The sequence below is a fragment of the Phymastichus coffea genome, unplaced genomic scaffold (assembly GCF_024137745.1).
Source record: "Phymastichus coffea isolate CEN01 unplaced genomic scaffold, Cenicafe_Pcof_1.1 PCOF00008, whole genome shotgun sequence".
NCBI classification, from domain to species: domain Eukaryota; kingdom Metazoa; phylum Arthropoda; class Insecta; order Hymenoptera; family Eulophidae; genus Phymastichus; species Phymastichus coffea.
Window position 1 is genome coordinate 4,369,698 of NW_026706819.1, and position 72,089 is coordinate 4,441,786.

Sequence of the window (72,089 nt, forward strand, 5' to 3'; positions counted from 1 at the left end):
GCGACCGAACGAAGGCTGTCACCCGAGTCGAGAGATCCGACACGTCGCCCATCACCCACAAGGACCGACCCGTAGGCCATCTAACCTCGACGACCCTGGGCGACGATATTCGAACAACCAGGCTCGGGAATTAAGGCGTAGCTGTCTGCAGCAGCGTTCGCCCGCGTAAGTTTTCTTCTTTGTTTCGGTATTGCGAGCGAGAATCCCGGGAAGCGAGCGCATGTAAACAGCGTCGGCTGCATGTTATTCGAAATTGTATTTTCCGTCTCTCTCTCACGCGTACGTACGATTAGGCTACGTATCGCGAATCTCTCGGCCAACGTAAATAGTCGCGCCAATATAGATACAAGGAGTGAATAAATTCGGCAGAGATATACTAATAAGCCGGCATATTCATTCGCTAGACCCGAATATTCTCTATGTTCCCTTTTCCTCCGCACCGTTTTCTAGGAATCTTCGACCATTGCTTTTCTTTATTGTTTCGTGCTTTCGCGCTCGTTATCAGGTTGCGCGGCAAGCACAGAGCTAGCCAGACGAGGAAAACAGCGAGCAGCGGTGATACATCGATTTTGTTAACGGACGACGATTTAACATTAAATAAATCACCAACCGTTACAAGTTTATATGCTTGAATATTTTTCACTTGAATAGAATAGTAATCTAATACTTAAAATATTGTTGATACTAAACTTAAAAATCTTTAAAGTATAGTATTTGAAGAATTATCAAGATACATTAAATACATTAGTATATTAATATACATAGATAAAGAAAAGAAAATAAAGTGGTATTAAAATATCAATATTTAATGTCAAAAATTTTATTACACTATGAATAAATTTATTGATTTGTATTTACTAAAAAATATCTATGTACTGGAAATAGTCTTTTAATGTATCTATTGTTGATAAATTTTACCAATATACTATATTTATTTTTTATAATGTAGAAATTCAATATATCATGGATGATCAACAAGGTTCTCTATCAGATAATACAGAATTTCATATAAATAAAGTTTTTGAAGCTATAACTGTAGATTTAAAAAATAAAACTGGATCTTTTGTTCAGTTTGGATTATCAAATCAACAAAATCAGTCTTGTGGCTGGACTGATTATCCTCCATGTCACGTACAGTATATACATGATTTATCTACACAATCAAACATATCTACTATTTCATCTATTACTGAAATACCATCACCGCTTTTACACCAAGGTATTAAAAAATACAGATTATCCAGTGCAGTGTATTTGTATTCCATATCAAAATACGAGTCATTTGGAAATAAATGCAAATAATGATTTAATTTGTTTAATAGATATTGGAGGTGGTAATTTTATAAATATCGTTTATGTAAATAATACTCAATTTATAGCTGAACAATGTCAATCCAGTAGTTCATCATCTTATAAAAATACTTCAAATATTGATCATGACTATGGATTCTCCAATAATCAACTAATTCAGGTGTTTTAGTTATAAGTAGATGTAGAGTATAGTCAAGTTATTTTTTTATATTTTTAGTTATAATTGTATTTCTCTATATTTTTATATTGATTTTCACTTGTTTAATTATATTTTTAATAGAACAAAGCATCAAAAAATATTATAAATAAGTTTAAGAAATGAGGTATAATTTTGGAAATTATGTAAGATTTTAATGTTTGTGATTTTTCATGAGTCTTAGTTATAAAATCTCAAACAAGATCAAGATTTTTCAAAATCATTTACCCATGGAATACTATAACTTACTGAAAATATGATTTCCCTTAATAGGTTATGTTTCTTAAAATTATCTGAGAAATCATAATATCTCTGAAATATATTTTTTAATCAAGAAATTTTCATCCTAGATTGTTCTGTACATTTATAGTAAATAAATTAAAAACATTTTAATTTATTGCTTATTAAAATCATTATGTGGTTATAATGGATTTCATTATTGTGATCGACAACAAACTATAACGAACTATAAAATATATTCAAGTTACAATTAGGTACTCCTTTTTTGCTATTTTTAGCCTTTAATTGCAAATGAAAAAAATTACAAAAATAATAATATAAAGTGCATTTAAAAATAAAATTTAAATGTTTTTCTAATAACAATAATGTTTCGATGAGCAATCTAAAGTTACCTCAAAAATTAAATGCAGTATTGAAATATTGTTTATCAATTATTAATCAATTAAATGTTAGATATTTGTAAAATGTAATTATTTGCAGGTACCTCTATCTACTGGTACTTCTTTAACTCAAAAGTCTAATAGAAAACAGTTGATAGACAATCTTTCACAAAACTTGGTGCCTAATATATCTGGAACCTATATACCACTTGGTGGGTCATCTAATGTGACTATAGTACAACAGTTAATACCAGAATTCAAACGATTTCAAAAACTACCAAAAAACTTATTAAAGACACAGCTAAAAACAATTTCAGAAGTTATACCGTTGAGACTTTCTTATTCAGATGTATTATCAAAGTCAATTCTTACTTCTTCTTTTCTGACAATAGCAGCATTAAAACCAATACAAGAGAATTCAATGAAGAAAGTTATAGGTAAAAATTTGAAAAATAAAAGCAGAACAGTAGTTTTGAAATATCAAAATTTGTCTGTTAGTGAACATGGTTCACCAAAATTTGAATTACCAAAAACATTGGTTAAAAAAGTTAATTCCAATTTATTAAGACATTGTATCTCATTAAATGATATAAGATCTTTAAATAGATCTGCAAATGTAACTTGTGATATGTTTAATAATTTTGAGAAAAAAGAAGATTTGAAGTTTTTGAAAAGAAATGATAAAGCCGAAACATTAAATAATTCTAACATTCAGAATAATAGTACAAAAAGAATAAATCGTTTACAAAGATGTCCAATTCAAATAAACAATAATTTATATATGATAAATAGCTTTAGTAAAACTGTTTGTATAAACAACAAAATAGAAACTATTAAATTGCAACAAATGAAGAATCAACAAAATCGAAAAAAAGATAGCAATGCCACAACTTTTAGGGATATGTCTAAAACTTTTTATAAATATTATAATCATTGGAGTCAAATAATTTTCAAAATATTATTTTGGCTTCTGTATTTGATCTGTAATGTTTTTATTATAAGTGTAAATCTTATGGTCCAACTGTAAGTATAAACAATTTTCGTATAATAAAAAAAAATAGTTGATAATATAGTATTGAATTTATTAAAAATAATTATTAAATATTCAGTAGGAAACATTGCTTGTATAATTTTACTGTGTATGTAAAATACTTATGGATCTATATGTTGTCCAAAATTTCACAAATTCATTTTCTAAATAATTTTACAAAATGGATATATGTCTGGTTTGGTAATAAGTTTGCATTTTGGAAACGTCTGAAAACAGAAAATAAAACAGATAGATGTACAAATTTAATAGGAGGATTAGATACTAACATTATCCTGCCAACTACTGGTGAAGAAGCTATGAAAAGATTATTAGCTTGTAAAGGAAAAGATCCATACAGTATATTAGGAGTTACTCCAACTTGTTCTGATGATGACGTTAAAAAATATTATAAAAGACAAGCTTTTTTAGTTCACCCTGATAAAAACAATCAACCTGGTGCAGAAGAGGCTTTCAAAATTTTGGTTCATGCATTTGATATAATAGGAGAACCAGTAAGAACTGACAATACCAAATTTATTTAATTCAGTAACTTAACAATGGCCATCATTAAATAAGTTTACCCTGCAGGAGCAAAGACAGGTCTTTGATCAAACAAGACAAGTTGAAGCTACTTGGGGCGAATTAAATGACTTGATTTGTCAGTTGCATAAAAAAATGGAGCAAGCAGCTAATACAATACATTGTACCAATTGTGGATTACGACATAAACGTATCCTAACTCAACGTCCTTGCTATGCTGCACGTTATTGTGTTCAGTGTCAAATTCGACACAGTGTAAGAGAGGTATTTATACAAGTTTATTTATACTTAAAGTTTATTCAAACTGTATTCTCATATTTATTTCGTTATTATTTTTAAAAAAAATCTATCAAAATCAGACTCCAATATGTTACTAACGTGGATTAGTAATATTATTATATTACAATTGGAAGTCGATAGGATAACACTATATTTCAAAAATTAATGTTGATCAATTTCGGAGAAAATTTACACAGGAGCTACTTAACCCGTTTGGCCTAAGAACATCCATCCCGGTACACCGCTCTTTCTACAATCATAACTCGTGCAATTCAACGTATAAATTATTGGAAGATACAATATTTTGAAACTAAAAATCTCCGATTTTCAATGTTGTACAGGAAAATGCGATCAAAAGTTGTTAATTATGACAAGTTGTTTAAATAAACAGAAACACGATTTTTTCAATATTTTTTTTATAAAATCAAGCTTTCCGAATGATTCTCAGTTTATAATCCGATTGAAATCTCAATAACTGGTGGGATACATGTTGAAGCTTTTTCGACACTCCGTGCGGAAAGTGCGGTTTTTCCGCACGCTCGGCAAAAAACGTGCGTTAAAAATCGCACTTTCCACACGTATAAAAAAATACGGTACGGCACATGTTCGGGAAAGAGTTTCTCGTCTCGCTTTCTCTTGGTGAAAATAAGAGAAAAAACAAAACAGCTCTTGAATGGTTGAGTTGAGAAGTTACAGACTTAAAAACAGGAGTGAGAATAATCCATGACTGCCACTGATCACTTAATTATTTGACTGGAAAAATCTTTGGAACGTCCACTTGGAAAAGTTTCAGGAAAAGCAACTGGAATGTCCTCTGGAAAGGCCACTAGAAATATCTCTAAAAACTCTCTTACAAGGGACCATTCTCAACCGTCCGCCTTCAATTTTGTTGCAATTGAGATATGTTATACTTTATAAAAAAATAAGAGACACGTATTTTTTTTATTGGCGGAAAAAGCTGTCTAGGGGGTAAAAACCACCCTCATTAGTCGACCCTAAAACCAGTAAAACTGCAGTAACTTTGGTTGTAATAAATCTTTTTTGATGAAACAAAATGGAAAAAATTTCTTACTTAAAAAACAACAAAACCGCATAGTTTTTGATTGGATTTTTTTTTGATTGGAAAAATCACAAAATTACCATAAAATTTAAAAAATAAATTTTCATCATAAAAATAATAAAGTAATATTGACCAGCTTCAGGGTTGGGTTTTTTTATTACTCAATATTACGAGGGTAAACCACCCCTCAACCCTACTATTGCTAAATAAATAGTTGCCAATCACCAATTTCTCTGGTTTTTCATTTGCTATGATGCTTAAAAATTGATGAGAGAATTATACTGTTGTTGTGCCAAAAAAGGAATTCGGGGTCTGGAAACCACCCTCAAAAGTCACCCCCAAAACCCTGTAACAGTAATATCTTCGGTATTTATGACTATTTTTCGACAAAAAATATTTGAAAAAATCTATATAAAAAAGAAACGTAACCATGCAGGTTTTATCACTAGAGGTTGCCAGCCCTACGTTGTACAGGGGTGAAACTGTATTTAGAGTATACATTTTTACCATCCGAATTCGAAAACGGATAAAAAAATTAAAAAAAAAACGAGATATCTTGTGAAAAATAATACCAATAAACCTAAAGCGTTATGGTATATGTCCTAAACACCCAGCGATTAACTCCATATGCATACCCCCTAATCAACTTCCTGATTAACCCCCTGATTAACCTCACTCGCATACCACCTGATCAACCTCAGCCCCTGATCAACCTCACTCGCATACCCCGTGATCAACCTTATCTCTTGATCAATCTCATTCGCATACCCTGTGATCAACCTCATCTCCTAATTAACTTTACTCGCATACCCCCCGATTAACCCCACTCATATACCCCTGAACACTCCCTCATTTACTTCATTCACCTACCATCTAAATACCCCTGATCAACTCCACTCGCGTAGCCACTGATTAACCCCACGGGGAATCTCCGATGGTTTCGATGAAAGAAAATGTATCCCTAATCTGTAAAGTGGATTTTGAAAGGTAGGAGTATAACTTTATGGTGTATGGTCCGTTTGTGGAAATAAAATTCATTCACGATGTCATATCACTTTGAATATAGGTAAAAATCTAGCTTAACAAATAACTTCAAGTCTTACTATAATATCCACAATCCCGTTTTTTACTGTTCATGTAGTTCTAACTGCAAAACTTGTTCTGTTCACTCAAGTTACGTATGTTACCGTATTCTGTCGACCTATTTTACTAAATAGGGAGAAACTGTTATGATAGAATTTCAATCTTGGTTTGCCTCCTTAACCGCAATTACATCGAATTTTAATCTTGGTTTGCGGCATTAACCCAATCAAACTGAATTTTAATGTTTATTCACCATATTGACCGCAATGATATACGGCACACACACACACACACACACACACACACACACACACACACACACACACACACACACACACACACACACACACACACACATACACACACACACACAGGGTGTCCCCGACCATCCGTCACCTCTTATAGATTTTCAAAACCGCATTTTCAGAAAATATGAAACATACAAAATTACAGTAAATCAGTCATGGATTTTAGCGGTGACCTTTAATTTGACATCGGAAATGATTTTCAAGGACATCTCAAGGTCAACTTGGTTTTTTTTAAATAAGAACCCCTACTTTTGACGTTGAATTATTAAAGAGCACGAAATTTTGAGTTAAACTCCAAATTCTTCTACAATAACCCCAAAATTATTTTCGAAGTGTTTGAATCAACTGAAATGAATTCAGTTTTAATTTTTTAGAGGAAAACAGAGAGAATGGAATTGGACTTAATAACTTCAATAACTTGTGATTACATAACAGAAATTTTTTATTTTATAATCAACCAAATAATAATTGAATTATTTTTATTCAATTTGTATTTCTTTAAATAAATAAATTAATCAATAAAAATTTTAATAAATAAATAAGTCAATTTTATTGTACATACAATAGTTCATACTTTCATTTCCGAATAATTGTAATAATTCTTAATAATTCGTATCTTTATAATTTGCTTAAAATTTTTTTTATTTGATATGTTCAAATTGAGCTCCACTATGCAAGCTCGTACTCGTTTCGGAAAGGAGTCATCTGCTCGAAGAATTTTGTCAACTGAAAGGGATTAAACAGCTTCCATAATCTTAACGATCATATTTGCTCTAGTTGTAGGTCTTTCTTGGTATACTATATTTTTTATCCTGCCCCATAAATAATCTAGAATAGTCAAGTCTGGTGAGCGAGGTGGATAATTAACTGGCCTATATTTACCAATCCATCTCCTGCGAAAGATTCTATTCAGTTCGATTCGGACGTTTCTCTCTGTATGAGCTGGACAACCGTCCTGCTGGATCCACAGTCGCTGACGTATGTCAAGCGGAACATCTTCCAATAAATGTGGCAGGTCGTTCTGTAGCAGTTGTAAATACCTGAACTGATTCATATTCCTATCCAGAAAAATTAGACCGATAACACCACATCAGATATTGACTTTCCACTTGTGTCGGTGATCCACCTCTCTTAACCAATGAGGATTCATATCACACCAATAACGGAAGTTCCAATTACTCACTTCATAATCACAGTGGAATGTGCACTCATCCGAAAATAGAATATCTCGATGAAAATTACGGAGCTGTTCTCCAATCCAATTGCAAAATGCTAGTCTTTGTCTGTGGTCATCCTGACTTAAGGTTTGATGAAGCTGCATCCGGTAACCATGAAACTTGTTTTCCTTAAAAATTCGCTGAATTGAGTTTCTCAATATTCCAGAATCTTTATCTCGCCGTCTTAAACTGTTCTGGGGTATAACAGAAGCATATGCAATGATATCGGCAGATTTCATATCACGAATTCTTCTGCGAATTTGTCTGCCCTTATTATGATGTGGTTGTACCAAACCTTTCTTACGAACGCGTTTACATAATCTGAAAAATACTTTCCGTGAATGAGGAAAATTTTTTGGGAAGCGCTGTCGCCACAATTGCTCAACTGCAGAAAAAACATTCCCACACTCTCCCAGTGTTCGGAATGAGCCTCTGCGAAGCCGCCACTTTTTGAGTTCACGTGTGAAATAGCCCCTGTTTGCGAAGCCGCCACATTTTGAGCTCTCTCCAAAATTTTAAATTTCTTATAGTGTCGTATTTCACGGTCGTAAAATAATTAAGCGTTGCTACTCTCAATATCTTTGCATCTCCTTTTCTTCAGCGCTTAAAATTAGAACGAGTTATTAGATTAAGTTTGCTGATTAGGTAGAAGCGACGGTACCAACGATCGGTTGATTCCCGGCGCCTCTCCCTTTTTTCTTTGCTCGAAGCTCGAGAAAATGAGCATGGGCGTAAAAGCGTCACCATGGCCGTGAAGCCGCCAGCTCCAAGAGTTTGGCTCTTGGAGGCTGTAAGACCTCGCGAGAAGCGCCGCTTCTGGGTATTGAAGGTCATCTGATACGGAAAAAGCAGCGGATAAGCTGTCTTTGGGTCGGTAGGCTGCAGAGCAAGAGAGCAAAGAGAAGAGAGGGCGAACTCTTAGTCTGACAACAGTGTAAATGCGTGCGCATCGGATTTGAAAGGTTGAGGAGCATCTGTAAGGGAAGAGGAACTGTTGAGCTGTCGCTTGACGGCGAAATTTTCCTTCGCTCACTCTTACTCTATCTGTAGTCGAGCGAACACTAGTTTTTAAAACTGTATTTAACTCTCTGTTTCAAATTGTCGTTCATAGCGTGCGTTGTTCTTTCTTGAAAATTTGTGAACTGCGATTTATATTTGGCCATTAGATTTAATCAGGCTTTTCCCGGTTCAAGAACGGGGTATTCTTTTTTATTTTTTTATGTCGCATATTCTTTCATTTGTCATCTTAATAATAATAATAAAACAGAACTATAACCTGAACTTTGATTGAATTATTATTTCTGCTCAATTCCCAACACCCAGTATTTGAATCATCTGAACAGCTTCTTCGTTGGAATAAACCATGACTGGAATTAAGAACCAGTACAAATACTAATACACTTGTGTAGATCAGAATGTAAGTAGCGTAAGTAACGACTACTTATTAAGAAAAAAAAGTTGATAAATAATTTGGTATTAAATCAAAATAAGTCAATGACGTTTCAGATTCTACACAATTGAAATTCACTCCATTAATTTCCCTCCGTTAAATCATTGTTCACTCCGTGACTAATAACCATTAAACCTAGTAAAGAAAAGTAATGCAAACTTAAATTAATGGATATTTTTTTCTTCATTAAGGTATCGACTTCAAGCCACGTCATTCGAATGGATATTCAAGTTTCATAGTTTCCGAAAAAAAAAGTTCATTAACATTTGTAATTTAACTCGTGAAACTCATGGCTTGCAATTATCTGAAAGGCTTCACATGTTAAATTTCAAATGTTAATGAATTTTTTTCTCGGAAACTGTGGCCTTAATAAAAAAAATTATAAAAACACTTTTGACTCAAAATTTCGTGCTCTTTAAGAATTCAAAGTCAAAATTAGGGGTCCTGTTTAAAAAAACCAAGTTGACCTTGAGCTGCCCTTGAAAATCATTTCCAAGGTCAAATTAGAGGTCACCGCTGAAATCCTTGACTGATTTACTGAAATTTTATGTTTTATATTTTCTAAAAATGCGTTTTTGAAAAACTAGAAGGGGTGGACGGATGGTCTGGGACAGCCTGTATATATATATATATATATATGTATGTATGTATGTATGTATACATATACGGCTTAATCAATTGCTTTTTATATGGTCCAAACTTCAAAACATGTTTTGTTAATCAGAACACACACACACACATATATATATATCGTATTATGTCAACATATTTCAGTCGGATAATAATACAATTTTGTTAATATCGTATAATTTTTTTGAATATCAATATTATGTGATAATGGCAATCAAAATTCACAATGTCATGCAAAGTTTATTAATAACATTCCATGTAACTGAAATAGTGGAAAATACCAAAATTGAACGACGCAGAGAAACAACTACACGATTATATCAAAGATGTATTGAAAAAAAGTATTGAAGTATATTCAGGCGTTGAGTATGAAACAAGTGACAATTTATGTTTCCCAGATGATGATTTTAATATCAATCCAGAAGTGATTGACGATGGTTTTGAGGAAAAACATGCTGAAGATTATGATGGGCTTTAGAAAAGAAGCATAAATTGAATGTGCCTTGGTTTAAAGTATCACCAAAGTGGATATTTTTATTTAAAAGAAAACATAAAATTGTATCACGTAAAATAATGAAACATGTAACAAAGGTATCTATTAATAATAAGCCTAATCTACAGCTGAATTGTCAAAATTTTGTTAATGAAGTGAAATCTGAACTATTTAAAGAAAGAACAAGTAATGTATATAATTCTGATCAAAATTGTTGAGAATATGAGGTTACATATGGAAGTGCGCGAGAGAGCCATCTCTCGGACGCTCGGCGTCTCGACACACGAAGTGCGGTACGCGGCAACTCTAGCGCAACTCTCGGCTCGTGACGCTCGTCCTCGCCGGACGTTCCTCACTACGCTGTAACTTGTTAAGCCATATGTAATTTATAATAAAACTGCATTGAACCTATCTTCGTGTCTGGTTATTCACAACAGGTTATGGGCCCAGGTTACAGAAATTCTGTGGCATCGAGTTTTGATTAAAATTACTGTTTGAAAAGTAACTACATTTTTATCGGCCAGCCTAAGTGCAACACTACAAAGTGGTAAAAATGAAGAGTGAGCTCGTGAAAGTGGCAAAACTGAATAATGCTGAAAATTTCAGCATATGGAAATTTCAAATTCGCGTGATTTTGACGTCGCATGAAGCTTTTGATGTGATAAATGAAGCCACGAAACCTGTTGCTCCCACGGAAGGTGCAACTGCCCCGCAAATTGCACAATACGAGAAGTAATTGAAAGAATTCATCACAAAGGACGCTTTGGCGCAGAAGTACATTGTAACTTCGATGGAAAAGCAGCCAATGACTTTGATACTGAATTTTACTACCGCTAAAGAAATGTGGGACAAACTACTATCAGTATACGAAGGCAAGAGTGAAACGAACGTGCACGTGCTACAGCAAAAATGGTTTAGTTTCCAGAATAGCCCAAGTGACAATATTGCTACGCATATTTCGAAAATTGAAAATTTGTGTTGTTCTTTAAAAGAAGTAAAAGAGAAAATTTCCGATAGTATGCTGATTACGAAAATCATCATTACTTTACCAGCAATATACAACCATTTCATATCAGCTTGGGATTTCGCAGCAAGCGACCAGAAAACCGTTGCAAATTTGACTTCTCGACTCATCATGGAAGAAGCACATTTGGAAATTCAAACTGATTCCGAGAACACAGCACTGATGGCAAATAGAAATAACAATTCCAGAAAATTCTCGAGCAAAGGAAAAGGCCAAGCAGAAAGCGGAGACAACAAATCTGCAAATGCTGATGGAGCGACCCATTCGAGGAAAGGAGGCGGCTGTTGGACTTGCGGGAAGAAAGGACATAAACAACGTGACTGTTGGCATCGACAGGGCAGTAGGCCTCAACAGGAGCATCCACGTCACAAGAATTCGGAGCAGCCAGCAAGCAACGATGCGCTGATCGGCGATGTCATCTTTTCTGCGAACGACTCCAAACGGTCCTCGGCGGACTGGCTATTTGACTCCGGAGCGTCACAACACATGTCAAGTAAGCGCAAATGGTTCAGTGAGTATGATGCGTTCACGTCAGCTGACAAAAAATCGATATGTTTGGGTGATGGAAATATTGTGTTCGCGGAAGGCCGCGGCTGTATCGATGTGTTTGTATACAATGGGTGCGAGTGGGTTGAAAAACACTTGGCTGATGTTTTATATGTTCCGCGTTTAAAATTCAATCTTTTTTCTTTGGGATCAGCTCTCGCGAAAGGTATGACTTGTTCTTCGAACAATACCGTACGCACTTTATATCGTGATGATAAGGCCGTAATTGTAGGTGAAAAGGCTGAAAGTGAGAATATTTTCGTCATGAAAATTAAAGTTCGTGGATTTGAGAACTTGTTTGTAGCGATGGAAAACGAAAATGTAACTTTTGATAAAAATTTCCTACAGTTATGGCATGAGCGTTTAGCGCATCAAAATTTCGCGCAGGTGAAAAGGATTGTCGACAACAATAACATTGGAGTCAAGCAAGCGACTCCGTTTTGTGACGCATGCGCGTTGGGTAAAATGCATCGAGACCCCTTTCCAATTAGCGAAAGTCGAACGACGCGCGTAGGTGGTGATCTTTGTGGCCTAATGAAAGAAAATTCTGTAGGTAATTCGAAATATTATTTACTGTTTAAAGATGATTTTTTTAAATATGAAACTGTGTATTTTTTAAAAAATAAGAGCGAAGTAAAAAATTGTTTTATGAATTACTTGCAACGTTTTGAAAAAGAAACCAATGAAAAAATTAACACTTTGAGAACAGATAATGGACTGGAATTTGTAAACAAAGATTTGAGTGATATCTTATTCAAAAATGGCATAAGACACCAACGACGAAAAAGTAAGAGTACGAATTTTACACTTTGAACATTTCTCCTGTACCAAACAAATTGCCAAATGAGCAAATTTTGATTAATGTAAATGAAAATAATTTTGAAAATGAAAATAACATTCAAAACGATGAACTTGACGATGAAAATCTTGTTATTACTAATAATAATGTGAACGAAAACGTCAATGATAACCGAGATAATTTTGATGCTATTGAGAATTTTGAAAATATGCAAGAAAACTTTGAGAATGAGGTCAACGAAAATGAAAACATTGAGCGTGAGAATGTAAACAACAGAGAGAACGATGACCCCGGAGCAGTGGGAGCTAATGTACCTCGATATAACTTACGTGATCGCAGAGCGATTCAACCACCCGATCACGGCGATGTTATTAACAATTTTATTTTTGATTTTGAACAAATAGATGAATTATTTCTTGCATGCTATGGCGAGCCAGTAAGTTATAAACAAGCTTTGCAAAGTGAAAAATTAGATGTTTGGATTTCAGTGATGAAAGAGGAGATGGAAGGCTTATTAAAAAATAAAACGTGGGTTTTAATTGAACCACCTCCCAAAGCTAAAATATTGTCAAATAGATGGGTTTTCAAAGAGAAACAAGACTCGACAACAAATAAAAATAAACATCGAGCGAGACTTGTTATTAGAGGTTTTTCACAAAGGCAAGGGGTCGATTATGAAGACGTATTTAGCCCCGTGGCTCGATATAATTCAATTCGAATTTTTCTAGCAATCTCTGCTGCACAAAATATGCATGTGATACAATTTGATGTGAAGAAGGTGTTTATAAACGGTGATCTAAATGAAACGATTTTAATGAAACAGCTTGATGGTTTTGATGATGGCTCAGGCAGAGTTTGTTTATTACGCAAAAGCTTATACGGCTTGAAACAAGCTGCTTGATGTTGGAGCACAAAGTTTGTCAATTGTTTAAACAAATTTGGCTTGTATGCAAATGACGCAGATCCGTGTGTTTTCACGACTAGAAATTCAAGTGAAAATTTAATTCTCATTCTTTATATTGATGATGGAGCTGTTGCATGTAAAAATAAAGAGAAAATTATTGCATTACTGAAATACATTAATAGCTATTTTTAAATTACAACTAGTGATATGGAAACATTTTTAGGAATTGAAATTGATTATTTAGCTGATGGCTCCATACATATACATCAAAAAACATTTGCTGAAAAAATCATTGAAAAATTTTTTATGAAAAAATCAAACTCCGTTAATATACCAATTGATCCAAATACTGTTGCTTCAATTTTTGAAAAAAGGGGGGAAAGTAGTAATGTAAATGTACCATATAAAGAAGCGATCGGCTGCTTGTTGTTTCTCGCCAACGTTACTCGCCCTGACATTGCCTTTGCAGTGGGAGAGCTTAGCCGACACGCGGAAAATCCGACTAAGTTACATTGGAATGCGATAAAGCGTGTGATCAAATACATAAAAGGCACATTAACTCATGGTCTAATTTACAAAATCAACAACGATTGTTCAAAAATTGTAGTTTATAGCGATGCAGACTATGCAAGCGATAAAATCACTAGAAAATCTGTCTCAGGTGTCATTTTGAAATTGGATGACTGTTGTAACGTGGAGATCACACAAACAAAATTCGATTGCTATTTCCACGACTGAATCGGAGTTCTTGGCAGCTTGTGATGCGACACAAGAAATTATTTGGACAGAGCGTTTTATCAAATGTATTTTCGATAAAGTTTTGCGATCACCTGTACTGTATGTCGATAATCAGAGCGTTATTCAACTGTGACGGTAAACGTCAAATTAGCGCTAATAATATAACCTAATTGCTGCCTGCGGGGGCGGCACCTACCGGGGAGACGAAAAACGTAACGAAGGAATTCGGCGCGCGAGCAGACGGAACGCGCGCGATTGAAATTGAACCAGTGAAGCTTTAACCACCATCACGCTTGCAAGTAAGTGAGGATTCTTCCATCAACGGGCTCGTCCGCTTATTAGACTACCACCGATTCGTGAGCCACCGATATCAGAAATCGGAAGGAGATAGTCCGCGCCAGTGACCTAGAGGGGCGATCGCAATTGCCAAGGTGTTACACAGCTGCCGAAAGGAGAGACCCGACCTGGCGGAGAAACATCACCTTCCACGAGACCGGCTGAGTGTGCGTGAGGCTTCGCCATCGAGGGCGAAACCACGTGTGCGTGAACTCGCGATCCGCGGCGTTGACAAAAATAAAACAGTTCTCTCGCAGTGTGACTCGCTATCGTCTTTTTCGTACGCCTGCAATATTAAGGTAAGCTGGCCAGCTTAATTTCGCGGTCGCGATACAATTGCATGAGTGACGATTAATTTCTCGTATTCGAAGCGTGCATGCAACAGCTCTGTTAACAAAGAGCAGCGAGCGTCCCGACACTGTGTGTCCTCGATGAGCGAGCGCCGATGTCAACATAAACACGCGGGCCGATTCAGTGTAATTTTTGATGGGCAATAAAAGATTCCGTTCGTGTTGTTAACAAGTGCTTTTGATTCGCTTATTCCATATTGCTTCACTCACATTCTCGTAGATTAATAGATCTATCGGTTGACTGACACCTGTTTCCCCATGCTCTCCGGATTATGTATCGAGCATAGACAATTACGTTCGCCCTCCAATGAATCCGCGCGAATAAAAGTAATTAAACGGTATCCACCCCGTTACACAACTTATAAAAGATCAAAGATATCATTGCCGCACTAAACATATTGATATTAAGTATAAATTTATCAGAGAATATTATAATAATAAATCATTAACAGTTGAATATGTATGCTCAGCAAACCAAGAGGCTGATATCTTGACCAAGGCACTGCCAGTAAAGACATTTGAATTCTTGAAGGAATTGATTGGCATTCGTCCATAATTTTATTTACAATAAATGACGATGATTGCATATGTGACCGTCAGTGGGAGTGTTGAGAATATGAGGTTACAGATGGAAGTGCGCGAGAAAGAGCCATCTCTCGGACGCTCGGCGTCTCGACACACGAAGTGCGGTACGCGGCAAATCTGGTGCAACTCTCGGCTCGTGACGCTCGTCTTCGCCGGACGTTCCTCACTACACTGTAACTTGTTAAGCTATATGTAATTTATAATAAAACTGCATTGAACCTATCTTCGTGTCTGGTTATTCACAATAAAAATAGATTTAATTTTGAAATGCATAGTGGCAAGACATTAAATGGGAAAGGAATAAAGACAGTTGAAACGGTTATACAATCAATATCATCCACTACACATAGTTATACGATACAACCGATAATATCTGCAGAAGGTATGTTGCTCTCGCCTCTTTTTATGGTTTTACAATAACCAAAGGGCGAATTTGAGCCTACTCTTGTAAAAGAATTATTCCAAGCACCTAATATATATTTGCAAGCAAGCGTATCAGGATAACTGTCGAGTAAATTACTTCAAACATGGTTAGGAGATATCTTTTTTCCTAATTGTGGAAAAACTGCAGGTTTGTTACTAGACTCATGGAGTAGGCAATGGAACGCACTGTATAAGAAGTTATATCTCAAGATAAAAATTTTCGATTGATAACAATCCCTAAAGGAACCACAGGCAAATTTTAACCATTGGATGTATTTGGTTTTAAAATTTGGAAAAACTTTGTGCGGAAAATATCTGATGTTATCATTTTATTCGGATCGGAAATAAATTTACATAAAAGAAATAATATTATAAAATTACAATCTATTACACATAATCAATAATCTTCACTTAGATTCTAAAACGTATTCAAATATGCTTGGTACAAGAGTGGATATTTGGATAAAAAACCTCCTAAATTCGATAATCCTGCAGAATATTGCTTTGCGATTGAAGATGATCCTATCAGCAAGATTTGTGAAAATACAGAAATTATGAAATGTGCATGATGCAAGACTATGCCTGCGGTATTTTTTTATAGACTATCATTATTGCTCACAATATCAACAGTGATAAGAACACGAATCTTATATACAATACAATCATTAACTTTAAAAATTTGATTGAATTTCAAGAAGAATATGATGATACCATCAAACGTGTTAATGTTGTATTAATAAAATAAATAAACATACATCACTCGTCCACAATCAACTTCTATTGGGGTGAATTTCTCTGCGGGTTACTCTGTCTACGGTAATATTTGTCAAGCGGTTGACCGACCTGGGGGTGAACCCGTCCGATAACCATTAATTAGGTTAAGCCTTCTGGAGGTAAAACTGTCTCGGGGATGAACTGGGGGCTTACGTTCATGGGGGTTAACTTGACTAGTGGAGTTATTCAGGGGGTATGCGAGTGTGGTTGATCAGGGTGTATGTGAGTGAGGTTATACAGGAGGTGACGTTGATCAGAAGGTATGCGGTTGGAATTATTCAGGGAATATGAAAATGGGTTTGATGAGTGAATGAGGTTAATCAGGGGATACGCGAGTGGGATTAATCAGGCGGTATGCGAGTGTGGTTAATGAGGGTTAATCAAGGAGTATGCGAATGAGGTTAATCACGGAGTGAGATTGATCAGGGGGTATGCGAGCGAGGTTGATCAGGTATGCGAGTGAGGCTAATCAGGGGGTTAATCAGGAAGTTGATTAGGGGGTATGCATATGGAGTTAATCGCTGGGTGTTTAGGACATATACCATAACGCTTTAGGTTTATTGGTATTATTTTTCACAAGATATCTCGTTTTTTTTGTAATTTTTTTATCCGTTTTCGAATTCGGATGGTAAAAATGTATACTCTAAATACAGTTTCACCCCTGTACAACGTAGGGCTGGCAACCTCTAGTGATAAAACCTGCATGGTTACGTTTCTTTTTTATATAGATTTTTTCAAATATTTTTTGTCGAAAAATAGTCATAAATACCGAAGATATTACTGTTACAGGGTTTTGGGGGTGACTTTTGAGGGTGGTTTCCAGACCCCGAATTCCTTTTTTGGCACAACAACAGTATAATTCTCTCATCAATTTTTAAGCATCATAGCAAATGAAAAACCAGAGAAATTGGTGATTGGCAACTATTTATTTAGCAATAGTAGGGTTGAGGGGTGGTTTACCCTCGTAATATTGAGTAATAAAAAAACCCAACCCTGAAGCTGGTCAATATTACTTTATTATTTTTATGATGAAAATTTATTTTTTAAATTTTATGGTAATTTTGTGATTTTTCACGCGAAAAATCCAATCAAAAAGTTTGTTCTTTCCTTTTACGTCGTAGGGGTTGCAATCCTCAGAGACAAAACCTATATAGTTATATTCACTTTTTAATAACGAATTTTTCAAATTTTTGTTATAAAAAAATATTGATATAAACCGCAAATATTGCTGTAATAGTGTTTTAGTGGTAGTTGTTGAGGGTTGTCTTCAGCCCTTACATTTATTTCCCTACAGACTAAGAGTGTCATTGTCTAGCCCACTGTTAAACGTCATAGCATATGGAAAATCAGCAAAATTGGTGATCGTCAACTATTCATATAGTATTAATAGGGTTTAGGGGTAGTTCACCCTCAAAATATATAAAATTGAAAAAACGCCGAAATATGTCAATTTGATCTTATCATTTCCTAGATAAATATTTATTTTTCCATTTTTTTATGATAATTTTGTATTCTCTACACAAAAAAACCACTCAAAATAATGGCTTGATCCGCTCGAATTAATGGCATGAATGAGCCGGTGCACTGATCTTTATACCCTTGTTCAGAGCGCTCTCTCCCATTATGTCATTTGTTGGAAGAAGGGATAAAATGTGCCATAAGGTGTAGCCCTCTAGTGAGTTATGAGATCAGTTCTGGGTGAATTTGTGACGTCACAGAAGATTTGATTCCAGTTGCTACTTGTAATTTAAAATATAAAACATGTGTCATCAACAATCGTGTTGTGAGTTAACAAAAAGCAAGGTTCAACCTGTCTTAATTATATAAAGGCGAGATAGGAGACGAGACTAAACATTTACTTTTAATGTTTGTAAAGCCATGACGTCACAACTGTTTACCATGAATTTCTTGATTTGAGCTAAAAAGAAGTCAGCCATACAAAAACCATATGTTGAGGGGAAAATACAGGCCGAGGCCTGAACATTTCACTTTTCTATACGTTGAATTGCACGAGTTATGATTGTAGAAATAGCGGTGTACCGGGAGGGGTGCTCTCGGGCCAAACGAATTAAACTAACTTTTTCATTAAAATATATTTCTATAAATTGAAAAAGTTAGCAATGGCAATTATTAAATCACAATAAAATAAATTAGACAATGAGGCCAATAAGATAGTTAATATTAAATTGAAGTTATAATCATTTTATGATGTTTATATCAATTAATGTAATTGATTCTATGAATTTAGATATGAATTTACGTTGCTAATGTTCAATTACTGATCGAATTCCATTCAATCAAAATTAACCAAAAACATCAATTATTCAATAATTAGTGTAAAAAATGCTATTAAACAGCAAATATCAGTTGAGTTCTATAATAATGAATGAAAGGGATAGGAAGATTGACCAAATATGTAATTAGGAAATAAAATTTTTAATGTTATTCAAATTGTATATCGAAATTATTATTCAGCAATTAAATTTAAGATTATTGCAGCGTTTCAAGCAACTATTCTAGAAGTTTCCATATATTTGTCATCAAATCGATTAATTTAGTAATAAAATTGAAAGGGATCAGGATAGATTACCGTTTGATAAATAAATTTGAGCTTGTAAATAAAATCAGTAGACAATATATGCCTATATACTAACCTATACATTCCTTTAATAGGGTTAGCATTCTGACCACATCTTCCGCGTAACCTAAAGTACCAAGTCTTGGTTATATACCCCTTGTAAGTTCTAAACCGGGGTACTAAATTTTTAAATCATTATATACAATTAATAGAGAGCGTGCGGCCAAAGTTAACATGGTAATATCTCACTTTACGAAGCGCACTCGACGCTATGAAAGTCGTTCGGTAAATGATCGTCTGTTACGCAAACTATGGCCGAATCTGACTGTTTTAGTCTATTATTAGATTTTTCATATTTCGAAGAAGATAACAAAATGTATAAAATCGCGTGCGTAGCCGAGTATATTGAATTTACAGTGCCCGGCACGTAATTTTGCCCACCCTGAGACGAAAATTTCCAAACTTTAAAGTTTTATCTCTCAGCGAGAATGAGTCGTAGATAAAAAACTTGACGCTATTTTAAAGGTAATAGCAAAATTACGTAGCGTGAAGATAATATTGTTTCTACTAGAATTAAGTTTTTTATGCTTAAAAAAATGAACATAAAAAATTTCTTTTTCTTTTGCCTATATACAAATTTATTTATTTTCTACGCAAATCAGCGGATCATTAAAAATCCAAACAAAATTAAAAGGTGGAATATTCCTGTTTAAAATAAGAGCAGCAGAACTCATTTCTGATTTTTTTATACAGTATAGCTTTTTTTTATAAAAAAACGTTTCTTTTTTCATCAGCTCCTCATTTCTCGATTGCTATGCATTAAATAAAAAAAACTTTAAAGGTAAAAGTTGTTTCTTTTTTGGTAAAAAATACAAAAATAAAGTGAAAACTAAGATCTGGAACAAATTTTCCCGTCATATTTACAAAATCTAGTTATAGATTCGGATTCATCGGCTAAAAATATATAAGAATGATGAATTTTCACTTGGGGTTACTACGTCTCACGAAATGTGATACGGGAATATTTAGTCCTTTTCGAGCTATTATTTCTCACTTTACCCGGGGAAGGAAAGATTGGTGTTGGCTAAAATACAGAAAATTTGCAGTGCACGGCGCGGGTGCTTATATAGTCCCTGAATCTAAAATCGATTATTCTAGCGCCAATTCTTCCAGAAGGCACAGAGAATTTCAATAATTCAATAATAGATTTTACTCAGATTTATAAAGATCCTAATGATCCAAGATCTGAGCGTTAACCTAAGTATCATATCTATACAACTCGTTTTGCAACGAGAGGACCGAGCGATATGGCATTGGAAAAGGTGATTTACAGAAGGGTTACTATTTGGAAAATTCTTATTTTTGTAAATTAAATTTTAACTTGCTTATTTATTAAAACGATATCCTTCTATACAATTTCAAAAGAAAAGTAAAACTTATTAATTGAGCCTTGCATGCTCACAATTTAAAAATATAATATACTCTAAGTCCAAAAACTATTGAGTCCTTGCCACAAAGTGAGAGAGAAGGTTCCGTCAGCGTGGCAGTCCTGGTTGCGGATGGCGTGGCAGTGCCAGACAGTTCGCGCGTGACTTAGCACAATCCTTTTGGATGCGCTTTTTTTCGAAAAAAGGCCACAAGGGTCTCTGAAGGATTTGGGCATGAAAACTCCAAGTGATTGGTGGAAATTTTTCCACAAGAGTGAGACACTGCAGAGTGCACTTTTCTCTTGAGTTTTTCAACACAGATGGAGTTATTCATGTCAAATAAAGTGCAAAATAAACGATATTTAAATTTTAATGTGCAAGGATCTTAACATTTTTTGTTACTTAACTATTTATTACTAACGTTATACGAAAATATATAAATAACAATCTGAAAATTATGCTTTAACTCTCGAATATTATTTATTTATGTTTTAAAATCTAACTTAAAATCAATTTGTTTTTGTCTTTAAATTCGCTTAATTTCAATGGCAAAGATGAATATAATTAGTAAGTTTCATTTAAACATTAACTAAAACCATCATGGTGTTTTAAAATACCTTTGTTATGCATCGAAATTTTTTTGTTTAATGGAAGTTGTTTAATAAACGTAAGGTAACTTAAAACTTAAAATTACGTCTTATTTTTATTTATTTATGAACAAACTATACATTGGATGAATAATAATTATATAGCTTTATTATTGCGACTAACTTAATCTATGGAATGGGTTAATTTGAGTTGATAAATTCGAATATTTTTTTATTGTAAAAATTTTATGTAGTGCTAGACAAAAAAATAAAAACTCGAAAGGAAACGAGTAAGAAAGGTTTTATGGTTTGTAACGGGGTGGATACCGTTTAATTAATTTATTCGCGCGATCGTACTGAAGGGCGCGCGTAATTACCTACGTCAAACACAAAAATCGGAGAGCAGGAGGGAACGGGTGTCAGTCAACCAACTATTTACTACCGTGAAATAAATACATCGGCAATCTTGTTAGTATCACAAGCGAGAACTCTTTATTACTTCTGAATATTACACTACATTCGGCCCACGTGTTTATGTATACATGCCGCGCGCACGACAACAACATGCATTGTCGGATCGCTCGCCGCTCGCAGTTCGCAGAGTTATTACATGCACGCTTTTTGTCGAGTCGAGAGATTAGTTGTTTAGCAATTCTATCGCGGTCGCGAAATTAAGCTGGCCAACTTACCTTTTTAATTCTCGCACGGGTTACAAGGGAGATGAAGGAGACTCGTACGGCACACGCTATGTCTTTGTGTAATGTTTATTTGCCGGCTGTGAGGCCTCTCGCTCCCGGTTTCGCCCTCGATGGCGAAACTCACCGCTCACACACACCTACACACACTCTTGTACGCACACTCTCCGGACGTAATGCTATGGTACAGCTCCTAGCTTCACGGCTCTGCACTCCGGAAAACTCGGGGAAAACTTTCGATCTTTTAGGTAGCAGTTGAGCGTGCGGGTTCCCAACTTTCAACTTGCTGCTCTCTCTATCAGTAGCTAATCCTGCACTGGTTCGTTTTCAATCGCGCGCGTTCTGTCTCGTCGCGTGCCGAATTCCCTCGTTACATTTTTCGTCTACCAGTAGGTGCTGCCCCCGCAGGCAGCCACTAGGTTAAGCTATTAGCGCTAATACGACGATTACCGTCACAGGTTCTATCTTTCTTCATCTCTCTGCGTTCTTGAATAAGGTTTGGGAATTGGCAGGCCATGCTATTAACACAAGGACCCTAAGTAAATGGATGTATGTTTTATAATTGTAGACTATTTGGTCAGCTTGTCTTCTCTAAGGAATCAGAGTAAACCTTGAGAAGAGAAACTTTCGATAGTATTTTCGCTTTCAAATGGCATTTAAAATCTTGTACAATTTGGTGCGCTTTTACTGTAATATAAGTTAGAATAAAATATAATATTATTATTAGTTATTCGACGTTATAGGGTATTTGAATATCATATAGGAGTTTATCCAAACACCGGACTATAAAATTTGGTCTACGAAAAGAGAAAACGTAGATATCTCAAAATATGAAAATGCATACCTGGCCTACCTGGCCTGACTCATATATCCGAGTATTCTGTCCGAGTTTTTCCCTCCACCTCTTACTAGGCTTTCTCTTCCCCCTGAATCGGTGAACTCAGCTATCGATCTTTCGCTCCCTGTTTGCTAGTTTACCATGGTTCCAACCGTGGCCAGTAGGATCGCTTCAACAAATCTAGCTCATGGCCAAGCATACGAGTACCTTTAGTAATCTCTCTCTTAATCTTTGCTAGATGTATGCTTCGCCGTACGCTGAGTTTTGTTGGAGCTACCTAGCAGCCTCTGCTGGAACGTCTACATTCATTTAATAGCCTAACCTCAAAATAATATGGTAAAATAGTTTTTTTTTCAATTACATTTATTCATAGGTCATATAAATTTATTGAATATCTCTGTTATGAAGTTTAATTTCAAATAGATATCATTAACAATGAAGAGAATTATAAACTGATAGATTATTTTATAAAATAAAATGCTATGAACTAATTTTGGCTCATCTGGTCCAGTAATTTATTTAAAATAAAAATTTTGAAATTAAACTTATCTATGGAAAAATAACCTCAAAATTATCATGGATGAATCGGTAAAAGATGAGAGTTATATTTCTGAAAGTGAAAATTTTTAAATATAATTTGCGAAAAGTACTACTCCAAACGATTCGAAACCCGAAAAACTGAGTTTTAATTTTTTTTATTAAAGAAAAAAAACATATTAGATTTTTGTAGCAACAAAAGAAGAAGAAACGAACTTCGTACATTGTCCGTTATCTATAATATAGCTTGACTAATTCTAAATAAAGATTTCCTACGATATTAGTTTTGAAATAATAACTAAATCTGTGAATATCGACGTAACTGGATTTATATTTGCCAATTAATATCGACGGATGTTATAAGAATATCAAAGCATAGAACTATTTTATGTATAAATTTTATAATAGTTTTGATTTGACTTAAGCATGAAATTGAAAATTAACTCTTTGAGGCACAGCGTATCATGTATGATATACTAAACTTTTTTTAGTTTTTTATCCATATCGCGACTGTTTTTAGCTTAATCTTTCTAGAATAAACTTCTACGCTAACGGTACTTAGATTTCGTAATGCATTAATTGAAAATTCATTTATTTAAGTATTAATAAACAAACAAAGACGGACATTTTTCAATATTGTCAAAGAAATTCTGCTTTCAATAGACTTTTTAAGATAATCTTATAAAAATTTGTATAAAAGGGTCTTCGAAGTCATAAATCATGAATCTAGTATCAGAATTTGAAAAATTCAAATGGCGGATATTTTAGGCTAAAATTTCGGTTTTATGAGTACTCGTAATTCACCTGGATAAAGTTGTTAGGGGATTTATGAACTTGCTTATCATGAATATGAATAAGAATTTCAATATTCAAAACACAGGATTCAATATGGTGACTATTTTAGGTTCGAATTGCAATTTTCTATGTAATTCTCTTGGCAACAAACTGTAAGGATGTTTTCGGGATCGTTGATTATGGATCCAATATTACATTCTTCAAATTCCAAAAAGTGAACCACATGTGGTGGCTTTATCAGATTTTTTAGGTCGTCGATCGTACACCTGAGTTCTGAGTTCAGATTATTATTTAAAAAACTGATAGAGAATCGTTATCAGCGAAAAGCGATTCCGGAGGCATAACCGTCGTTGAATAAAACCGAACAATCTGTAACGGGAATTTAGACCACTGCAATATTAATGTATCCGAGATAGAATATTTGCTGATACAATTGCAGCTCTTTGCGGGCTTGCGTTTTGTCACGTAAGGCTGGCGCGATAGATCAGGTTGCCAACAGGCTCACGGAGAGCGTCGTGAATCATGCAGCTGAAATCGCGAAAGTCGAGGAAAGCGATAGGAAGGAAAGGATGGCTATCGGACTAGTCGGACGAAAAATTAACAAACAAAAAAAATGAAACTAAACTTTACATGACCTTAAGAGATAACTTGGGGGTTTGCCGGACACCACACATGATACATTATGTGAACGTAAAATTTCTCACTTATTATGAATCTGGAGTAAAAAAAAGAGGGTTTCTATTTAAAAAAACAAAAGTTAACCTTGGAATGATCTTGAAAATGATCTCCAAAGTCAAAGTCAACTTTTGTCTGAAACAATTTTACTAGAGCTTATCTGGAAGAAGATATCTGGATGCTTCGATTAAAATGGTCCATCCTGTATACGCTTTAGACAAAACCCACTGAAAGAGTCATCCTCACCCTGAAGACGATGGTGACGACGTATATACAGGATGCACACAAGCCATTAGGACCAGTATCTTACGGAGTTTGCTTTCGCCTTGAATGCTATAGCGCGGCGGGCACAAGTCTGGCAATGCTAAGTTATGAGCGACAGCTAAAACTGCGCGGGACAATTAGGCACACATGAGGAGCAACACTATAGGAATAGACGACGCATTTGGTAGGTACGTCAGTGACTCGCCACATTGGTTAAACACAAGAAATATGTCATCGTTATGTTCATTTTAATCTCTTTATTACTTCCCCGCAAGTACTTATATCACAACAGGTTAGTCGGCTCTCGGAAGCATAAAGGTGGTTCGTTATTCGTTTCTTTGCTTGTCAAATGTGTAAATCCTTTGCTGTGAGAGAACATTTAGTATGGTATTTGGAATAATCATGAGAGCAACATAACGACTAGATTACACAAGCCGACAAGGAAAAAAATCCAGAAACCAAACAGTACGTTCCCAAATGTTTTTGGTGCGCTGAAACCGAATCTGACCTCAGAATTGCTCCATCACCCTAGGTTGTCGAGAAATCCTAACCTAAAAGTTCAAAAAACACGATTTTTCACTATATTTCGCGTAGTATTACATCGTAAGGCAATTTTATTTCAAAAAACGAGTAATGCTATCTTAAAGTACTACTCTTACCCTTCAAAACCCTTTTTTCAGATTTAAAAAATCTTTTTTTTCCATCGAGATATCGTAGATTGAATTTGAGTGATTTAGCGATTTCGTTACAGCACGAAATAGTGGCGAATTTCCGAATAAGGAGTTATAGTGTAACTATATGTTTTTTGGGTCACTGAATCCAAATTTAACGTCAGAATGACTATAATTTCAATTCCCTTAACCCTAGAGCCCCATAACCTGCGACGCTGTAACCCCTGACCGACATACCCCAATTTCCTTAACCCTCGAGCCCTTTAACCTGCTGCGGTATAACCCCCGACCCTCACATCCCAATTTCCTTAACCCTCGAGCCCTTTAACCTGCTGCGGTATAACCCCCGACCCTCATACCCCAATTTCCTCAACCTTCGAGCCTTTAACCTGCGAAGCTATAACCCCCGACCCTCACACCCCAATTTCCTCAACCCTCGAGCCCTATTACCGCGACGCTATAACTCCCAACCCTCATATCGAAATTCGTTACGCAGAATACCTCAAGCCTCCAAATTATATTCAACCCGCGAGCCCTGCAAGTCTGGAACCTCAGACTCCTTTGCCAAAATTTCCTTGTGTATATAATATCGTATAACCGTATGTCTCTACATTTCAATCCCTTCAATATCCAAGCCTTGTATTCTACGCAGCTTTCAATTACGCGTTTTAAATCTCATTTATTCAGTTTGTGAGTGTTGCATCTGAATATCTGTAACACTACAGTTTTTCACTTCTTTTTTTTATGAAAACGCTATCGTTTATCTTGAAATGCACGTTTAAGAGATTTGCATCTATGATGATCTGTCAATGTATCGTGTCGGTGTAGAGCCCAGCAATAGTCAGCCATCATGCTCTCATTCCATTTACCTTGATAATGTTCCTCTTTGTTTCTGAAATCTTGATGAAATCTTTCACCCATTTCTTCACTGAACGCCCCAACATTGTCCGGAAAGTATTCAAAATGTGAAAACAAAAAGTGTATTTTCAGGCTCATCAAACACCCTAATTTTTGAAAATTCTGTAGCATTGTCGACACAATAGTTTTGTATTTAGGGTCCCGGTGGTTTCCGAGAAAATTCTCGGTGACACTTTTGAAACTTATCCAAGCATTTCTCTCATTTGTCGTCATTGTCAAGAGGAATTCATCATCTTTCATAAGTGCTCGAATGTCTGGCCCTACAAATATGCCTTCCTTAATTTTCGCTTCAGACAATTTATGAAATTTGCCCTGAAGATACTTGTAACATTCGCCTTCCTTATCTAGTGCCATGACGAATTGTTTCATCAAGCCCAGTTTTATATGGAGTGGAGGTAACAATATATGTTTAGTATCAACAAGGTTCTCATGGACGACATTGTGTGATTCAACAACCATTCCGATTCTTTTCGTCCATTCTTTCCGAACCCAATGTTCTTCTCGTGTACGACTGTTCCAGGGACACAAAAAACAGGGGTGCTTCGTATTTCCAGATTGCAAGCCAACTAATATATTGATCATCTTGAAATCGCCACAAACGAGCCATTTGTGTTCATTGTAATTGATTTTCTCAAGAAGGAATCGAAAGTTATCGTGAGACTCTTTCATCACAGTGGAATGAGCAATGGGAATAGCTGCATACTCATTCCCATTGTGCAGAAGTACTGCCTTGAGACTTTGTACAGATACATCCATGAAGAGTCGCTAGTTCTCTGGATTATAACCTCCTTGCACTCCATATAAACTGATGAGATGCTTTATATCGTTGCAGTAAACAAGGTTATCCACGCAAGTAAAATATGGCCGAAATTTAATATCATTCTTCCTGTAAATAGAAACTTTTGTCTCAGGTAATGAAAGATTTCTTTCTTTTAGTCTTGAAGCTAAGAGTTCTGAAGAATCTTTCGGAAGATTCAAATCATGGATCAGATCATCCAAAGAATTTTGGTCGAAAAGTTTGGGCTTTTCCGAGTCAGAAAAATCTTCTTCATCACTACTGCTGCTTTTGTCTGTTACCGGAACTTCTATTGGTTGAAGTTTTTTTGGCTCAGAATCAGAATTTTTTTTTCTTTCTACTTTTCCATACTGAGCTGCTGTTACACTAGAAACGTTCGGATAAAGGGGAGAAGCTTTGTTATTATGATTAAAACCTAAAGTATCACATTTACAAAAGTAACAGTCATCATGGTGATTTTTAGGTTCACGCCATATTGTTGGTTGGAGAACAACTTCGGTTTTAGTTTTATTCCAGTTTTTCAAACTTCGGCGATAGTCTTCACAAATATATTTAGGAATCCATGGTTTGTCTAAATTCTTCATAGGTGTTTCGTAAGATTCTTCAAACTGATCTTTAATGATATCAGCGATTGATCGACGAAGTCGAGCTACCTCAAATTTACCGCAGATATTACAAAAGGAATCGATTTTTCCATTGCATGGAATTCTACATGCCGACATCTTCAATAACTTATAAGTTAATTGGAAATCACGAGTAATATTATAAACTTATTCTAATAACGAAACGGGTAAATATAATTAAATTTCTAGAAGACAAAGTAATAATAAAGATCAGTAAAAGTACTGCACGCAGTATTATATGAGAAATAATATAAAGTATTTAATTCCAGTGACTTCTCCGTTAGCCTGCCGCTCAAACACGATCTCTAACACGGATGAAGAGTAGAACACAAAAACTTGGAGTTTTCGAGCAGTGTTAAAACACGAATAATATTATAAACTTATTCTAATACCGGATAGGGTAATGATAAAATTTATAAAAAATGAAGTTATAATAAAAATCAATGAAAGTACTACATGCAGTGTTGTACGAGAAATAATACCAAAAATTCAATTCCAGTGACTTATCCGTTAGCCTGCCGCTCAAACACGATCCCTAACACGGATGAAGAACGAAGCACAAAAATTTGTAGTTTTTGAGCAATGTCATACACGGTTATCCTCAAGTAAGGAAATGTAGGCCCTAAGTGAATCTGATATCTGCTAATGTAGATACTTTCTTCATCGTTAGTAGACCAGAAAAATGTAAGACTAAAAATCCTAGCTGATCGATTTCGCAAGTTATAGACACTCGTATGTAAACGTAAATTGTACTTGTATACGTAAGTTGGATATGAATTTTCCTATCACAGACACAAATTCTTCTACCTTCTTTTACCGCAGAAATGACGTCTATCGTTGTTCCATTGACCCAGCGGTATTCCCCGTCCAGCAAACCCGAATTTCTTTAACCCTCGATAGGGCCGGGGGTTATAGCGTCGCAGGTTATGGGGCTCTAGGGTTAAGGGAATTGAAATTATAGTCATTTTGACGTTAAATTTGGATTCAGTGACCCAAAAAACATATAGTTACACTATAACTCCTTATTCGGAAATTCGCCACTATTTCGTGCTGTAACGAAATCGCTAAATCACTCAAATTCAATCTACGATATCTCGATGGAAAAAAAAGATTTTTTAAATCTGAAAAAAGGGTTTTGAAGGGTAAGAGTAGTACTTTGAGATAGCATTACTCGTTTTTTGAAATAAAATTGCCTTACGACGTAATACTACGCGAAATATAGTGAAAAATCGTGTTTTTTGAACTTTTAGGTTAGGATTTCTCGACAACCTAGGGTGATGGAGCAATTCTGAGGTCAGATTCGGTTTCAGCGCACCAAAAACGTTTGGGAACGTACTGTTTGATTTCTGGGTTTTTCCATTTTTTAAATTTTTGTCGGCCTGTGTTAACAAATATCATGTATGGATAGTCGCTGTGAGAGCGGAACTTAAAGCCAAATACCTGTGGGATATTTTCGAAGTCTATTTACGAGGTGTGTTCACAAAGTAAGGTGACTTTGTATTTTTAAGAAAAAATATTTATTTATTTATCAATATTTATGTTGTCCCCTTCGAAGTAATCCCCCTCAGATATAATATACTTATGCCAACGGTTTTTCCAATCCTTAAAGCACTTCTCATAAGCACTTTTCGGTATAGCCTTGAGCCCTTCCAGCGATGCAGTCTTTATCTCTTCAATCCTTGCAAATCTCCGTCCTTTCATAGGTCTCTTTAATTTTGGGAACAAGAAAAAGTCACATGGGGCCAAATCCGGTAAATATGGTGGCTGAGGCATGATTGTGGTGTTGTTTTTGGCCAAAAAATCTCTCACAAGCAGGGTCATTATCGTGATGCAAAAGCCATGAATTGTTTTTCCACAATTCTGGGCGTTTTCTTCGTATTGCTTCTCGCAGACGGCGCATAACTTCAAGATAATACTGTTTATTGACCGTACGTCCATATGGTAAGAACTCCTGATGCACCACGCCATGGTAATCGAAGAAAACAGTGAGCAAAACTTTGACATTTGATCGAACTTGGCGTGCTTTTTTCGGTCTTGGCTCATCTGGGCTCTTCCATTGGGACGATTGGACTTTGGTTTCGATGTCATAACCAGTTAGTAAGTTTATTTATTTACAACTTATATGTTACATTTGGTTTACATTTCTTAAATTTCTATTTGTGTCTCGTATCCAGTTTGTGTAGTTGATTATGTATGTGTTTTGTGTGTGTGTGTGTGTGAGTGCGCGCGTGCGTGTGTGTGTGTATGTGTTGTGTAAATATGTGCCTTTGTAGGTGTGTCTGCAACTCTTATGTCTCTGTCTTCTGCTCCTGCCTGTTCCTCTTTACTTCTCATTTTTCTTCTGATTAATCTTCTCTTCCTCTTTCTCTCTCCAAGATCTGCCTTTTCCGCTCTTCTGTTTTCTTTTCAGCTTTTCCTTTATTACTTTCTTTTGCCTTTTCACCTTTGCCTTTCCTTTGCTTTTGCTCTCCTTCTTGCTAATCATTTCATCTATCTTTCTTCTTGTTAAGGCTTTGACACCTTTTTCTTGTTTCCTATTGCTCCCTCTGCCTTTCCTTTCCTCAACCTCACTTATTTTTTCCTTAGTATCTTATGATTTGCCTTCTAGTTTACCTTTTTCTTTCTCTTCTTCGATTCTTATTCTTTTCCATTTTGCTCCATCCTCCAATACCTGCTTCCTCTCGCTTGTGTAGTTGCTTTCACTTGTGTCTTGTGTGTGTGTGTGTGTGCATGTGTATGTTTATGTTTGCGCGTATGTTTGTGTTTTGTGTGTATGTGTGTGTATGTATGTGTGTGTAGATGTGTCCGCGAGTTTTGCTTCTCTGTCTTCTGTTTCCGTCTCTCCTTAGGGTCTTGTAGCTTCGTCTTCTTGCTTTTCTTTTTCTTTCTTCTCTTCATTTCTTCTTCTTTTCCATTTTATCTCCATCATCCACGCTATCTTTTCTTTGCTTCCTATTATTATTTTTTCCCATTCTTCCCCTTCCTTTCTGCTTTTTTCACATTTTTCTACCATGTGCTTCCAGTTTTCTTCCTCTTTCATACACATTCTGCATCTCTTATTTTCTTCTTTTTCCCAATACCTGCTTCCTCTCGTTTCATTACCTAACCTAAACCTTTCCCTTATTTGCAGGCCTTTTATTCTTCCCTCTCCTTGAATTTCCTTTAACCTATACCTTTTCATTTTTTCTTTCAGCTCTTTCCACTCGTTTATGTATCTTGATTTTTCTAGCTTTTCTTCTAATTCTTTTTCATCTTTTTTCTTCAGCTCATCTCTTATTTCTTCCCAAAACTCTTCCCTCATTTCATCTCCCTCTTCTCTCTCTCTGTATATTTTATTTTTTTCCAGCCTTTCCTCTCTCTCCTCCTTCTTACCCTTTTTATCTTTTTCATTTCTTTCCCTTTTCTTTAATTCTCTTCATGCTTCTTTTCTTATTGAGCCATCTCTATCTTCTCTTATTTTGTTTTCATACTTCATTGCTCTTTCTAATGCTGTTTCTTTCAATTCTTGTCTTCCTGTTTCCCATCGTATTAGGTAACTTGGCGTGTTTCTAACTAATCCTAATACCCACTTTATGTATTTTAGTTTAGTCTCTCTATTTCCTCATATCTCTTCCATCCCCAGATTTCTGCTCCATACATAATCACGCTTTTCGCCAGAGCATCGAACAGGTTCATCCTTAGCTCCCAGTTTTCTCTAAATAGCCTTTCTCCTAGCCCCCATAACTTTCCGAGTCCCATATTTATTTTCCTTTCTACCTTCTTTATCTGCTTTTTATTTCCGTTATTTCTGCTTATCACATATCCTAAGTAGTTGTACTCTTTTACCATCTCTATCTTCTCATCTTCCCATTCGAATTCTTCTTCCTTCCCCCTTCCTCCTCCTCTCCTGCATTTCATCATCTTTGATTTTCCTACATTTAACTCTAACCCCCTTTCTTCCAGGTATCTTTTTAATTTTTTCAGCATTGCTTTCATTCCACTTTCACTCTTTGCCATCATCACTATATCATCTGCGTATCCTAATGTCCATATTTTCTTCCTTCCTATCACTACCCCTCCTTCCTGCACCTGCTTGATCTTCACTTCCAGGTCGGCGAAGGCAAGATTAAATAGCGTAGTGCTCAAAGGGCACCCTTGCCTTACGCCTTTGTAAGTCTCAAACTCCCCGATTATTTCTCCTCCAACTTTTACCTTACTCACTGTTTTCTTGTATATTTCTTCTATTCTTTTCCTAATTTTTCTATTTATCCCTTCTCTTTCATTGTTTCCCATTTTTTCTTCCTCTTTATCTTGTCAAAAGCGGCCTTCATGTTGGCAAAGAATACAAACAGTTTTCCTCCTTTTTCCCTTATTTCCTTCCCTATTATTGTTTGTAATATATATATTGCGTCCATTGTTCCTCTTTTCTTCCTAAATCCCATCTGCGTATCGCTTAACGTTTCTTTAGCTTCTAGTTCTCTTTCCAGCTTTTTCCTCAATATTTTCGCATATATTTTATATCCCGTGTCCATCAGCGTTATTCCTCTATAGTTTTCTACTTCTTCTTTCCTCCCTTTCTTAAATATTGGTACTATTATTCCCTTCCTCCATTCTTCCGGATATCCTTCTTCGTTCCATATTCCGTTTAAGCATTTTGTCATATCTTTTATCAAGCCTTCCGTGCCTTCCATCCACGCTTCATTTGCTATACCATCTTCTCCTGTCGCCTTTTTCTTTTTCATTTTTCTTATTACCTCTTTTACTTCTCTTTCTTTGATTTCTTCACCTTCCTGTCTTTCGCTGTCTTCGATTTCTTCCCCTTTGCTTTCTTCCTTTTCTTTCTCTCCCAGTTGTTCCTTGAAGTGCTTTAACCATTCTTCTTTTCCTATTTTTTCATCTAACTCAATTCTTTTCTTCCTATTGCCATTCACTTTATGCCAGAATTTTCTTCTCGTCTTATCTTTTTCTATTTCATCTGCCACTCTTTTCCCCTCATCTTTTTTTGCTTTTCTTATTTCCTCTCTGTATTCTCTCTTTGCTTCTAGGTATTTGCCTCTGCCTCCTTCCCCTTTTCTTACCTTATTTAACTCTGCCATCACCCTAGCCCTTTTTATCTTACATTCTTTTCTCCATCAGCTTTTTTTCGATCCTTTTTTTTTTTCTTATCTTCTTTTTTACAACTGCGTTTTTTACTCTATTTTTTATCTCTTTCCATTTTTCTGTTCCCTCTATTGCGTCTATCCATCTCTGATACTCCCTTATACCTTCTTCGCTCCAGTCGTCTATCATTCTTTCTTCCTCTTCTTTTCTTTCTTCCGCTATTTTGTCTCCCAGTTCCACCTCTATTGGTAAGTGGTCCGACTTTACCTTCTCCTTTATTTGAACCTTTTTTATCGCCTCATCACCTTCCTCGTTACTTACTACATAGTCTATCGTTGACATTCCTCTCGCTCCTATATATGTTATTTCTCCCTCTTCATCTCCTTCTTTTCTCCCATTCGTTATCACTAAGCCCATTTCTCTTAGCCATTTTATCATTTCTTCTCCCTCTGCGTTTAACACTTAATCCTTGGCCTTAATTTCTTCTAGGTTTTCTTCTGTCTCCCATTCTCTTCCTTCGTTTCCTGTTCTTGCGTTGAAGTCTCCTCCTATAATTATTGTTTTTCCTCTATTCTCCTCTATCTCTTCACTTAGGTATTCATAGTTTTCCTTCTTCTCATGTTGCATATACACCGATGCTATCATGTATTCCCTCCCTCCGATCTTTATTTCTCCTACTATTACCTCACTTGTCCTTTCTTTCTTCCATTCTACCTTATTCATCCCTTTCCTCTCTCTTACCGCCGTTGTTCCTCCCCTATTTCTCTCCCCCTTCTTCCTTCTCTTCTTGAGTCCCTCCACTCTATGCTGTACCCTTTCAGTTGTTTCTCCACAACAGTTCTTGCCCCATGCCTCTTCACCCAGGTTTCCGTTAGCCCTATTATGTCGAATTCCCTAACATATTCCCAGTCGTCTTCCTCCATGCTCCTCACCCCTGCCACGTTCCAGAATAGAATTTTTACTGCCTTTCTCCCCTCTCTCTCCCTTCTCTTCTCTCTCTCTCTTTTATCCCTATTGTTTTCGAAACCCTTCCACCCCCTTTCCTACCATTTTTCCCTCTCTCTCGCTCCATCACCATTCTTCTTCCTCTGATTTCACCCCGTTATGCCACATCTTTACCTCTTTACCTTTACTTCTTATTTCTTTCGCTTTCCTTCTTACTTCCTCTCTTATCTTTCTCTGCTTCCACGTCCAGTCCTGATCTATGTATATCTTTTTCTGTGCCAGATTCTTTTTCTTCTTCATAATTCCTTCTTTTTGTTCCCATGACGCGCATCTAATTTGCCACATGTTTTTTCTTCTTTCTCTCCGATCATCTCTCTCCGCTGTTCCTCCTATTCTTCTCAGATTCACTATCTCTCCTTTCATTTCTAGTACCTCCCTTAACTAGACCTCTGCCTCTCCCTTCTTTTCCCATCTTAACTCACCCTCTAAGTCTGTTACTATTATATTGTTTATCCTACTTTCTCTATCCATTTTTTCTCTCATATGCTCTAATTCTTCCTTATTGCCTACTTCTGTTCCTCTTTGCTTCTTGTTTCCTCCTTCTATGCTTTCTTTTAGTTTCACGCACTCCTCTTCCAACTGGTCCATCCTCTCTCCCCATTTTTCCTGCAGTTTCTTTCGTCTCTTTCTTTCTTTCATCTCTCTCTCTCTCTTGTTCATTCCTAACTTTTCCTATTTCCTTCTCCCACCTTTCTTCTCTTCTTTTCCCCTCTACCTCCATTCTTTCCATTTTTCCCATTATTTCTTTAAACATTTCTGTCCATTCTTTCCTTTCCTCCTCCCATACCTCTCTTAATTCCCTTATGTCTGTCCGTATCTTTTCCATTATTTCTTCTGCACCACTACTTTTTCCCACTATTCTTAACGTGTTGTCCAATCCTTCTCCCCCCTCCCCATCCATCTCGCTTCCCTCGCTCTCACTCTTGCATCTCTTTGCCTCTCTCATTTCTCCTCTATTATTCTCCCTCCCCGCTCTCTCTCCCCCTCACCACCTTTACTCTTTTCTTCTTTTCCTCCTCTGGGCCTTTCTTATCCAACCTTCCGCCTTTATCTCTTAATTATTCTGTTGTCACAAATCTTTCCATCCTATCCCGTACTCCTTAATTCGTCTCTTTATAACTACCCGTGATCCCACCTTTATTCCCTGTCTTACCTTTTCTGTCTCTGCCTTCACTTCTTACCACCTCTCTGCCTGCCTTTCCCGCTTTCTGATTTTCTCTCTTAACCTCAACTTTTATTTTTTTTCTTTATTCCTTTCTCTCTGCTTTTTCGTGCTCTTCTCCAGGCTTCTCTCTCTCTCTCTTCTCCACTCCTCCTCCACCTCCACGCTCTTTTCACCTCTATTTCTCTCCTCAAACACTTTTCCTCTTTGACTTTATCACCAAAACTCGCGCTCACATCCAAGACACGTCCACACTCCCCTCGAGTGAAATCTAATCTCCATATCATAACCATATACCCATGATTCGTCACCAGTTATGACCCTTTTGAGTAAATCTGGGTCGTCGTTGACGTCATTCAACAGTTCTTGAGCGATGCTCATGCGACGGTTCTTTAGGTCAAAATTTAGCAATTTTGGAACAAACTTCGCTGACACACGTCTCATGCCCAAAATGTTAGAAAAAATTTCATGGCACGAGCCAAGCAATATACCAACATCCTCATCAACTTCTCTGATAGTGATTCCACGATTTTCCAGAACAATTTTCTTCACTGCTTGAACATTTTCATCAGTTGTTGACGTGCTTGGGCGTCCAGAGCGAGGCTCGTCATTGGCATCTTTCCGGCCATCTTGGAAGAGTTTGTACCACTTGTAAACATTTTTTTTACTCAGAACAATTTCATCGTCTGCCACCGTCAACATTTCAAGTGTTTCGGAGCACCTTATTTTATTTTTTACACAAAATTTGATGCAAATCCTTTAATCCATATTTTTCGATAGCAAGAAATCGCCGAGCACGCAAAACACTTATAACCTTTACGCCTCTCACAACCAAACAAAAAATGCTATACACTTGAAACTTTGTACAGATATTCGGGAAGAGTGTACCAACATAACAAAACAAAAAAATCGATAATCGAAAGTACGTTGCCCGTGAAATTTGAAAAGTCACCTTACTTTTTGAACACACCTCGTACTTTTCAATATCATGTATTTTACTTTTCAAGAACGCTTGAATAACATGTCATAGCCTGCCCTAAAATACTGATGGCCATCGAGACCAGTCTCTAAATGTACGTATGTACAAGACCATGTAACGGCAACAAACATATGAACGAAACTTCACAAGACCTTCATAGATGATGGACTGGAGAGAAGGATCCATCTAGTTAGTGCAATCATATTCACGAAATTGGCAAAGTACGATTCCACTGAACAATACGTCGAAAGAGTCGTGAATGCATCTTAAAAGTTGCGTAGTATGGGTATGAATTTCCCCAATGATTGGATAGCAATATTTTTGCTGGCCGGCCTACCCATGATTCTTGAAACCATTATGAATCGAGTCACAACTGATTTTGAGAAAATGAAAATACCGCATTTACCAAAAACATCTTTATATTCATATGAATATGAGTACACGCGTGCCTACGTATGCACGCACGTACTCAGATACACAAGTAGAACCGAGACAGAAATCAAACACAAGGTTGACAGGGCAAGTGCAACGGTAATCGATCGCGAAGCAAAACGAAAACAAACACACAATTACAAAGTAACATTCAGTGTTTCAACTGTAACAGTCCTAGATATTATGTGTGCAATTGCGTAATATCCAAGTTGCTCATTCATTCAAGCATTTCATCAACAATACTGAAAATCAAATCAACAACAAAATCAAAATTTTCTTGAGCATCAACGATAGAGAACTTGTAAATGTTACAATGAAGACTCTGTAAAGAACATGAAATTCCATTCCGAACAACTATCACTTATAATCCGCCTCAAAACGGATGATCGAACCGCATCAATTGAACGCTTCTCGGTAAGCATGCTCGCTGATTCTCAAGTTAATCAAAACTTTGGACGGGAGCTCTGGTGATAGCTGCGTATTTTCTCAAGCATTCATCACATGGTGTACTCAATGGAACATCGCTCGAAAAGCTTTGAACTAGAATCACACTTAGCTTACGTACATTTGGATAGCGAGCTCTAACTTAGCTCAAGCCACATGAATGTTCCTAGGTTAAAATTAAAGTGAAGGAGTGTTTATGCTGGGGTATTCAAATACAAAAGTAATGTTGTCTCTAGGACGTGGTCCCAGTTCGTCGAAAGCCAAGATGTCGAGTTCTTCGAGGACAAACCACGAACACCATCAAGAAATTCCATACTCTTATCGTCAGAAGAAGTCGAGGAGGATGGTAAAAGCAAAATTTAATAATTGGCTGATGATGTGGAATGAAACGCGTCTCTAAATGATTGCTGGGCGGAGGATCCATCCTCATTATAAGTTTTTAATGGGCCAACGATGCACAGATCAGTTCAACATAAAATGGTTCCAGCTTATCCCTGAATGACTACATCACGTACACTGCAGCTGCAAGTACACCAGAACCTTCAACTTATCAACAAGCAATGTTGAATTCAGAAAAATAACAATGGTTAACGGCTATACAACGTGAGTATGACCTGATTGTTAAAAATAACGCCTGGCAGCTGGCAGCTGTACATCCTTCCTACAGAACATTCTAAGGACATTTAAGAAGAAAATTTGTCTTAATTCTTCAATATGCTACAAGAAACGTTTGGTAATTAAGAGTTGGGTTACAGACAGGTATATGGACAGAACTTTAAAAATACTTACACATCAGTTATTGAATTGATTTCACTACGTCTACTCTTCGCTCATCCAGCTAAATGGATTTGTACATTTCCAGTACAATGTCTACTGCTTTCTTGTATGGAAATTTCAAAGCAGTTTACCTTGACGTTTTCTTTCTTTTTTAAACCAACCTACTAAAAATAAGGAATATCGTCTGAAACGTTAAATGAACTCAAATAAGGAAGTCGAGTAAGAAAATTTAAAAATAAGATTTTTACTATGTTCACATGCGTGACTGCTTGGGTGTGTGTCTGAGTATAGATGTTTCATTCATCTATGCATATATGTGTGTGTATGAACGCCTGTGTGTGAATGTATAAGAGAGAGTGTGTGTGTCTGTGTAGGTATGCGAGAGAGAGCAAGTATGTGTATTGCTGTCAAGCATGAACTCACAACCGACTAACAGTCCGTTAATCACTATGCTTACTTTATAAGTTCAACAGGTTATTGGGCCCAGTGAATCGGGACACTTCTGTTTTTTACCAGTGAATATTCTTTAGTTGCAGGATCGAACATTCTCGACGTTTCTCGTTTGTGCCGGTAACGGCCATAGCGCACCTGGTCTACTGTGCTGTTTTCAACGTATCTGACTCGATTTCGCTCAAAAGTACTTAAAAGTACGACAGACCAAATTTTCTAATCTAGAAATTTGGAGTCAAGTAAAGGATCAAAGTTTAGAGTGTATTAGATCTGTTGGAGTTAGTCGAGAGCATTGAGTTGAAGCTAGACGCTACAAACGATGGTATAGAGAGAAATGAAGACAGAGAAATACGCAAACCATGACGGTACTAAGCAAATCAATGATGGACGCTGAAGTCGAGAAGTTCATTACTAATGCAACTGCTGGTTCAGTTTGGACGTAGCTAAGCTTAATTACGAGGAGGACACCGAATCAAGTAAACTAGCCCTGTAACAAAAGTTCCATCAATATGTCATCACTTATGTGATAAGAGTGCAAAATTTGGTGCAACGCCTTGTTGACATGAGGGAACCGCTATCTAACATAGCCAGATTTTACCATCGTTGACAGACCAACAAGGATCAAACTACTAGATATAAAGTAGGTATTCAAGATAAAACTTTATGCAGTTGGTCAGCAGGAAAGTCTTCATGCAAGAAAATGGAATAAATTTTGAAGAAACCTATGCTCTAATCATTAAATACAATGTACTCAGAGTACTGTTCTCCATGACAAGGAAATGGTTTAACGTTTATTTAAGATTTACTTCAAGATTCTTGACATGGACGTTGCTGAAAACAAGGGGTACAGCAAGCTTCAAGATGATGGAATAAGAAATTCACAACAAAAATTATTGAAATATGTAATTTAAACTTTAATGATTTTTTTATTTCGATAACGTTTATTTCGATAACGTAAAAATTTATATAGAACAAAAATATCTTAGAATCCATCAAAAATGACCTTACATTTTTAGAGATGATATAAATGTTCTGAATATTTCAATTTTTTGCCATTTTTGAAAAATAAAATTTATCTTTGAAAAATATAAAAAAATTTTATGGTTCTGTTTGAACAATTTTAAGACATGTTTATTCTTACATAATTTTTTTTAACTCAATAGATTCCAAAAAACCAACTAATATTTCATAGAATGTTTAGAATCTGGCCACCATATAGTAAAAATAAGTGATTCAATAATTATATCATAATTTCCTATAAATTTTTAAGTATCGTGATCATTCCTAATCATGATTGGAGTATGAATTCTGTCTGTTAACATATCAAGAAAAATGTTAAAAGTAAATTGTTTGAGAAATTTTTAACCTTTTTGGTGATTAAATCGACCATATCTTCATTCCTAGGTGTTTGATCAAAATTTCAAGTTCGAATTATGAAAGAACATCACATTTTTCGTCGGAATAGTAGTATTGCAAATTTTTTTAGTCTAATAATATATAAAATAACCTGTTAGGAACTTACTTAAAATTCACGTCGTTTGGACGTAAATGGGTTAAATAAACTAGATCTTATTATTCAACCCAATTTATTCATTCTTCCGTGTGTTCACGCTCACTTTGCACTTTAAGCAGAAACTAGCGAATTAACCAGCCACTAAAAAATATAACTTCAACAATTTACAAAGGATCCATATATCTATTTTCGATACAACAATGCCGTAATCATGTTTATTGCAATTTTCGGCGATGATATTCTTTGCTTTACCAACTCTTTGAATCCCGCTACGCAACTCTATACAGTAGTGAACTGAGCAACTACTTGTCAAGAATCTTGGTTTCAAACAGAAATTTTTAGGAATCAGAGTTACAAGGAACTTCCTCCGAAGATTAGTCATACTCAATGTATCTGACTACATCCAGCACATACTTCAAACCTTCAAAATGGATAGTTGCCACACTGCGAATATTCCACTAGATTCTTGGACAAAATTTACAGTTTCTTCTCAAGAACATCCCGATGCTTTCATCGAATCAACCAGGAATAACCCAGTCACATACTAAAGCACTGTAGGAACTCTATTATATTCGTTGCAATGTACGAGCATGATTTAGCATATACTGTCAGTACACTTAGCAGATTCAGTAATTGTTATATACGAGGTGTGTTCAAAAAGTAACGAGAATTTTTTAATTTCGCGGGTTTGGAGAGTCCGCTTGTATAAAATTTTTTTTTATTATGTTGGTACACATGCCCCTGAAGTACGATAAAATTTTCAGCAATATTCATTGCTTACTTTTTAAGTGGCAGCCGCTAACGTTAGACGTGTTTTTCGAGCTCGGCGATTTTCGTTTGTGAAAAAAAATGGATCAAAGAATTTATATTAAATTTTGCGTAAAAAATGAAATAAAGTGTAGTAAAGTTTGTCAAATGTTAACAAAGGCATATAGTGAGTCTGCTATGAGTAAAGCAAGGATTTATGAGTGGTATAAGCGTTTCCAAGATGGCCACGAAAACGTTGAAGATGACGAACGACCCGGACGCCCGAGCACATCAACAACCGATGAAAACGTGAAAAAAGTGAAAGAAATGGTTATGAACGATCGCCGAATCACAATCAGAGAAGTCGCTGATGATGTTGGCATATCAGTTGGCTCATGCCATCAAATTTTTTCGAATGTTTTGGGTATGAAACGTGTGGCAGCAAAATTCGTTCCAAAATTGTTGAATTTCGAACAAAAACAGCGGCGAATGGAAGTTGCTCAGGAGTCGCTAAATGAAGTCAATAACGATGCAGAACTACTAAAACGTGTTATAACAGGTGACGAAACATGGGTTTACGTATATGATGTCGAAACTAAGGCTCAATCGTCCCAGTGGAGGCATTCTGGATCGCCAAGACCGAAAAAGGCTCGACAAGTGCGGTCGAATGTGAAGGTTATGCTCACTGTGTTCTTCGATTTTAATGGCATAGTGCATTATGAATTCTTGCCACAGGGTCAAACAATCAATAAGCAGTACTACCTACAAGTTCAACGTCGTTTGCGTGAAGCAATCCGAAAAAAACGCCCGGATTTGTGGCAAAACAATTCATGGCTTTTGCACCACGATAATGCGCCTGCTCACACTTCATTGCTTGTTCGTGAATTTTTGGCCAAAAACGAAACTGTAACAATGCCTCAGCCTCCATATTCGCCAGATATGGCTCCATGTGACTTTTTTCTATTTCCAAAAATAAAAAGAACATTAAAAGGCCGTCGTTTTACAAGCATAGATGACATTAAAAGCGAATCGCTGAAAGAGCTAAAAGCTATTACAAAGATCGAGTTTCAAAAGTGTTTCGAGGATTGGAAAAAGCGTTGGCATAAGTGTATTGTATCCGAAGGGGACTACTTTGAAGGCGACAACATTAATGTAGATGAATAAATAAATATTTTTTTCATAAAACGAAAATTCTCGTTATTTTTTGAACACACCTCGTACGAATACATTTGACAGTCGTGAAACTCGTGCTCAGATATCTCAAACAGACGCTCAGCTACAAATTCGGCTACAGCAGATTATGTATTGTTGATCTGGTATATTTTTGTGAGATTAGATATACAGACAACACGGACACAAGAAGATCTGTCAGATATTTTCGAAATCTGGCTTTGACTTTCCGTAATATTAATAATGGAGAAATGGTTAGTGTGGCCTTCTAAATTACTTATAAAGTAAGTTGTTTTATAAATATAAATTATGAATGGTATCTTGAAGCTTTATTTACTGAGAGCTCCTTGACTAATTTATTTATATTTGCTAGGCTAATGAATAGCTCACGTCGAAAATTGAGTATTTGAGTGAAACCAACTTCATTGATGCTGAGTCTGACGAAACTCATGCTAGACTTGAGAGAAATACCTGTAAGCTTTAGCTCTTCAATGATAAGATCTTTAAGAATGCATGAGTATACGACGTAAAGAATAATACTTTTCGATTTCAGCACGTACGGTCTCATATTTAGAATTTGCGGAATAGCTAGTCAACTATGATTCATTTAAGTAATACCAAAATCTATTTGGCGATATTCTGAAGGTAGCAACAATATTTTTAGGTGCGGTTTTCATAGCAATAGCTTTCAACTAAGATTTGATCTCAACTCCATCAACAGAAACAATAATTATAGCTTGACTTTTTTTAAGGAACGTATTATTAGCGACAACTTTAAAGAACGTAGAGATACGTTTTTTTGAACTTTAGATACTTATTAAACTTCAAAAATTATTGAAAGCTTGAGAAAATTCCACTTTTTCTTGATTAGATTTACGATCACTCATGATGGATTATGAAACTTATACGTGAATTCCTAATACAATATGTAGATGCAAGACCAAGCACATCACGGACCAGTCATGACGCAGGTAAATAATTACTTGTGTTGCTTGATGAAGCGATCGAGAAATACATATCGCCTGCACGACAGCTCATATTGTACTGAGTAATAAGGTTACACAGCTTAGAAGATTAGATTAGAATATTGATAGAATCAAACAGAACTCAAATTCACATTCAGACTCCAAAAATCTATAGTCCTGTATCAGCATTTTTCGATTTAATAGTGTGACGAGGACAAGCTGTTTGCTTGACTTTGTTTGCTGTCCCTCGACCTTCCCCTACTCTTGGCAAGGCATGAAGACCAGATAGTGAAAATGCGCAAGACACTGAGACTAGTGACCTTTGTTTCAGTCACCGTTGATTGCTGAACGAGGCCGAACAAGTTCGAAGGAGAGTACCGCAAAGATGCAATAAAGGAGAAAGCGAGAGAGAGAGAGAGAGAGAGAGAGAGAGAGCGGGTCTATTATGCAGGTATAGGCAGGCGCACGACGTACAACCGATAAGCGTTGCGTCATATGCCGCCTAAAAAAAATAAGGAGGTCAAGAAGGAACAAGAGAGAGAGAACGTCGATGACCACGAGTAGGCCGCGGCGGGCAGTTTTTGTTAGCTCCGCACAAACACCCAGCTACCTCGAGGACGGCGATGTTTCATTTTGTTTTTATTCAGCAGCGAACGCCTAACCGGAGAGACCTGTATCACCCGGCAAGGGAGGAACAAAAAAAAGGTCAGATCTGAAACAGTCATCAATTGCAAAGCGATAAAGTACTAGTAACACGAAGGTCTCGGACTCAAGTTACAGTAAGGTCGATATTTTCTTTCACATTTTTATAAATGTTGCCCATGTTATTTTATCCGTAATATGTGCGAATATTATTCATTTATTTAATTTTTGTGGAAAAGGCGAATATGAAGTCAAACATTTGTACAAATTTCGTGCATATTGTGCATAAAATGTATAGAAAACTTGTAAGTCTTATACCAAACTTGTACAAATTTTGTATTTATTTCGAGTGGAGTTTCCTTTTTTCTCCCGTTTTTCTTCGTAACACTCGGCGCGTTGTGTTTCTTTCTTGTTTTACTTGAAGACTTCAAATAATAAATTAAAATTAATAATTTTATGAACTTCATGGCATGCTGAGATTATATAAAATTATTAAATAATTTTTCACAAGAAAGTTTGAAATGAAACTGTGGAACACTCGCCTAGAGCCCTATTTTAACCACGGGAGTCTCACTTATCCACGACTCGATCTTCCATTACCACACGTTTTAAAAAAAAGTGATTATTGAACAATCCCGTATAGTAATTATTAAATACATAAATCCTACTCTACCTATCATAATTTCACTTATCTTCCTATTAATATTTATTAATTATTAATATGTATATAAAAATGTTAACTAGATTTTTCTATATTCACTCTTTTCAGAAACGTCCGGTATGACATTCTACTAAAAAAAATCACAAAGAATCACATTTTATTATGATACTTTAATCAAACGATTGGATTATTGGATGGTCGTACAGGAAATAAAGAAATAAAACTGTTGAAGCTTGAAGACTATAGTTTTTAGTTTTTTTGGTTAAAAATTTTTTGGAGCTCCGTATTCCATGCAATCCTTATACAAAGCGCAAAAAAAATGTTATCCAAATTTTTTACATTTTGTTTCTTACTCTACGGGCATGGAAAAATTTGTTCGAGCTACGCCAATACATAGGTCTTTTAGCTTGTTTATTCAGCTTCACGCAGCTTTTCGCGGAGCTCAATTACGATCATTTGTCTTCGAGATATCGAACTTTGAATGCGAAAGGATCCTTTTGCATTCAAAATTCGATATCTCTGGAACTACTAGTCGCACAGCGAGCGGACACCGAATTTCATCATCTGCATAAAATTTCTGATGAAATACAGTCAAACGTTAGTAAAGAGAAGAAATTTTTTCCATCTCTAACATTGAATTGAAAAAAGTGAAAAAAAAGAGAAATTTTACAGTCTAATGTCCCCCAAAGAACCCTCTCAATTTTTGGAGCGTCGGTTCAACGGTTCTTCCAGACCAATTGATCAAAATTTATAAAAAATTAAAGGAACAAGGTTTTTGTTCCTTAACTTGAAGCAAACTTTTTAAAAATCAAAAAATTCCATTTTTTTTCGTCTGTTTACACAATTTTGTGTCTGTTTACGATTAATTTTGAAAAAAATGGAAAACAAAATGGTTTTTTTTTTCAATTAAAAAAAAAATTTTTTTCCAAGGGTAAATCAGTCATCAATCACGATGGCTAAAGAACCATATTTTATAGTCAGTGGAAAAATTGAAAAAAATTTTTTTTTCTAATTTATAAAACATTTTTTTTGAAAAATTCTTTAACCGTACCTTTTCCGCCCATATTACTGAAGATACAGTCAAGTAACCAAAAAAGGGAAAAATGTCACTTTTTTTCACTTTTTTCAATTCAATGTTAGAGATAGAAAAAATTTTTTCTCTTTACTAACGTTTGACTGTATTTCATCGGAAATTTTATGCAGATGATGAAATTCGGTGTCCGCTCGCTGTGTGACCAGTAGTTCCAGAGATATCGAATTTTGAATGCAAAAGGATCCTTTTCAAAATTCGATATCTCTGGAACTACTGGTCGCACAAATAATCGTAATTGAGGTCCGCGAAAAGCAGCGTGAAACTGAATAAACAGGCTAAAAGACCTATGTATTGGCGTAGCTCGAACAAATTTTTCCATGCCCGTAGAGTAAGAAACAAAATGTAAAAAATTTGGATAACATTTTTTTTGCGCTTTGTATAAGGATTGCATGAAATACGGAGCTCCAAAAAATTTTTAACCAAAAAAACTAAAAACGAGTCTTCAAGCTTCAAACAGCTTTATTTTTTTATTCCTTGTACGACCATTTCTCACTGAAATACCGCCTGTTGAAAATCAGCCAAAAATTTGACAAATTTTTTTGTTCCCTTAATTTTTGCGAGGAGTGTACAAGAATTATAGTACAAGAATTATAATACATATTTGTAGAATCTTTAAAGAATAAAGTTTGGAATATTTATTTGATACAATTTAAATTGAATCGTCTTTTTAACTGGAAAAATTTTTAAAATTTTTAAATTAATATAAATATTGTACTCGATAACAAATGAAAAAAAAAAACAATATTGAAATACAATAAAATCAAATGATCCACGCAAAACCTAGACTAGTCCTAATAAAATATCAATAATAAAATTAACGGTTTTCCTTATTATTTTTTCTGGAGAATGCTCAAAGAACAATATTCATGTCAATTTTTGTTTTACTAGATATTTTTGTAACATACCATACAAAAATATTAAGTAAAACTTCCATGATTAAGATGTGACTTATTACATACAAGTCGGGTTTTTCTGCGACCCGAAGCGCTCGCGAATCTAAGTTGACGGAGTGGGAAAGCCGAGTGAATTTCCGTCTAGCAAACGAACAGCCTTGTCGTTTACGTCGGGAACTTTCAAAAGGCCGGAATAAAGAAATTTGGTTGTTTTTTATTATTGCGCTCGTACGTATCACTGGTCAGAGGATACATCGGAGCACAATACTCTATCTGCCTCTCCTCTGGCCTGATAGGATAAGGTATTTCGGGATGTATAATGTGATGTTCCTCGTTTAACGATGTGGTCAGGTCGCGCGTTAGCAAAGGTAGTAACGTCAGTTCGCTAGGAAGGCCAGAGCAAGAGTATCCCACCAAGCTCGTGCGCTCTTCTATATACTGTTTTCGCGTATGTTTCTTATTTACATTTATCCCTAAGCCTATTGAGAGTCTGCGGACTTCGTCAGTTCGTTGGGCTCTCCTTTCTGTGTTTATATTATTGAGTTCGATTATGTATATGTTACAACTGCCCCCCCCCCCCCCTTAAAGAAAATCGCAAATGAATATGGGGATTTTCTTTGCGTAAAGAGAAAGTGGAAGTAAGCGAACTCAAATAATATTTCTAACTATTAATAACTTTTTCGTGAATTAACTAATATGTACAAGCTACTCTATCGTGTATTTCTTGCTTTTCATTTATGAAGTAGCCCACAAGGATTATAGGATCGATTAATATTAAAATAAATAATTTTGAATGTAAGCTCCAAATTTCTCCTCGATCGAGCGTCTGTTCTATCTACGCCGTCGCTGCCTAATATAAATAGAAATGCTCTCTGATCGGTTCAGTTGGTTGTTGGTCATTTAGCTATCGAGATGCCAAAAATTGAGCAAGGCACACAAACCATACCGTTCATCTCAACTCGAGATGTTGGTACACAGGTTTCGCCTGGTGTAGCCGCTGTCGTGGAAGCAGCACCAGAAATCAGTCGGAGTTGTTTGTATGCCGGTGGGATTCTGAAGGTGGCCTTCGATATCCCCTTCCAACCAGACGAGCTAGGTTTTTACGAGCAGGGTACTTATACCCAGACCAGCGTAGTATCGAGGGGCACACAAACACCTCTCCAAAAGAATTGGGCATACAAATGTCGCTTGCCTCGCAAAAACTTTGCAGCGGTACCATCCCAACCGTCGGGCCGATATCACCCATACTTCCGAGCAAGCGTAGGCGTAGCTTCGAACCGTGACGATCTTGACGATCCAAGTAATTTGGCATTATGGATACGACATGTAAATCAACGCAATAGCTCTTAAAATAAATTCGAACTGTTAATTTGCCACAATTAGCTGTGTTTTCTTTTAATCCTTGTATACTATTTCTTTCATGTCAGCCCTATAATAATGTAATTATACCTACGAGCCTGGTGCTATCTACTATATTAAGTTTACATTTCATTTTTATAATTTTGTACAATTGTTCACTTTTTTTCGGCGCAATAAGGTTTGAGGTTTTTCGCGTGAAATTGTCCTTTTTCTCGTCCTTCCTCGTCAGCCAAAATATATGTATCTTCTGAGATGATTTTCTTTATTTCGAATGGACCCGCATAAACTTCAAAGAATTTGTGTACTTGATTATCTTGCGCGCTTGATACATTTTCCATTTTTAACATTACTTTTTCACTTATGTTGTATACTTTATGTATTTTATTGCTATTTTTTCGATTTGCTCGTTTAGTTAACATATTATGCATTTTTGTTTTTGCTAGGAACAATTTTCTTTCATATGGTATTTGATCGACATTCTCTATTTTAATGTATTTTTCCCATACTCTAGTCGGTTTTTTATTAAAATGTAATTCTATTGGTGTATATCCAGTCGTGTCATGATATGTTTCATTTATAATTTGACTGATTATATCTATGTATCTCGCCCAACTTTTATGCGCGTCCTTCGCGTAATATCGTAAAAATCTACTAATCTCTCTGTGAATTCTTTCTACAATATTTGACTGACGATGACGTATTGATGAGAAAATTGATTTAATTCCTGAATTAGCTAATGTCTCTCTCCATTTTTTTGATGTGAATTGCGTACCATGATCCGACATAATCGCTAATGGTTTACCGAATTTCACAATATAATCTTTGAAAATTTTATTGATTACTGCAATTGTATTTGCTTTTTTAATTTTGTACAGTACTACATATTTTGAAAAAACATCAATTGTTGATAAGATATATTTTACTCCGCCCGTCGATGTTGGTAGTGGACTGTAAAAGTCTATAGATAAGATTTCGTTTGGATTATTACATAATATCGGTTGCATTAAGTTATCATATCGAATTGTTAAGTATTTTGTCCGTTGGCAAACTATACATGATCTTAACAATTGTTTAATTCGTTTGTGCAATTTTGGTATGAAAAACGTTTCTTGAATTATTTTGTACGTTTTAAATGAGCCGATATGCCCGTATGCCGTATGTACATCCGTAATAAAATTTTCAAATATAACTTCTGGAATTACTATCTTATTTCTCGAGTTAACTACTTTATATAAAATATCATTTTTCAATTTGTAACACTTAACGATTGTTTCTTCGTTGTTTTCGATTCTATCCTTAATTTTACTACAATAAATATCCCTATTCTGATGATTTATTATTTCCTTTAAAAGTTTTACTGTATCTTTGCTTAATTCTATCTTAGCTACCGTGTTTATTATGATATCGGTTTCATTGTTTTCATCCGCTTTCGGATGTATCTGCCTGCTAAGATAATCCGCGCTCGAGTTTTGTTTACCTTTTATATGCTCAAGAGAAATATTATAATCTTGAATTGATAAACTCCAACGCGTCATTCTCGCGTTATTGAATCTACTGCAATTTAAAAATGTGATATCTTCATGATCGGTGCGAACAATAATTTTCTTCGCCCCCCGTAAGTATGATTGCAATTTGTGCAATGACCATACTACTGCGATCAATTCTTTTTCTGTTGTGAAATAATTTTTTTCCTTCAATGTGCGACTAACAAAACAAACAATTTGCTCTTCGTTCTTGTCATTTAATTGAGACAATACTGCTGCGATCGCGTAATCGCTCGCATCTGTAGTCAAAATAAATGGTTTGTTTTGATCAATATATGTCAACACGATATCTTTATTAAATGCTGTAATAATCTTTTGGAATGCTATTCTATGTTCCTGCGACCATTTGAATTTAACTCCTTTTCTCAAAAGATTTAATAATGGAATTGTTAGTTCTGCAAAATTATTTACGAATCGCGTATAAAAATTCATAAATCCTAAAAATGATTGTAATTCTTTGACTTTTGTTGGTTCTTTGAATTTTTTTAATCGATGTTATTTTATCCGGATCCGGGATTATACCGTTCGGGGTTAAAATATATCCTAAAAATTCAATTGTTTTGTGACAAAATTTCGATTTATCGAAATTAAATGTAATGTTATGTTTTTCTGCTTTTTTAAATAATAACTCTAAATGATATAAATGTTCCTCAAATGAATTCGATCTAATATGCACATCATCTACAAATGTCAATAAAAATTCTTGTAAATCGGAGGTGATCTCATTAAATGCTCTAATTAATGCTGCTGAACTTGTTTTAATGCCAAACGCAGAAACATTAAATTCGAATACGCGATTTAAAATCATGAAAGCTGTATATTTTTTGCTTTCTTCTGATAACCCGATTTGCCAATAACTACTTGTTAAATCTAAACTTGACATAAAAGGTTTTTTTGTGCATCTTAATAATACATCGTCAATTGAAGATGGACACTCATAATCATCCTCAAGTTTATCATTTAGTTTACGCGCGTCTAAACATAAACGAACATCACCGTTCTTCTTCGGTACGACGATCATCGGGCTTATATAATTGCTTCTCGACGGTCGAATAATACCTAATTTTAACATTTTATTTATTTCAATTTTAACTTTATTTCTATAATGTATGGGAACTGCATAAGGTTTTGTGAAAAATGGTTTATCGTCTTTTAGACGTAATTCATGAATATATGTATTAATTAAACCCGGTTTTTTTGCAAACACATTTCTATACTTCAATATCAGATTTTTCAACTTTTCGACTTGATCAAAGCTTAGCTTATTATGTGATTCAAGTTTGAATTTAATTTCTTCATTTGAGATTTTAAATTCGTTATCTATATAATTTGTGCAATCGAATAAAGATTTTGATTGCAATGTATTTTGGTCATTTTCGCCTATACTGCTATCTGAATATAATAATTTATGGTCATTTTCGCCATTATTAAATTATATTATGTTCAAAGAAGAATAATTTTTCATCTCTATACAATCATTTATATGATAATTTTTCGAATTGATTATTTACTGATATTGTTAACATTTTTTGTTGGGTATTAATAATCATATTTAATTTTTCTTGTGCGTCTATTCCGATAATACATTTTTTTATTAATTTCGGAACTATTATAAATATTAAATTTGTATTTATTTTGCCTAATTGTATTGACATCATAACCTGCAACTTTAATCTAACTGATTTGTTGCCCGTCGCTGATTTTATAAATTTCCCGCACAATGGCAAAGTTGCGCAGTTTTTAAAATGTTCCAAATTTTCATAATAAAATTTTTCAGATATGGCAGTTATGTCGCTGCCTGTGTCAATCAATGCATTAACATTCGCGCTGTTATTTAGACGTATATTAATCTCCGGGCATTGCGTTTGTTGACAATAGCTCATCTCCGGGTCAATGTCTTGGCATAAGTCTGTCCGCGATTCTATCAACGCGGCCGTTAATATTTCTATTTTGTTTGGAAATAAGCGTTTAGTTGTATCCCGCATCCATTTATTTTGCATTCTATCCGAGTCCCGGGATACAACTATACTTAGTTTTCCGATTCAGAGTCATTTGCCTTTGATGCCGGTTCAATATCGATGCTTAAAATATCAATTGCATCATGAGCTTGTTTCGCTATGTTTTTGCTGGCCGGAGGTGTTAATTGCTCTGTCAACTTTTTCAGATTTTTACTTTTATTTATTTTCACCGTGTTTACCGATTTTTGCCACGGTCTTTTATTTTGATCTATATCCTTACTATTTGTTTTATCTTGTTTTACTGCGTTTTGTTCAGTTCTATTTTTTTCAAACATTTCTTTTTTTTGTTTTCTATCTAACAATTTTTTATCGTCATTATCGTAGTCTAATAATATTTGAAATAGAGTGCTTTTATTTTTTACTCTCTGGCTCGAAAAAGCATGACGGATTCCCTTTTCAAAATGTTCGCATAATTTATCTGTTAATTCTTCCTCAGATAAGAATAATTCCAGCTCTTTTGCATATCCTAGAATTGTTGTCGCGTAACTAATTCTACTTAATTTTCCTCCCAGAAAGTATTGGCCGAATTCGAATTTCCTGCGCGTTTGCTGCTGGATATTTGTGTTCCAAAAACGTTCTTTAAATTCCTTTTTAAAATGGTTAGAATCGACAATATCGTCCATGATAATGTACCACCAATCTTTGGCCTCCCCATCTAGTGTTTGGCTGATAAATGCGATACACTCATGTTCCTGAACATTCTTAACGGATATATATTTGTCTAAATCATTTAAAAATTTTACTGGCCTTTCTATCTCTGAACCTTTAAATAATGGGATAGGTATATTTATTTTTGATACCACATCCATGTTTGTGCTAGTATTGAAAATACTATTTGAATTTTGCATCATGTTTGTCAATTCATGTAGCTTTTCTTCTAATTCGTTATATGATTCATCAATACGCGTTTGCAAATTCGATTTGACTTGATGAATCAATTGATCGGTTTCATCAGAATTGACAAAATTATGAACGTTTTGTTTAAGCTTTTCAAATTTATTCGTCTTAAATTTTTCAAAGTCGTCCACTAATGCTTTAAATTTAGTATTCCATGATTTCATGGTATCCGATAACGCGTCTATTTCATCTTTCCGAATATCCGAGTCTAATTTTTGCGTTAACGTTTCCTTTTTTTCGGGATCATCCGTAAGCAGATTTAAAATTCTATCGACTTTGTTTTCCAGTCCATTTTGTGCTTGATATAATTCCGTCAATTCGTGTGCGATTGCGTCAATTGTTTCGGCTTGCTTGATATTATATCCCTCCGCGTCATCATCAAAAGACATAGAACGCAGCTCTTTTGATAAACGAAGCGATTTTCGTCGGTCAGCCATGATACTTTGCTATTTGAATAAGCGACTTTATAATATGATCAACTTCGCGGATTAAGGCAAGCTCAAAGCAAACACTGAATTTTCTGCCTCAAGACTACTTAGTTTTGCTTAATTCGGAAATGACACACGCCTCGCACCGAATTTAAATAATGAATACTCTATTTGTTCTTCGATATCTTCGAATTTTTGTTCGACACGCTTAAACAAATATACTATGTCTTTTTGTAATTTCGCATTATCGCGCTTCCAGTTGTCTATTTCCTGGTTGCAATCATTTGTCTGATTTTGCGCTATTGTTAATTCTAATTCTAACTCTCGAATTTTACTACTTTGTTCCTTTACCCTATAAATTAAACTATTTATTCTCGAGTTTTCATCTATGTTTGCACGACGATTTAGACGTGATACGCTTTGCTTGATAAACTAGGCTGTTGTTTGCCTAGTCATGTATATGCCTTTCTTTTTGTTTTCGTATAGTCTCCGTAACTGATATATCAACACGTCGCGTTAATACGCAAATTGGTTATTATACCGCGCTAGAGTTTGGGTTCTTATTTTGATTCTCGTTTGTTTTCACTAAATTATATTGTACCCTTTTAAATGAAAGAAAACGTTTTAAACAATTTTAAGTGCGTTTTATCGCAAAACTGACCTTATGAGCGGTAATATTTTACACAGTGTGTCCGAAAAAATAACATTTACCATGATTCTTATAATTCTAATACACTATAATACTATATTCGCGATTAACCTATGCTTCGGGTCCCTGTTCGGGCGCCATTTTGTGACTTATTACATACAAGTCGGGTTTTTCTGCGACCCGAAGCGCTCGCGAATCTAAGTTGACGGAGTGGGAAAGCCAAGTGAATTTCCGTCTAGCAAACGAACAGCCTTGTCGTTTACGTCGGGAACTTTCAAAAGGCCGAAATAAAGGAATTTGGTTGTTTTTTATTATTGCGCTCGTACGTATCACTGGTCAGAGGATACATCGGAGCACAATACTCTATCTGCCTCTCCTCTTGCCTGATAGGATAAGGTATTTCGGGATGTATAATGTGATGTTCCTCGTTTAACGATGTGGTCAGGTCGCGCGTTAGCAGAGGTAGTCACGTCAGTTCGCTAGGAAGGCCAGAGCAAGAGTATCCCACCAAGCTCGTGCGCTCTTCTATATACTGTTTTCGCGTATGTTTCTTATTTACATTTATCCCTAAGCCTATTGAGAGTCTGCGGACTTCGTCAGTTCGTTGGGCTCTCCTTTCTGTGTTTATATTATTGAGTTCGATTATGTATATGTTACAAAGATGATCATTGTTTTTGAGATATTTGAAGCCTATTTGACTATCTTAAATTATCAACAATTGCTTTATTAAATTTAAAAATAGTCTACGAAACTGACTCGCGTAACGCATAATTATAATAATTTGAAGTGTTGAATATTGATTTTCGTGTAAATTACTAGAAAAAATGTTTACAGAAAAATCGTAAAAACTAGCGAAAACGTATAAACACCAGGAATGTTTATGTACGTATGAATTAAAATAAGAATTATGAGATCTACAGTTATTAAAAGTATAAAAAATATGAATAAATAATAAAAATATTACATATGTAATTTGAATCACGGACTAATCAGAACGTAAACATTAGTAACTTTAAAAATTTTAAATTCAATATTCAAAATAATAAAATTAATAACAACATTTAAAAGATAATGAAATGTTTACGGTTTCACTTGAATTTACTGATTTTTTATATTTTTCATTTTTCTATATTTTGCCTCTGATTTGGTTTTCTTTTGCTGATTTTCTACTTTGCGCTTTTGATTATTGTCCCTCGGACAATTTTATTTGGAAATTACCGGTTATAAATAAGCTATGCAATGGTAGTCGATTTAATTAATCGATCCGTTCGCGATTTTGCTTCTCGCGCGTTAGTTCGAACAATTAAGAGAAAGAGGGGGCGCGCGATCTTTCAAAATAAGCAGTTATGCCTCAGCTGTTCACGCGAGTTTACCGCCAATTTGTGTTTTGCACTTTGTTTCACCAAAATTAAGTTTTGTTGGGACAATTACGTGTGTATGTGCATCGGCATTTCCGTGACAGTTGATAGCAGAAATATAGAAGCAGCATCAAAGTTAAATTGAGGATCGAGATAGCGCAGCTGATTAATCGAGGGGCAGCGGCAGTTGAAATTTTGCATCAACTATTACGACTGATCACTGTAATTGCACCGCATGGTAGGTGCACCTTCCGTCATTACGAGGGTGGTCCGATAAGTACTTAGCCTAAAAAAAAAACGAAAATTTTGAAAAAGTGGCCTTTTATTTTTCAACATAGTCTCCTTTTAGTTCGATACACTTGGCCCAGCGATGCTCCAACTTCTTTAACCCGTCTGAAAAATACGTTTCCTCGAGGTCTGAAAAGTAGGCTTCCGTGGCAGCGATTACCTCCTCATTCGACTTAAATTTCTGCCCGGCGAGTGACTTTTTCAAGTTTAGAAACAAAAAGAAGTCGCATGGGGCTAAATCTGGAGAATACGGTGAATGGGGCAGCAGTTCGTAGCCTAATTCGACCAATTTGGCCATGGCGACTGCGGAGGTGTGAGCCGGTGCGTTGTCATGGTGGAAGAGCACTTTTTTCTTCGCCAAATGGGGCCGTTTTTTCTGCAATTCGACGTCGAATCGGCCCAATAATTCGGCATAGTACAGCCCTCTGACCGTTTTGCCCCTCTCCAGTTAGTCGATGTAGATCACACCTTGTAAATTCCAGAAAACGGTGGCCATGACTTTTCCGGCCGATGGGGCAGTCTTCGCCTTCTTCGGAGCACTTTCGCCGGGTAAAGTCCACTGTTTCGACTGTTCCTTGGTCTCTGGTGTATAACAGTGGATCTATGTTTTGTCGACTGTCGCGAAACGACGCAGAAACTCCTTCGGATTGCGCTTAAACAACGTCAGACATTGCTCTGAAGTTGTCTCACGGTTGCGCTTGTTGTCCGGAGTGAGCAAACGCGGTACCCATCATGCCGACAGCTTTCTCATGCCCAAAATTTCATGCAGGACATGACCTACGCGATCTTTTGAAATGCCTACGATCTTAGCTATCTCGCGCACCTTCAATCGTCGATCTTGCCAATACGAGATCGTGAATTTTTGTCACGTTATCCTCCGTGGTAGCCGTTTTCGGAGCACCTGGACGTGGCTCTTCAAAAATCGACGTGCGACCACGTTGAAACTCGTTAAACCAATTTTTGACGGTCGCCATCAAAGGAGAAGAGTCGTCGTACACAGCATCCAAGCGCTTTTTGATTTCGCTGCGTGATTTCCCTTCCAAAATCAAGAATCGAATCACCGACCGATACTGCTCTTTTTCCATTTTTCAAAAATCAACGGACACACTTGCTTTCACATGCTCTCAAAAATAAACTACAACTCCGATCCGGCTAAAATCTTGAAATTAACCATCGAGAAGGTTGTACTACGTGATAGAATATTTCTTTTGCGAGAGTGGCGCCATCGGGCGGTGAGGCTAAGTACTTATCGGACCACCCTCGTATATGCGATACAAAATAAATTCGGTATTTTGTCTAATCGTATTAGCTATATTTTTTGGTATTCGCGTCGAGCGTTAGTTCGCGGTAGAATTCGAATCTTCTCTCTCTCTTTTTCCCCGAACATAGTTAATTGTAAAATCCTATTCGCGTGCGTTAGTCTTTCGGCCCTACAAAGACTGTAGTGATTTTTATTAATTAAAGTTTGTTATATTTATTCGCCGTTTTCGTCATTTAATTTTCCTAGTAGCTTAAGTAATTGAAAAAGGCTTAGGTTTTAATCTTATTACATCTAGGGGATTAAGAAGATTAGGAGTAAAGTCGCTCACACTTAAAACTCATCGAGTGTCACAAGACACGTGACTTAAGGTGAGTTCAACTCGGTTTGATAGAAGACAACTAAGATAAATCATCTGACGTTAAGGCGAATACACGTACTACCATACGTGTTTAACGGAGCGGCGGTCTGCTCTGCATCGTGGGAGTTTGTTCTTAAGTAAATTTCCCATTTTTCAGATAACCTCCCCCGTTACAGCTAATTGATTTTTTAATTTTACTACAGTTGGTTTAAAAAATTTTGAAGTATAAAACTAAATTTTTTCTCAGTATTTCAAGCTTTTTTAATAAAATATCAGCTATGTAATTATTGCCTGTGTCTGAAATAGCTTGAAAATCCGAGTATTTTTCTTTCAATTGCCCTCACTACTAATTAAACTATATAAACTGCTGGTAAATCAATCGTAAGATTTCAAGCTTCGACGCTATGTAATTCTATTTTTATTTTATGCGTTTTTTAACTATCTGTACTTCAAAAATCAAGTGACAGTCATTTTCAAGCCGATAGTAATTGTTGCACCTGACTGATATTGTGTTCATTAGCAAAATAATCATCAATGTATGAGTTTTTTACAAAATTGCATATAGCTTTTGCACAAGCTCAAATTATTTAGCGTCCGTGTTTTTCGGATAATGTTTTGTATGGAGATGATTTTAATCCAAATATTAGACAATTCATTTTCAATTCATCTGGTTTTCATGATATAATCACGCGGATCCTTGATTTAAGCTTACTGTTACACTCACGTTGTTTGAATGGAGCTCTTCCATCGATCGTGGCATAAACTACTGCCAATCTTAACGTCTTCATCAGTTTCATCAATGATTCTTTTTCATTTTCACTCACACTTTTGTGCTTTAATCAATACATTCAAAGTTTGTTGAATATCATACGTACTTTATTCATACTATCACTTAATTTTGAAGATTTTATTCAAAAATTAAGGATATCTATGTATTCATTTGAAACCATATATATTGCATATGAAACCAACCAACAATTCCTCTACAAAAGTAAACAGCATACTTCTCTAGTAAAATACGCTAATTATGAAACTTCAAACTAAGATTCATTATGTGTCATTTCAGGGTGATATTTGGGCAGAATCTTGTTTTATGGGCTTTCTTTGGTATTACTACGCATGTATGGAAGGTGCTGTATATGATGTGACTGATTGGGCAGCCTGTCAAGCTCATAGTTTGAAATACCTTAAAGCTAATATACATGCCATTCAATACAGAATAGTTTTAGGTCAGCGACCAATTTTCGACAGCATTAATTCTAATAATATTAAAAAAAAGTCAACTAACTCAAATACAAGGTATTTATTTACATCTAAATTGTTATTTGTATTAAACTTCTATAGTTTATAATAATATTACTTTTATATATTACCATACAATATATTAAAAGATCTTAATTTCCATATCTATTCTAAAATAACTTATTTTACATTATCGTTAAACATAAACAAAAGTATAGCAGGATAACACTGTAATTTTGAAAACATTGAATAAATTAAAATAAATCATAATAAATAATCGTTTTAACAATATATTAAAAATAACTTTTATCTCCATAGATATCAAGCAGATTTAGAAGATTTTCTACATAACTTTTATAACCATAACAATGGCCGATCAAGCTGTACAATGAGTTCGAATTTAATGAAAGGAGACAATCGACGACGCAAAACCAAGCGAAAGAAGTAAAACGCGTGAAATATATTTTTTCTGTATAGTTATTTATACTTATTAAAGTGCTTAATGATTAGTTGAATATATTTTTTGAATAATTGTTGGTTACAACAAAAATTAAATTTATTAAACTTTTTTAGAATCTTTATTCATAGTATCATTTGATTTAAAAATATTCGAATATTTTAAAATTCACAGAAATATTATGGCGTAGAAGCATAAAGATTATAATTTTCATACATATGTAACATATTGATGTCACTTGTCGTATTGCCTAAGGTGTGTTCGTATGAGTATGGATCAAATTTGAATTATTAAAAATAAACAAATATCCTAAAACGCAAACATTGTAAACCTATGTACCTTACCTTTTGCATAGTTCTCACGATTGTAAAACAACTTCTGAAAATCATAATCACTTGATATGCGAAAATTCTAACCTCGTTAGACAATAAGCAGGTAGTCAAAAAATTTCTATTTTGCCTCAAAACAATCAGATTTAGGTCTAAACAGTTTATTTTTACCGAATTGATATTGTATGATACTCTGAAAATAGGCCTTATTTTCATTGCTTTGGCTGCACGTATTCAACCTTAATTCGTGCAAGAAGAAAGAAATACAGAGGAATATCTAACCAAAGGAAAGGGAAGAGGAAAACGAATACTGATTTGTCTACGTACTAACAGAGGATGCTTTTTTTCCCACATAAGGGCCAAAAAAATATAGCAACTATGAGGTAATGTTGTTACTTTGTTTTTGTAGTTATAGGATTATGTATTATCAACAAAATACGTGGAAATTCAAATGTAACTAAAAAAATTTCAATTTTATCGTTTTTACTCATTTCATTTTATATCGATTTAGTAGTTTATTTATTACACTATCACAATTTTGCTTTTTTATTTTAATTTCATTTTAAATAAACTTAAGTCACACGCCATATTTCCTAGATGAGGATATTATAAGTACAAAATTTATACACCTTAGTGTGACATACTATCACTTATCGTATTTTATCTAAGTTATGATTGTATGAGTGTTGATTTAATTTAAATTATTGTCTTATTCTACATGATAAATGTATATCGTTTCATGGTTTATGTTTGTTGATTGTAAATGGGCACATTGCAACGAGAAAATAATGTCAAGAAAAAAAACAAATATTGATAGAATGAAAATTGATATGACGAAAATACATTTATAAAGAGTCGATACGAGTATGAATAATTTTATAAAAATCAATTTTTTGTCTTTTCAAGCTCTTTTATAACGAAGTCGAAATCACGATCTTAGTAACACTTGCAACAAAGAAAAGTGAAGCGAGAGAGTGAAAAGAGAGAGAAACTACTACTAACGGAGAGAGACGTTTATAGAATATCAGATCAATTTACAAGGGCTTATAGTTCCTCTTTGACCGCAGGATCTTGAAAGACGTTTATGTAGCGAGGGAAGTAAAAGAGAAAGCTTTTGGCAAAAACTAAAATAAGCGAAATTAGGAAGGACGCACCACGTAGCTGCAACGAGAGAAAACTTCTCGACTTGATTTTGAGTTCTTATTGTACTGATAGGCGGACTCTGATAAACTCCTAGTTAAAGTAGGCGGTTTTCATAATTCAAAAACGAAAATTATTATTTTTCCATACTGAAATAATTGGTTTTAATTAAACTAAGAATAATTTTTAATTCTAAAAGTTATTTTTAGCATATGGTTAATTGATATTTTTGAAGTGGCATCCCAACGCTCGAGTGGCCGTTATCAGTTAAAATCTTATCTGTCATCAAAAAGATCAAGCTACCAAAATGTTAGTAAAAATCATTTTCTCTCGTTTTTGACACATAAAAATACAACTACCTTAACGAAAGTTGTTGATATAATTCAATTGAACTTTCCGATCCAGTGCTATCTGGACGGTTCTCATTCATTTTTGATTTTTTGAATAAGTATACTTTACCTGGCTGTCTTGAAATTGATGTTGAATAAGGTGTCAGAACTATACAATGGAAGACTTTAAACAATCTCGCTTTTCCGTAAACGCTCTAAGTATAATAAAACTAAAATAGTTCAATTTTTATAATTCAAAAGCCAAAAATGATTATATTGTAAAGTAGAAGAGATTGCTCAATATTCTATTTAAAATAAATTGTTTGTTAAAAAATGTATTTATTTACATATAGAGTAAATGACCGCTTGGAGCGCAGCTAGAAAAAGTCGAGCGAGGAGTGAGTCAAGCCCGTCAATGCAGATACCGGTACGCGCACGACCTTTCCGTCCTAGTTAAACTATCTGTGCTTCAAAACGTCGCCTAATCAATTTATAAATAAACGACTGTGTCAACGAGCAATTTTCCGTGAAAATAACATGAAATAGTCACTTGTACGAAAAAAAAGAATATTAGTTTTTGAGTTATAAAAATTGGACTACTTTAACCAAATTTGATAATAGTATTCAAAACCTATTCACGTTTAATTTGAGAAAAATGTATAAGGAGTAATTTTTTGAAAAATAAAGTGATCATCTATTTACTATCAAGTTGAAAGGGAATGTTTCCAATACAACCATTTTTTTATATTTAATTACACTAGCACGCATTCTAATCGAGCTATAAGTGCCCACATTTTTTATTTTCATCTTATCAAGAATGCGCCTTTTTTCTAAACTTATAACGGGGTTTTGACCCAGCGCGGGTCGCTTGTTATATAATTTACGAGGGAGTTAAGAACAGCTCGGAGTGGGCCTCGTAGTAGGCTGTGCGAAGCCTAACCCAGCAGCAACAGAAACGACGTGGTACAGCGTCTGTTATCTTAGCCCGCAGAGAGTGTCGTGTGGTCCTATGGGCGCTTTTGAGCGATCACGAAATTCAGGTGCGAGGGCAGGACGGAACGGGATTGACTACGATAGGTAAGGTGCTCAGAGAAAGAAAGCAGATATACAAACAGCATTGAGTTTACTACTGAGAGAAGTACAGAGTTAGGACGCAGCGTAAGCGAGAGAGAGAGCGGCGAAAGGTTAGCGAGAGAGAGATACGTATTCGAAGTGGTACTTACAATAACGTTTCAGCGTCAGCCCTGGAAACGGTGCCCTCAGCCTCGCACGTGGCTCGCGAGGACGCGCAGTGTACAGCTCGGGTGCAGTCAGGAAGCGGGCGGCCTTAAAGGCTCGCACGCGTAATCGCAGGAACTAGCCCACCAAGGACGCTAGGGGCAATCTTGGCACCGAAGTCTTGCACCGAGTGGACGCTCGCGTACTCGCCGGAAACGCCGAAAAATCGGTCACGGAGAATAAGGTCGCAAGCACGTGTATAGCTACTCGTGATACGTCCGCACATGTCGAAGTCGCCGATACGATGATGAATCCCCCACTCTCGTTCTCGCGCGCGTCGCGTCGGCTTCCCGAATTCTCTCTCTCTAATTCGCCCTCTATTAGCGCTCTCTCTGACTTATCTTTGGCTGCCATACATGTGAAATAGATATATGACAAATATATATATATATATATATATATATATACATATATATATATATATATATGTGCTAATCCGGGGTCAGAAAGAGGGGTTTCCATTACAAAAAACACTTCGACCTTGAAATGACCATCAAAATGAGGTTAAAGGTCAAAGGTTTTTGGTGCATTGAGTGGCCTACTCTGTTCTGAACAAATTTTGTAGAGGTCATTTTTCGATATCTTAAAAATTAAAAAAACGCTTTTAGGCAGTTTTTCAAGCATTTGACCTTAAATCGACCTTCTCAAGGCCATGAAAAAAAATTTAAAAACACCGTTTGGACGTAAAATTTCCCGCTCTTTCGATTGCCGTTGTCAAAAATAGGGGTTCCCATTTAAAAAAACAAAGTTGACTTTGAAATAACCTTGAAGGTCAATCTCAAGGTCAAATCCAAGGTCACCATCGGATTCCGCGTTGAAAGTTACTAAAGGAAATACCTTGACCTTGGTCTAATAATCTGTACCTAAAAAGCTACAGCCTTGTTCCGTTACTTATTTGACACCTTGTATATATATATATGAGGATAATTATAATTATGTATGGAGAGAGAGAGACATAACGAGGGTCTGGCCTCTCGTTATAAACTGTAAAAGTATAAAACAAAAGATATCGTAAGTATTGAACAATTTTGTAAAATTTCATTGTTTATATTGAGTCACTTTTTTTTCCTGAGTTGATGAAATCATTAGCTTTTTTCATTCAATAAATGAGGAATTTTTTATTCTAATATAGATTTTTATAAAAATATTTGAAAAACTATCACATTCTTCGTGAGATGAAAAATCATTTAAAATTCCGATGGTACTTATAGCTTGCTTAGAAATAAAATTATAGCAAATTAAGTAATTAAATATTTTGTTGTCACTAATTTATTCGCCTAATTTGCAATATCTCTCTTTTTTATATTAATATTTCTTCAATTTGAATAAAAAGAGCGTATTCATTATTAAATAACAAATCATTTTACATTATCCCTGCATCTACATGAGTAGAAAAAAAGCTATCATTGTTTAAACAATTAAGTTGTTAATATCTATAAAAACTGTCTCATACAACTAAACACCTGTTGGATTTTGATTCATAAAAATAGAAAACCTTAACTAATTTTATGAGACATCGAACGGCTTCAAAACCTCCTCGGCCCCTAAACTAACAATCAAAAGACTTTGATTTACTCAATTTACGTATCTTATCAGATTTATATGCTTATCTTTAGCTTCTTCGTAAAAAATTAATAAAGACAATGATTTTCCGAAGCACTTTAAACATCTCTATGCATTCTATTAAATCGAATTTCTAAATTAAGTAATTGTAAAAAAATTGCCCACAAACTGATTTAATTTCCCCACTTGACTGACATTAAATACAGTCAATAAGTATTTTATAGAATTGAAAAATTATTATCGATGCAACGGTAGTCGATTCAATTAATCGATCCGTTCGTGATTCTGCTTCTCGCGCGTTAGTTCGAACAATTAAGAGAGAGAGAGAGGGGGCGCGCGATCATTTGAATTTGCAGTTACGCCTCAACTGTTTACGCGAGTTTACCGCCGATATTGTTTTGCACCGTGTTTCGCCGTTATTAAAGATTTTCTCGGACAATTACGTGCGTGAGTGCAACGACGGTATTGCAGTAGCAAGTAGCAGCAGTGCAGAAGCAGTATTGCAACAGATTAAAGGCAGAGTAAGGCAGCGCAGCTGATAAATAGGAGGGCAGCGGCAGTTGATATATTTCATCAACAATTACGGCTGATCACCGTAATTGAACCACAGGGTATGTGCACCTCCCGTTATTATTGCATGACAAAATACATTCGGTATTTTGTCAATCATGATAGCGATTTTTTGTATTTGCGCCGAGCGTTAGTTCGCGGTAAATTTCGAATCTTTTCTCTCTCTCTCTCTCTCTCTCTATCCCTCACCGAATAATATTCATTGTAAAATCCTATTCGCGTGCGTTAGTTTTTTGGCCCAATAAAGACTGTAGTTATTTTCATTAATTAAAGTTAGTCAAATTTATTCGCTGATTACGTCATTTAATTTTCCCAGTAGCTTAAGCAATTTGTAAAAGGCTTAGGTTTTAATCCGATTATATCTAGGGGATTAAGTGGATTAAGCGTAAAGTCGCCCACACCTAAGATTTATCGAGTGTCACAAGGCACGTGACTTAAGGTGAGTTCAACTGCGTTCGATAGAAGACTGTTGGTTTTGAAGTAATTGTGTATGCTGTATAAAGAGTGTATCTATATATTGTATACAAGCGAGTATGAGTATGAGGATCGCACGCAGCGACGTATGTATGTGTAAATAGAGTGCGAGCAGTTTAGTTAGTCTGCCACGTTGCCCTAGAGCGAGCGCATCTCGTAATGGCTCTTATATATATATATATATACATTACGTAATGAAACGTAACATAATAAAAATACTTAACATTGTAGTTATATAATAAATTCTAAATTGTTTATTACTTAAAGTATGAAACATTAAATTAATGAAGATTTATTTATCGATCCTGCATAACAATATTTAACATGGTAGCATAGCGTGGTTTGCCAAAAGTGTTGTTAAGATAACACGTGGTTACGAACTAAGTGAAAAGAAATAAAATAGTAACAAATCAAAAAGGACTATAAACAAAATTGTGATTTAAAATTAAAGATTAAACGATTTTGAAAAAAAAGGGAACTCTGAATTAATGAACGATGAAAACGTGGCGATAAAAATTAAAGAGAAAAATCGAACTTTCGAACATATTAAAACAAAAATATTGATGAGAAGATAAACTAAAGAAAGTATAAATAAATTATCCAAAAGAAATTTTTCGATTTGAGTAAAATTGAACGAGATGCGCGAAGATTAATAGTTTAAAATATAAGTAGAAAAAAAAACACGTGTTACGATACCAAGTAAAAATGATTAAATCAGAAGATGTTAAAGTACCGGTGTTTGACGGTCAAGACTACGCCTTATGGAAAAAACGAATTTTATTATACTTAGAATGGAAAAAATGTAAAGATCACGCGACACGTGAGAAAACCGAAAAGGATACAGGTGCAGCAGAGTGGAATGAATCGAACATTAAAGCGATGAACTATATATATTCGAGTATATCTAACAAACAATTGGAGTTTGTGGGTGATGAAACCAGTGCGTTTAAAATCATGCAAAAATTTGATAATATGTATTTAAAAACATCAACTGCTTTACAAATTATTGTGAGAAACAAACTTGATAGACTTAAATTGAAAACCTTTTTCCTAGAGTTTGAAAAATTAATTAATGAACTAAAAGGTGCCGGTGCAACTTTAAATGAACCTGAAAAACTTGATTATTTGCTAAAAACTCTTCCTGACTCTTTAAGTTATCTTGGTGATTTAATTGATACTTTAAAGGATGGAGATAAAACATGTGAATATGAGTGAAACTAAATATAAAAACTCAAATGACAATAATATAAAATCAAGTGCGTTTAAAACGGAAGCTCGTAACGTAGAGTGCAACAAATGTCACAAGAGAAGACACTATGCAAGAGAGTGTCGTAGTCGAGGAGGTGCAAGAGCACAATGGCCAGGAGGTGGCCAGTACAATCAACAACAACAATATAGTCAACAACAACAACAGTCTTCTCAGCATCAACAACAACAACAACAATTCCAACGGCGTCAGTACGACGGCAATTACCAAGCGAGAGGTTTTTTCAATAACGTCGGCCGTGGATACGACAACAAAATCAACCAAATTTCAACAGAGGAAGAAGTTATGGTTTTAGAGGAAATGGGTCCAGAGGACATGGTCGAGGTTGGTATCAACCCAACACAAGGTATACATACAACGATCAAGAAGACAATCGATCAAGTGAGACTTTCTTTACCCGAATAGAAATGAATAGAGAGAATGAGTTTGAATGTGTGAGTAAAGATAAGAATTGCAATAATGTTTGTGTGAATGGTTTTCAAAAGGTAAATTGGATACTTGTCAGTGGCTGTTCAGACCACATTATTAATGATAAATCATATTTTATTGAATGCTCAAAATTAGATAAACCTGTATATGTTAAAGTAGGTGATGGCAGACTCTTAAAGGTTACAGAGATTGGAAAAGTTTTAATGTACTTAAATGCATATGGTATAGAACATGAAGTAAAAGTATCCAATATATTTTTAGTTAAAGAAATGGACAAAAATTTACTCAGTTACGCGAGAATAACAGATAATTATAAAATCGTATCAATTCGAGAACAGTGATTAATTTACAATAAAACAAATAACATTATTGGTATAGCAAAAAAGGCAAATGGTCTATATATACTTGAGAGTCAAATAGAAATTCAAAATTCATTTTCTTATAATACAAACAAAATGACTGAAAAAGAAAAATTTCATAGAATGCTTGGCCATATAAATTTTAAATTGTAGGAAGGAATTAATCGGAAAAACAAAAGCTTTTCTTTTCATTCAAGGATCTTTTTCGAGCGTCACTTTATTTAGCAATAATTAATTTGCCAACGTGTCGGGTGTATTATTGACACCCCTTATCAAGGCTGTAAAGCAACAAACATACAAATAACTCACAAAATACATCACACATACATAATTGAAATTTTACAACAAAATAAAAAACATGATATCTTACCAATTAAAATTAAATACAGTACGCTTGCACGATCATAATCAAAAATTTGCAGAGAGTGAGAGGTGAAAGTTGCGGTAACAACAAACACGTTACTAAGAAAACCGTTTTTAATTTAACGTGTGCTGACATCGCAAAGAGATACACAAGAGGATGTACAAGAAAGATATCCCCTGGCCGTTAGTCTCACCGTTCAATGAACGAGCAAAAAGAAAATTCAGCGGACGCAGGGGGCACCTCTGTCGAAATTCTGAGGGGAAGAAAAAGACAGAGGCAAAAATAAAATGAGGGAGTGAAGGAGAGGAAATTTAAAAGTGGTAGGGAAGGAGTGAGGTGAACGGCCGTCAAGCTCGCACACACCTTTGACAACTGCTCCTGCAGTATACATCACCGCGACGCCAACATCAAATTAATACACACAATAAATATACTCCTAATACCTCTTCGTTCCCAAGCGGCGCAAGTTATAACGTGGAAGAGTGTTAATGCTAGGTAGTGGGCGGCAGATACTGTCAACAATAGTCTTATAGCAACTTTTTAACTTGATCGTATCAGTCTGTCTATTCATGTTATCCCTCGTATCATAAATATGTAGCATTTCCGAAAAAAGACGACGACCTAAGTACTGTTCACAATCGAGAACTCGTACTTTATCAAAGTTAATTTTGTGTCCTGTATTATTTGCATGTTCGGCTAAGGCCGACGTAGTGTCCTTATTAATAACGCTGCGCTTATGTTCGTTAATACGTTGTTGCAATTGTCGGCTAGTTTGTCCCACGTATGACGAAGTACAATCTTTACAATTAATTTTGTACACTACGTTACTTATATAATTGTTGTTGATAGCGTCCTTTCCCAATTTTACAAAATAATGAAAACTATTGACTGGTTTATGTATCACTCTGTAGTTATCCCGTTGCAAAATTGATTGTAGCTTACAGCTAAGATTTTTAATATATGGTAATACAATAAGTTTCTCTCTTTCCTTATTCCGGTTTGTAAGTTGACTATTATTATTAATACTATTGTTACAATTCATTATACTAAGTCTTTTTCTAATATTATTGTCAATAAACTTAGAAGGATAGTCATTCTCACGGAGAAAATATTTTACCAATTTCAAATTATCATGGTGAAAGCGTGGGTGTGACAATTTTATCGCTTTGTCCACCAAACAATATACTATTGCTCTCTTTTGACTAGTCGTATGATGCGAGAAATAATTAACAAAGCTGCCAGAGTATGTAGGTTTACGGTACCAATTTGAAATTACACTATTGTTTTCTCTTGTTAATTCTACCTCAAGATAACTAATCTTATTGTCCTTTTCTCTCTCCATAGTAAACTTTAAATTGTCGTTGTAGTTGTTAAAAATCGAGAGACAATCTTCAATATCGTCTGTTTTTGCCACCAAAATACAATCATCGACATAACGTTTATAATACAAAATCAAGTTTGTCAATAAATTTAAGCAATGTGTTTCCAAACATTCAAGGGCCAATTCACCAAACCACGGACTACAGCAACCCCCCATCGGGGCACCGAGAGTCTGCCTGAAAAATTTGCCATCGAATGCGAAAAACGTTGAATTCATTAAAAAGATTATTCCGTCAAGAAACTCTTGTAAAGACAACATCGTACGATTTTGCAAATACTTCCATTTACGTTTAATACCTAACAAAACTAAGTCTAAATTTATGTTTGTAAACAGAGATACGACGTCAAAGGATAAAAGTTGATAATTGTCAGGAATTTTAAGAGTAGATACAGTATTGTAGAATAGAACAATATTGAACGGTGAGACTAACGGCCAGGGGATATCTTCCTTGTACATCCTCTTGTGTATCTCTTTGCGATGTCAGCATACGTTAAATTAAAAACGGTTTTCTTAGTAAGGTGTTTGTTGTTACCGCAACTTTCACCTCTCACTCTCTGCAAATTTTGGATTATGATTGTGCAAGCGTACTGTATTTAATTTTAATTGGTAAGATATCATGTTTTTTATTTTGTTGTAAAATTTCAATTATGTATGTGTGATGTATTTTGTGAGTTATTTGTATGTTTGTTGCTTTACAGCCTTGATAAGGGGTGTTAATAATACACCCGAAACGTTGGCAAATTAATTATTGCTAAATAAAGTGACGCTCGAAAAAGATCCTTGAATGAAAAGAAAAGCTTTTGTTTTTCCGATTAATTCCTTCCTACAATTTGAATCATAGCACGAGCTGCTCGGTTGAGCATTTAAACATTGACATTTACGGCATTGGATCTAATATTATGCCTACTACGACCACCGAGGGAGCAACGAACTCAAACAATACTCATCGAATGTATCACGGATGCGACGCAACTTTGACACGAGCTGTTCTACGGCCACGAGTGACGAGGCTACCAACACGATCCGAGAATAACGCTCAACTCGTCACACTTCTTCAAAACAATCAGGTCAACAACCTCACCATCTATCGTTTCGTCCACGATAATATTAGTCTTGACGCGAAGAAGCTTTTTATCTCTTACACGAAATATTTACGTTTAATTATAAAGCTAAATCTTGACATTGAATTTCTCACGAAATGTAGAAATTTTGAAATTATTCCATTACACATTTTGAATTCTACTAAATCAATTAATAACATAACGATAGATAACAAGCACATTACACATAAAATCCAACAAATGAGACTTAGCTTAATGAATCAAATTTTAAAATTAGAAATCTCTGACTGCCATTTTAAGAGAAATAGATTAACGAAAGAGAAATACAGCATATTCACTGAAATTCGTAGAATTTGTAACAAGAAAATTGCCAAATTATTTCATTTACATTATACACATAGTATTACGTTCCTAAAATCATCTTGGCTTACAATACACAATAAGAAATTTGAAAAATTATTTTTAGATAAACATAAAGTACCTTTCCAACTTTTCAACAATAAACATTTACGTGATGATGTCGTTCCTAGTTACTGTTCTATTAACTCTAATAATGTTGTTACTGTCTCTGCGAACTCTACTGCGAGCTGTATTGACAACAGCGAGGTCATAAGCGAAAACAACACCTGTAATCTTGAGCCAAATACCGAGGAACGACTTGATAAATGGTTTATTAACTTGTGCAATCAGAGTATTCCCAAACACGTGTGTGACATAATAAGATTAGGACAAGGATATAATTATTCGTGTAATCCGAACAAACGGACTATTTATGAGTTATTAAAAAGTATTGATACTTATGTCAAGTGTGGGTATTCTAGACAACGCGATAATGTTGTTGATAATGTTGAAAAATTACACGACACACACGTGCTCAGAATTACTCTCATTGATTGTGTGAATAAATTCACTAAAACGAAACAGAAACTCTCGTGTATTGATAGAATAATGGAGAAAAAGATTCAAGCTACGCGTGTGTTTATGAGAGAGAATCCGAACATTTTGTTTACAAAAGCCGACAAAGGCAACGTATCTCTCGCTATAGAACGCGAAGCATATAATGAAAAAGTGATGACTATATTATCCGACCAAAAACATTATTGCCAGTTATCAAAGAATCCTATTAGTAGTTTAAAAAAATCCGTTGAAAATAAAACAAAAAAATGGCTTAAGTATGGTGTACATGAACTTGATTCTTGTTTTGACATTTTGACTAAAAAAATTAGTAATACGAACTTAGCGCGAGCTTACGGTTTAGTTAAGATACACAAAAAGGAACTGCCAGTACGTATCATAGTGTCTACAATCAATTCTCCTACCTATTTTCTTGACAAAGCAATTTGCACCTTTTTTAATAAATATTTGCCGAGACCGCAATCGTCGTTACGTAACACTGTTGATTTGCTTAATACTGTATCTACTCTTAAAATTCCTGACAATTATCAACTTTTATCCTTTGACGTCGTATCTCTGTTTACCAACATAAATTTAGACTTAGTTTTGTTAGGTATTAAACGTAAATGGAAGTATTTGCAAAATCGTACGATGTTGTCTTTACAAGAGTTTCTTGACGGAATAATCTTTTTAATGAATTCAACGATTTTCGCATTCGATGGCAAATTTTTCAGGCAGACTCTCGGTGCCCCGATGAGGGGTTGCTGTAGTCCGTGGTTTGGTGAATTGGCCCTTGAATGTTTGGAAACACATTGCTTAAATTTATTGACAAACTCGATTTTGTATTATAAACGTTATGTCGATGATTGTATTTTGGTGGCAAAAACAGACGATATTGAAGATTGCCTCTCGATTTTTAACAACTACAACGACAATTTAAAGTTTACTATGGAGAGAGAAAAGGACAATAAGATTAGTTATCTTGAGGTAGAATTAACAAGAGAAAACAATAGTGTAATTTCAAATTGGTACCGTAAACCTACATACTCTGACAGCTTTGTTAATTATTTCTCGCATCATACGACTAGTCAAAAGAGAGCAATAGTATATTGTTTGGTGGACAAAGCGATAAAATTGTCACACCCACGCTTTCACCATGATAATTTGAAATTGGTAAAATATTTTCTCCGTGAGAATGACTATCCTTCTAAGTTTATTGACAATAATATTAGAAAAAGACTTAGTATAATGAATTGTAACAATAGTATTAATAATAATAGTCAACTTACAAACCGGAATAAGGAAAGAGAGAAACTTATTGTATTACCATATATTAAAAATCTTAGCTGTAAGCTACAATCAATTTTGCAACGGGATAACTACAGAGTGATACATAAACCAGTCAATAGTTTTCATTATTTTGTAAAATTGGGAAAGGACGCTATCAACAACAATTATATAAGTAACGTAGTGTACAAAATTAATTGTAAAGATTGTACTTCGTCATACGTGGGACAAACTAGCCGACAATTGCAACAACGTATTAACGAACATAAGCGCAGCGTTATTAATAAGGACACTACGTCGGCCTTAGCCGAACATGCAAATAATACAGGACACAAAATTAACTTTGATAAAGTACGAGTTCTCGATTGTGAACAGTACTTAGGTCGTCGTCTTTTTTCGGAAATGCTACATATTTATGATACGAGGGATAACATGAATAGACAGACTGATACGATCAAGTTAAAAAGTTGCTATAAGACTATTGTTGACAGTATCTGCCGCCCACTACCTAGCATTAACACTCTTCCACGTTATAACTTGCGCCGCTTGGGAACGAAGAGGTATTAGGAGTATATTTATTGTGTGTATTAATTTGATGTTGGCGTCGCGGTGATGTATACTTCAGGAGCAGTTGTCGAAGGTTTGTGCGAGCTTGACGGCCGTTCACCTCACTCCTTCCCTACCACTTTTAAATTTCCTCTCCTTCACTCCCTCATTTTATTTTTGCCTCTGTCTTTTTCTTCCCCTCAGAATTTCGACATAGGTGCCCCCTTCGTCCGCTGAATTTTCTTTTTGCTCGTTCATTGAACGGTGAGACTAACGGCCAGGGGATATCTTTCTTGTACATTCTCTTGTGTATCTCTTTGCGATGTCAGCACACGTTAAATTAAAAACGGTTTTCTTAGTAACGTGTTTGTTATTACCGCAACTTTCACCTCTCACTCTCTGCAAATTTTTGATTATGATCGTGCAAGCGTACTGTATTTAATTTTAATTGGTAAGATATCATGTTTTTCATTTTGTTGTAAAATTTCAATTATGTATGTGTGATGTATTTTGTGAGTTATTTGTATGTTTGTTGCTTTACAGCCTTGATAAGGGGTGTCAATAATACACCCGAAACGTTGGCAAATTAATTATTGCTAAATAAAGTGACGCTCGAAAAAGATCCTTGAATGAAAAGAAAAGCTTTTGTTTTTCCGATTAATTCCTTCCTACAATTTGAATCATAGCACGAGCTGCTCGGTTGAGCATTTAAACATTGATATATAAGTTTTAATTATTTAAATAAAATGTGTAAAGACAATTTAGTTGATGGATTACCGAAAAATTTAGAAAATATTTACCTAAAATGTGGAACATGTTTACAGAATAAAATGCATAATTTGCCATT

General features: G+C 35.2%; 1 protein-coding gene across 1 annotated transcript; it reads left to right on the forward strand.

The window, feature by feature from the left end:
• Positions 1 to 541: 541 nt before the first annotated feature.
• Positions 542 to 58,285, forward strand: LOC131669569 (uncharacterized). The gene is given in 8 exon segments (XM_058944532.1): positions 542 to 787; positions 950 to 1,209; positions 1,211 to 1,471; positions 2,228 to 3,150; positions 3,237 to 3,669; positions 3,746 to 3,961; positions 57,339 to 57,571; positions 57,833 to 58,285. Coding segments are annotated over 7 exon segments (2,442 nt in total). The 5' UTR covers positions 542 to 787; positions 950 to 963; the 3' UTR covers positions 57,963 to 58,285.
• The last annotated feature ends 13,804 nt before the right edge of the window (positions 58,286 to 72,089 follow it).